Source organism: Oncorhynchus masou, chromosome 10, assembly GCF_036934945.1.
Source record: "Oncorhynchus masou masou isolate Uvic2021 chromosome 10, UVic_Omas_1.1, whole genome shotgun sequence".
NCBI lineage: Eukaryota > Metazoa > Chordata > Actinopteri > Salmoniformes > Salmonidae > Oncorhynchus > Oncorhynchus masou.
In genome coordinates, this window is record NC_088221.1 from 28,354,119 (window position 1) to 28,426,207 (window position 72,089).

General features: G+C 41.7%; 1 pseudogene; it reads right to left on the reverse strand.

Moving 5' to 3' along the window:
• Window positions 1-7,555: 7,555 nt before the first annotated feature.
• Window positions 7,556-52,527, reverse strand: LOC135546837 (tryptophan--tRNA ligase, mitochondrial-like; annotated as a pseudogene).
• Between the last annotated feature and the right edge of the window lie 19,562 nt (window positions 52,528-72,089).

The following is a 72,089-nucleotide window of genomic DNA, read 5'->3' on the forward strand; positions in this document are numbered from 1 at the left end:
ACAAAGGTTGGCTATGTTTCCGAATTTGTATTAGGATCCATACAATGTCGGAACACTGTCCACTTACTTTTTATCACCACGTATCATAGTCTACTCTAATGCATAAATAGGGCTTTATTGATTTCAATATTACCAGATTGAATTAAGTTACATTACAGCTTCATGAACAGCTGAAAAACAGAGCGAGCTCAAAGACCGCGACAGGTGGCCTGGTCGGAACCAATAGTAGCCTATTTGACTGAGGGAAAAATATAGACGACAATAATTATCTTTATTAGGTAATTGAAACCGGTTATATGTAGCCTCTAGTTGTGCACTGTGCACTAAATTGTAGAAGACACTGAAAACAATGTTTTGTTTATAGTTGTATTTGCCTCGGTTGTTTTAATCCTAACGCGTGCATGTTGCTGGTGCGGTCAGTGCGCAATCGCTGGTAGCCTAAATATTAGAACGAGTTCAGTAAAGCAACCTAAATAGCTTATCTAATGAATAACGTTTACACACTCACACGTTTAAAACAAAGGATAGCCAATATTTTCTTATCATATCTTTCAAAGTGGAGAAGAAGTAACAAAACGGAATATAAAATGGAATTATTGAGTTATACATGGTTTTTATGGTAGACCTAATCATCTTTTCTATTAATCATGACATGAATAATGTCAGGATTTTTCAGAATTGTGCCTCTTTAGAAAAAAGAGAGACTGGGCAAACACCGAAACATATATGTCCTATGATATACATAGGCCATGATCTAAATAAAATGTTGAACTAAGAAGTGATATACAGTATATTTCTCTAGATGTAGGTCTACGCTATACAGCATTTGTACAAACGTTAAGTATGAAATACAACCACAGCGCACAAAATTGACCATGAATTAACACATTTACATTACATTTAAGTCATTTAGCAGACGCTCTTATCCAGAGCGACTTACAAATTTTAGATGACTGTTTTTTATTGGGAAAGTTGTAGTGTTAGACCCCTTGACTTGAATCAAACGAGCGTTCCCTGAGCCAAGTCCGCACTTCAGAAAATACAAAGTCGCTTGGTAAACCATTAATTTTCAAACAAGCATAACCTTTATTTTATTATTATAATGAATGTAGGACTATATATTTTGCATTTTTTTCTGCATATAGTAGCCTATTGAGATGCCTCTGTAATGAAAAGTGCTGTAGAAATTAAATTAATTATTCTTCAACGTAGTCTATGTCAAAATGTTAACAACAGTCTTCGAGTTGTGGAAATCATCCTCGCCTAAATGCAAACCTGGTGCATCAACGAAACAAACCGGACTACTTGTGTCAGGCTAAATAAACTGAATTTCAATCACCACCTGAGCTTGACACATTATTGATGCATGAATATAGCTATTAATTCAGAGTAAATAATAATTAATAAGCAGTCTAAATGATCATTAACGACAACAAGATGGAAATGTTAATTCATCCTGAAATTCATTAGAAAATAAAAGTAGTAAACGAAGATCATTGTAATTCAAGATGTGATTGCTGAATGCCTATCAATGTAGAACTTGAAGTTCATAATCCATCAACTTTGAAAATATTAAAATACAAAATGAACAAAAATACCATAAAAAAAAGTCAATCGTCGTGGTCATTCCTCATCAGGGTAGCCTAGTGGTTAGAGCGTTGGACTAGTAACCGAAAGGTTGCAAGTTCATATCCCGGAGCTGACAAGGAACAAATCTGTCGTTCTGCCCCTGAACAGGCAGTTAACTCACTGTTCCTAGGCCGTCATTGAAAATAAAAATTTGTTCTTTAACTGACTTGCCTAGTTAAATAAAGGTAAAATAAAAATCCAAATATGAATTTATCGCATAGGCTACAGTCCTACTGAGCAACACGTGAAATTAAAATGATTTGTCAACCATAATTAAAAACGGGAACGAGGTTAAGTAAATAATAGCTGGCCTAATATCTGCGAGGAAAGGTTTGTAATAGGAGTATAACAAAGCGGTGGGTGTAGCAGCATCAACATGGTCATATAAGGAAAACAATATTGAAATGATACCATCAAACAAACTTTAAGATAGGTCTATTAGCAACATTTGGCAATGTGCAAACGGTTATACCTAAAATGTGTTAAGCATGTTGCCATCATGCCTGGATTTTTAGTGTCTCCCGCCCTACGGTGGCCATGTAGAGTATTTCACACCTATAGCCCTAAAATTGCACAAAGCAAATGTGTGCATAATGTCTAATATTCCAGCACAAAGAGTGTAAATCCCTCAGAGCCTCAGGGAAGAATTGGGCCTATAATATCAAAATACTCGAGCACTGTCGCCCATTCTAAAACCATTTAGATCCCAATTTCTGTTACTGGAAAATGTAAAAATGTCTCACTAGAAAGTATGCAGGATTTCCATTTCAGATGATCATGAGGGTTTTTCATAACGGCCCTATTTGAGCTAATCAGCGGAATAAGCTATGGGTTACTTTTCAGTTTTCACTGTAGCCGGATATCATTTTGTTGATTATGAAGTGGCTAAAGACTTCAACACCCACCGTTCATATTCAATATGTGCAAGAAGTCGTTTGACCCCGTGACCTCGGGGAAGTAAACCATGCACCAGAGGAAACATGTCCGGGCGCAGTAAAACCATCCAAAATGACGACACATCGGCTGTTTATAAAACGTCCAAATAAACTGGCAGTTCAGGCTATAGGCGACCCGGTCTCCTCTACGTCAACTGACAGTTCAGGTATTTCCAAACACTGAACGCAAAATTCTGAATTAAGGGCCAAATCCTAGAAATCACGCAGATCTCTTCAGTGGATTCGGAGTTTACACAGTGAGTTGCTGCAGGGTATAACAAATGAAAACCCGATCGGGAGGAGTTCAATGCTATTATCTGGTTTCGACCTATGCCTTCAGATAACACAGCAGAATGGCCTATACAGATAATATTTTGAGTTGACCATGCATGGGAATTTTAAGGAGCGTGGAAATAATCCGTTTATTTTCTGAACGTGATTGTTTGCTCCGACAAATATTTCCGTTTGGAAAGAAAATGCAATTGCACGCATGTCAGTTACATATCTAGTTTTGATTTACTTTGATTGAGTCGTCAACTAACGTGAAATGCAACAATTAATTTCACCATGTAATTGGATTTAGGTTAAAAGTTAATTAAAAAAAGCCCTTACCTTGATGACTTTTTGCAAATGCAGTTAGTTTTCCACGTTGATTCAATGTCATCGTTTTTGGGGGGTTGAAATTACGTGGAAACCACGTTGATTCAAACAGTTTTTGCCCAGTGGGTTATTTCTAAGTTATTTCAAACTTCGGAGTAAATCAATAAATATATTACCAATAGGACTACAGTACAAAATTCAAACACAAATTCAAACATGCATATAAAACCCTCAATGTTTGTTTTTTGTTTCATTGACTAACGTCAAACAAAAATGTACATTTAAATAGGCTACATTTCCTAAACGTTGTATTCTACTTGCACATCATCATCTGCACACCTAGCACTCCAGTGTTCATGCTAAATTGTAATTATTTCGCCTCTATGGCCTATTTATTGCCTTACCTCCCTAATCTTACTACACTTGCACACACTGTACATATACTTTTTCTATTGTGTTATTGACTGTACGTTTGTTTATCCCATGTGTAACACTGTGTTGTTGTTTATGTCGCACTGCTTTGCTTTATCTTGTCCAGGTCGCAGTTGTAAATGAGAACTTGTTCTCAACTGGCCTACCTGGTTAAATAAAGGTGAAATAAAAATGCATTTGCCTCCGTTACGTTTTCAATTTAAATGAAATGAATCTAACACTTCATAAAGTATCTGAGTCCGGCTACATGTGTTGCGAATGAAAGTGCCTTATAGTCCAGTCAGAGTACTTCAGCGGCTCTGGGGGTGCAGGCTTTTTCCAGGTTTTGGCCTATGCTCTGATGGAATATAGCCTCCATTGAGATACATGTACAGCTTTTCAGGTGGGCAAATTGGGCATACACTCAATTTCAGTGTATTATACATATGCCTATAAACCAGACACATTTCGGCTACATATGAAGTCTGGACATAATATAAGACCGAGAGGAGAGAGATTCAGCCGAGGCAGGCAACAAAAACGAAACAGGCCTATATGTTTTAAAATAAATCAAGTCGACCTGCGTAAAAACGTTAGAAATTCGAATCGAGACCTTTATATGTGTACTCAACTACGCTCGATTCCATTAGGCCTACATTTATATTCAAATTACCTTGACATATATGAAAGGTTTTATAGCCTACGGAGAGATCCTGCAAGTTAATATTCTATAAAAATAGCATATCATACTGTATGTCTTAAAGGTAGAGTCAGCCATGTGATGGAGATCATGTGTCCTCAATTAGCGGCCCACGTGCTGAATTTGGCCCGCAGGTGGTCTTATTTGGCTCCCCAAGTTCTGAGCAATTTTTTTTTATTATCATTATTATATATTTTTTCATTGTTGGACATAATACTAAACACCAGGAAATCAGCTCCAATTCATTTACATTTTGAAAATTGTTTCACAAGTATTCCCATACACATAAGAGACATATACAAATGTAAGCAAGGTTTGAAATGATTGATTTAGTAAAATATTACAGTGCCTTCAGAAAGTATTCACACCCCTTTTCCACTGTTGTTACAGCCTGAATTTGAAATGGATTACCTTGAGATTTTGTTGTCACTAGCGTTGAAGGAAATACATTCCTAGCTTGTGAGGAACGTGTTTGCTGGCCTCATAAATGCTAGCCAGCTAGCAAATATTTAGAAGAAAAACAATGTTTCTTAGGCTCGAGTTATGCTAACCCTGGATTCAAACCAGGGACTGCAGTAAACGCCTCTTGCACTGAGATGCAGTGCCTTAGACTGCTGCGCCACTCGGGAGCCCGTGCATGCCACTGTTGACTTTAAAACAGAGTTTAATGGCTGTGATAGGGGAAAACTGAGGATGGATCAACAACATAGTTACTCCACAATACTCACCTAATTGACAGTGAAAAGGAGAAACCCTGTACAGAATAAAAATATTCCAAAACATGAATCCTGTTTGCAATAAGGCACTGAAGTAAAACTGCCAACAATGTGGCAAAGCAATTCAGTTTTTGTCCTGAATACAAAGTGTTATGTTTAGGGCAAATTTCAATACATTGCTGAGTACCACTCATCATATTTTCAAGCATGGTGGTGGCTGTATCATGTTATGGGTATGCTTGTCATCGGCAAGGACTAGGGAGTTTTTTTAGGGTAAAAAGAAACGGAATAGAGCTAAGCACAGGCAAAATCCTACAGGAAAACCTGGTTCAGTCTGCTTTCCAACAGACACTGGGAGACAAATTCACCTTTCAGCAGGACAATAACCTAAAACACAAGGCCAAATATACACTGGAGTTGCTTACCAAGATGACATTGAATGTTCCTGAGAGGCCTAGTTACAGTTTGGAGTTAAATCTGCTTGAAAATCTATGGCAAGATCTGAAAATGTTTGTTTAGCAATGATCAACAACCACAGCTCTTACACTCACCCAGAAAGACTCACAGCTGTAATCACTGCCCAAGGTGATTCCAACATTTATTGACTCAGGGGGTTGAATAGGCCAACTTATATAAATCATGATATTCCCGTTTTATTTTTCATCTTTAAAAAAAATAAATGTTAAAATATTGCTTCCATTTTGACATTAACTTGACAGGTGACAGGGGGCAGTATTTTCATGTCCGGATGAAATGCATGTCCAAATTCAACTGCCTGCTACTCATCCCCAGAAGATAAGATATGCATATTATTAGATTTTGATTGAAAATACTCTGAAGATTCTAAACCTGTTTGAATCATGTCTGTGAGTATAACAGAACTAATTTGGCAGGCGAAACCCAGAGGACAAACATTCAGATTTTTTTTGGAGGTCACTCTTTTCAATGGGTTTTCATTGGGAATTCAGATTTCTAAGGGACCTTCTTGCAGTTCCTATATCTTCCACTGGATGTCAAGTCTTTAGAAATTGGTTGACGTTTTTTCCTTTGTGTAGTGAAGAAGTTGCAATGTTCAGAACAAGGGTCACTTGTAGTGTATTGTTAGATACAGGCGCTTGACCAGAAAGCTAGTGTCAGTTTGTTTTCCTCCTGTATTGAACACAGATCATCATTTACATATTTATGTAAAAAAATACCTAAAGTTCTATTACAAAAGTATTTTGAAATGTTTTGGCAAAGTTTACAGGTAACTTTTGAGGTATTTTGTAGTCAAGTTGCACAAGTTGGAACCAGTGTTTTTCTGGATCAAACGCGCCAAATAAATGGACATTTTGGACATATATCGACGGAATTAATCGAACAAAAGGACCATTTGTGATGTTTATGGGACATATTGGAGTGCCAACAAAAGAAGCTCGTCAAAGGCATGAGTTATATTTTTATTTCTGTCTTTTCTGTCACGCCTGCAGGGTTGAAATATGCTTTTCTCTCTTTGTTTACGGAGGTGCTATCCTCAGATAATAGCATTGTTTGCTTTCGCCGAAAAACCTTTTTGAAATCTGACATGTTGGCTGGATTCACAACAAGTGTAGCTTTAATTTGCTATCTTGCATGTGTGATTTTTGGATTTTAATAGTAATTTATTTGAATTTGGCGCTCTGCATTTCCCCTGGCTTTTGGCCAGGGTCCCACATATCCCAGAGAGGTTTTAAGTGGGTTTTGTGTATATCGTTGACAAAAAAAGAAATGCAAATGAAAGTCCTGTGGCTACCATGCTGTAACAGCGTGAAGCGAATCTCTGCACAGATACTGCGTGAGAGCAAAGTGCTGCATCTTGCTCATTTCAATATCTGCGGTGCTGCTCGTGCCAACATCATTTCGCTGAGTCTAGAATTTAAATTAAATTTGGTAGCTTATAGTCCTTAGTCATTGTAGGCTATTATTGGCTCATATGAATAGGCTGTATTTTCAGTCTGCTGCTTATGCCACTGCAAATACTAAAGTTGAAATAAACTGCAGTTGGATGTGATCTGACTAGTTAGTTCCCAGGTAAATATGGATCTGGAAAACTACATCAGAGTCCAGCTCCCACAGATGATCTGCTCCATCACCAGGATGGTGGGAGCAAAGAGGGTGAAAATATTATCCTAAGCAGTCAGGATCCCAGGTTAGTCTATCCAAGTATCACAGTGAGGCTGAGCTCTTCTTTATGTTCCATCTGCAGACAAGAGCCCAGAACTGAACAGGCAGAATGCCTACTATTGACAGGGCATTGGCCTACTCATTACTCACTACCCACAGACTGTGTCTGATGACGTGCGTGTGTGTCTGTTTATTGTATTAGAGCTTGAGAGTTCTCATTGGACTTTCCACAGAAAACCCATAGCATATCCTATGCATATATTTATTGTTTAAGTAAAAAATATATTGCCATTAATTTGAAAGCAAGGCATAGAGATGAATAAATGACGACAATATACGTAACTCAAGCAAACGTAGTCAAGCACCAGTAGAATCTTCCATTCCCCATACACAGAGTGCAAGTCTCTACTTTTTTAAACAGTTTAACAAGTCCCCCCCTCCTTCAGTAAAAGTCTACTCTGTGGCTGACCTCCTTGAGGATGGGTGCAGCCAGTTCCCTGACCCTGTTTGTACTTCCCCGTGTCTAGCCCCACCGCCTCCTCCACCGTGCAACCTGCTGCGTGCATCAGCACCAGGTTGGACACACCCAGGCGTGCCGCAGGGTCAAAGGTCACCACGAAGGTGAAGTCTGACGGTACAGCGGATTTTGAGGACGATGTCGTCGGGCGAGTCAAGGAGGTTGACGGTGGCCATCTTCTGGGGGTCTGACTTGGACATCTTGCAGGGGTCGCGGAGGGATTTGACCTTCCGTGTGGAGCTTGATTGGGATGAAAAGAGAATAGGCCTTGTTAAGGCTGGGTTGTGTTTGGCAGCGATATGGCTATTATTGTTATTAAGGTGAATGTATGCATGGGATATCATTACATCAGTTAATCATATCCCGATAAGAAGAACCAGGTCCTGGCAGTATGCTGTCAGCAGAGAAGTCAGGGGTGCATGGGGGGTGGCACTGGAGGATGAATGGGGGAAGGTCTCTTTCCTGATGAGCTCTTTGTTTCAGGGTGATTTAAGAGGACATCTTTGATTGGGATTCAAAATGGTGGGGGATGACTGGCAGTTCTGCCAGAAGCTGTTGCTCTGGTCTCTTTCCCACAAAACGTCCACCGGTAAACAGCCAAAGACAGCACAAAAAGACAGCATCAATCAGCCTGAGCCAACCACTGTCCCTAACCCGCCCCTGTAATACACAAACACTTTCATCTATCCATCTCAACACACGGGCGCACACACACATCTCTGAAGTCGTCTTGAGGACATACCCCCTCCCGCCTCCCCAAATCTATTATCACTTTATTTCTCAGATATATGAGGAAGGGAACGGTCCTTTAATCAAAGCTTCATTGCACGCATGGCTGGTTACATCTTGTGCTTTCATGATGGCGATAATGAAGGAGTATAAAACGGAGTGTACCAGAGTGGGGTTAAGTATCCATCAGTAGGACATGCTGGCCATGTGTCTTTGTGCATGTGCATCTGGATGTATGTATCCATACGGGTATATCTATGTGTAGTGTATGAGAGGGAGAAAATGAGAAAAAGAGAGTTGGATTTTGAGTATGTTTACGTATGAGTGAGTGTCTGAGTAAGAGAAAATGTACTACACTGCCTGCATCCATAGATGTAACCCCTGTATGGTACACAGTAACTTACTGAGCAGAACACGTGGCTCAGGGAATAAGTCTCCATATGTGTTCTTGAAGATGCGGGCTAGGTCCTGAGCCAAGTCCAGATGTTGGACCTGATCTTATCCTACTGGGATGTGAGTAGACCCGTAACAACATACAACAGAATTTATTTTTTGAAATATTCATTTAATTTATTTGCTGCTGCACACCCACACTTAATAGAGACTGAGCTCACTTGTAAAGGAGAATATCCGCAGCCTGCAGGACGGGGAAAGACTACAGCCCCACACTCCCCTCATTCTTCTGTTTACTTTTCATCTGGAGAAAGAGCAAGAGAAATAGGGGAGAGGGGTGTAGCAAGAAGAAAGAAAAAGAAACATTGCAAGGAGAGAAAAGTAGAAAATGAAAGACAAAAAGAAGAAAAAGAAAACAGGTTAGCTTCTCTTTAAGGCGGCCTGTTCTCTACGAGTGAAGAGCACTCGCTCATACAAACACAACATGGCTGAATCACAAGACATTTTCCACCACGTTTGACGTGAAGTCAGCTGTTGAGTAAACAAAAGGTGTTTTCAGTGTAGAACCAGAACACTGCTGGCTGTCCTTTCCATCCCTCTGGCCTCCTAGTAAAACAGCATGTGGCCAAGGAAATCACTGTCATTATGAGAACATTTAAACAGATCTGGCAGGTGAGGTGCTGCTATGAGAAACAATCAGGACTAACAATAGTCAGGATGCTGAACATGAGAAAGGAAATAGAGGAAAATGGAAGGATACCATTGAACTTTCAACCATTTGTAACTTGACTAACAATTTAACTGATCATCAACTCAAATGTGCAGCCATTGAAATTAATGCATAATTTACACAAAAGTCAGGATTAGTCCCCATGTAAAGTCATTCAGTGGTTGTATCACTGCATTTCAAATCCTACAGTATTCCCAAGCTGTTATGTACCTTTCACTGAGGCAGGTGTCTGAGTCGGGGGAATACTGGCGAGGCAGCCCAGGATCCAGGACAGTTCAGTGTTCAGAGACCTGTGGAAGGGAGGAAGACGCCACAACCAGTCACTCAACATGGTCCAAGCCTAAATATTATTATTGGTTTTAAACTAAGCCCACATGTAAAATTGAACATCAAGTATCTTCTCCACCACCTCAAATAAACATAAGTAAAAACCTTCCAGATCCTCACATGGTGGGACTCTTCAGCCCCACCATGTGGCAGAGATAGGAACTATACTGGATCTTCCCTGTGCCCTAACAACCAGGTGCTATGTTGCCCAGATGCATAGCCAATAGCCATACTCCATTATACTACATCAGTGACAAGGCATTAGAGCCATTAAATAACTCCAATCTCCTGGACATTAGCAGGGCTGGATTTAACGACTCCCTCTCTGCATCATACTACAGCCATCCCATACTTCTTTCTCTCTCTCAACATGGGTCTCTCTAAAACCTTTGGGCCTTGCCAACTTGAAAAAAAAAGGTGCAAAATCTTTCTGCTTCAGAGACTTAGAGTTTATCGGTGCTGGCGAAGTGACTGCCATCCCGCTCTGCTTAAAACGGATTCTAAAGAGTGTGACGTAAACTCAAGACAGCACGGACATAAACAAACATTTTACACTGAATACTTGTAGCTAGAGAGGGGGGTATTTGTTACAGACAGACTGTGAACGTGAAATAGGACAGATGTTGATGTCAGCAGAGTGAGGAAGGAGACACTGATATAGATCTAGGTGAAATAAAATACATTTTAGAATGAACATCAACTCCATATTGAATGTGATCTTTCTTCGTAGCATCTGAAACAAACACACTACTAGTAATGTTATGGATTATGTGATTATAGGACTATTTTTATTTATTTATTTAGGAGAAAGCCAAAATATTCCTATAAACCTCAGAGCTTTGTGGATCTGCTGCTGTTATTCCAGTAAGAAATGGAGCAACTCAGTGGCGGTCGGTGGCGTTTTAATACTAGGGAAGACTAGTTGTTATGTGCATGGCCTTATTTCTATTACAGCATATTGGCAGGACTGACTGGTTTTGTAGCTGATTTGTAGCTGCCTGCTGTGCCTTTAACTAGCTATGTGCTTTAGTAGTTAGCTAGGACTAGAAGTTATAACTGTTCGATCATTCGATCATGGGGCGGAAGGGTAGCCTAGTGGTTAGAGCGTTGGACTAGTAACCTGAAAGGTTGCAAGTTCGAATCCCCGAGCTGACAAGGTACAAATCTGTCGTTCTGCTAGTTAGCTAGCTGGTTAGTTTCATTGCACATATAGGTGGAATCATTACCACAAACTGTTGCAAAATTTTCTGTTTTGCAACGAAAACGAGTGTTTCTATTGGACAGATTCAGGCAGGTTCCCTCTTTCGTTTGCTGACCCTTTCCAATAGAAACGCTAGTTTTTGTTGCAAAACGTTTTGCAAATGTTTGGAGTATACACCCTTGTTAAGGTAAAAGTAATGGTAAGCTGCACTCATTACTATTTCACCTTGGCACTACAATTTTATAAAGTATGTGGCCATCTAGCTACATAAAGTTCAAACAACTTTACTTTACTCATGTTTTGGTTAATGTACTTAATCTCATGTCTTTTCAGGATCTAGATAAAGGAGTGTGAGCTGGAGGGGAAGCTGTCACCTGCATGGGAGAAAAATAAGTGGGAGAACCTTAGGCTTAAGCAAAAATAAATGTGGGCTCCTCTTTCTCCCCAAAGGGTCCAGATGGGGAGGTGGGAGAAGGAGGTGACCGCCCGTGAGGCACTCCTTATGGCCATTTTAGAGGCCATGACTAAGAAGTAGTTTTATGTATTTTGTATGCATTTTACTCATAGCTGTTAATGTATTCATTTTTTACTGTTTTTGGTGAAGTTAGTTTTTTTTAAACCCAAAGTGGATTTCTGTTCTCATTGAAAGTGTTTCTTATTTGTAATGTTTTTTATTTATTTGATACCGGTACATTTACTGTTGGTGTGTTTTACTTTCAACATAAAAAAATGCAATCGCACATCTGAGCTATCTTGTTGCAGGTGCATGGTAACAATTAGATAAGTTCAAAGTGAAAAGAAACCCTGCACACTGCTGTTGCTTTGGTATAATAATAAATTGAATTTCTATAATGCTTTTCATAACAATCTCAAAGCGCATCAAAAGCAAAAAACAAACAAGCAATATCATGAGTAGCCCAGCTATAGTTAGGTCAACCAATAGAGGCCAAGTCTTTGAGTGCATACATCCTCCAAAGATGGAGAGGGACAGCTCATGGCTTGATCAGAGGAAGGTGGTCAGGGAGATGGGTGATGAAGATGGAGTCTGGTGACGATCTTGTATAGGAATAGCTACTCTGGGAACCAGCTTGAGTCATGTAGCCACTAGCATCCTTCACAATGTATGGCACCTACCCAGCTCTGGGCACCAGAAACCTCAGCACACAGTTCAGAGTAGTAGCCAGTTGTCCTCATTACAAGCCCCTTGCCTCCCCACTGCGTCCCTCTACTGCTTTTCCCACTCCTCTCAAGCTCCAGGTGACTGCCATTGATACATGTGTAGGCCTACGGTACACTCAAGTTCACTCCAAATACGTCATTCCAAATGCTAGCTACTTAGCCCACAACAATAACATGAAAGGCCACTGGGTTGGGCTACAGACCATCCTTTCCGGTTCATATGTGAAGCCGACACTGATGGACCTTGGAAAAAAACCTGCTCCGACTGGGAAAATTAGTTTTGAACAGTCATCCCAATAGTCAAAAACCCAGGCACTTCTTCGACCTGAAGATCACAGACATCCAGATTTTACACAGTCTGAGCTAATTTTGTTGACGAATTCCTAGTTGTCTTGAATGCACCAAAAGTAAGACGTTTCGGGTGTGGCATACTGCATTCTTTTTCTAAACAGTACGTGCTAAATTTTATTTAACCAAGCAAGTCAGTTAAGAACAAATTCTTATTTTCAATGACGGCCCAGGAACAGTGGGTTAACTGCCTGTTCAGAACGACAGATTTGTACCTTGTCAGCTCGGGGAGTTGAACTTGCAACCTTTTGGTTACTAGTCCAACGCTCTAACCACTAGGCTACACTGCCGCCCCATAGTATGTAGTACATAGTATGTAGTACAATTAGTAGACCATATGCAGTTTAAGTAAGTAGTAGGCAAAACAGATTTCAGACACGGCCAGTGACACATTCAATAGGGCCTTGCACACAAAGAAAGTAGCATACTGATTTCAGAAAATATTTAAAAAGCCAGTTCCACTACCATATTTACATGTGCAGGGATACTGGAGTGATGGAGGTAGATATTGATCGGGGTAAGGGGACTAGGCAACAGGATATAAGATAAACAGAGTAGTAGCAGCTTGTATGTGAATGGGTGTGCATGTGTATAGAGTGTAGAGTCAGATGGAAGAATGGCGCCGGAGGGGATGGCTGCTGTTTTACAGGCTCCCAACTAGTTGTGCCATTTTGTGTGTTTTTTTTTGCACTTATTTTGTGCATAATATTGATGCTACCATCTCTATTGACCTAAAATAGCTTCTGGATATCAGAACAGCGATTACTCACCTCGAACTGGCCCCAAAAAAATGATATAATGAATCTGACGCAAAGGATATGATATTGCTCCCAGGCAAGGCCCAAATCCCTGTAATTCACATGAAGAAAATGAGGAAATACAGGGGGTGTAGATCAGGGTGTCTTGTGAGAAATAGTCTGCGAGTGGTTAAACTGCCTCTACCATACGTTCTATTAGGTAACGTGCAATCACTGGAGAATAAAACTGGAGGAGCTCTATTCGAGACTATACTACTAACTGGACATTAAAAACTGTAATATCTTATGTTTCACAGAGTCGTGGCTAAATGACGAAACAGATAATATACAGTTGGCTGGGTTTTCGGTGCATCGGCAGGACAGAACATCTACGTCTGGTAAGACGAGGGTTGGGGGTGTGTGTCCATTTGTCAATAACAGCTTATGCGCGATGTGTAATGTTAATTATATGGAGAAGCAGCAGAGGGGGAGAGCTAGCTATATATATATATATATATATATATATATAGATATATATATATATCTAAAAAATATATATCTAAAAAACATATATATATATATACATATGTATATACATATATATATGCATATATACGTGTATATATATGTATATATACATATGTATACATATGTGTATATATATATGTATATATATATATTTTTTTTAATATAGATTTTTTACCTTTCACTTACTTAGCTAATGCAGTTAATTTAGCCTACTCAACAACCTGACTCAAACAGAGAGGAATGCTATTTCTGTTAGCTAGCTGGCTAAGGCCATCCAACACTGCATCTCTTCCAAGTCAAGGTAAGCTTTTGGTTTTATAAATGTATTGCCACCGGTGTAATTGCAAACTGCTTACTGTACACTGTTATGCCTGATTGTGCACGTGGGTTTACTAAAGCGTTAGTTTTACTTCAGTTTATTTTAGTAAATATTTCTATAAATATCTTTTTTTTTCTTAAAACTGCATTGTTGGTTAACCTCTTACATCTATGGGGGCGCTATTTCATTTTTGGATGAAAAACGTTCCCGTTTTAAACAAGATATTTTGTCACAAAAAGATGCTCGACTATGCATATAATTGATACCATTCGAAAGAAAACACTCTGACGTGTCCAGAAATACCAAGATATTCTCTGTGCGTGCCCTAGAACGTGAGCTTCAGGCAAAACCAAGATGAGATGGCATCCAGGAAATGACAAGGATTTTTGAGGCTCTGTTTTCCATTGTCTCCTTATATGGCTGTGAATGCGAGAGGAATGAGCCTGCCCTTTCTGTCGTTTCCCCAAGGTGTCTGCAGCATTGTGACGTATTTGTAGGCAGATCATTGGAAGATTGACCATAAGAGACCACATTTACCAGGTGTCCGCCCGGTGTCCTGCGCCGAAATTGGTGCGCAAAGTCACCTGCCAGTATTTTTCCATGCGATACAGAGAGGAAAGCAAGCTTCCACGAACTGCATATCAATGAAGAGATATGTGAAAAAACACCTTGAGGATTGATTCCAAACAACGTTTGCCATGTTTCGGTCGATATTATGTAGTTAATCCGGAAAAAGTTTTACGTTGTAGGTGACTGAATTTTCGGTTCGTTTCGGTAGCCAGACGCAATGTAGAAAACAGAACGATTTCTCCTACACACAGACGCTTTCAGGAAAAACTGCGCATTTGGTATGTAACTGAGAGTCTCCTCATTGAAAACATCAGAAGCTCTTCAAAGGTAAATTATTTTATTTATTTGGTTATCTGGTTTTTTGAAAATGTTACACTGTTAAATGCTACTCAAAATGCTATGCTAGCTTTGCATACTCTTACACAAATTAGTCAATTTCTATGGTTCAAAAGCATATTTTGAAAATCTGAGATGACAGTGTTGTTAAGAAAAGGCTAAGCTTGAGAGCAGACGCATTATTTTCATTTTATTTGCGATTTTCAGAAATCGTTAACGTTGCATTATGCTAATGAGCCTGAGGCTTTAGTCACAAACCCGGATCCGGGATGGGGAGTTTCAAGAAGTTAAGGGCTTGTAAGTCTACACCTGTTGTATTCGGCGCATGTGACAAATACAATTTCATTTGATATTGAGTTTGTTGATTATGACATTATCTAATATGTTTACAACGATGGAGACTCCGTAGAGGTTAGCATTTATGGTTTGAATGTTTGGCTTGGAGAGGTTTTTGTGCCTTATCACAGATTGTTTGTGGACTTCACTGCACAACACAACAGCTAAGGGAAAGAGAGAGGAGGAGAGCGCGCAGATGCGATAAGAAATTATACAATGAGCAAAGTGATGATGCTGTACGTGGCTGCTATGAAAGTGAACTGTGTGTGACTGGTGATCAGGAGTGTATTCATTCTACCAATTCTGGATGTATCCACCTGAATTTGTCCATAATAAACACATTTTAGACTAATGATTACTCCCCAGATCAGCTAGATGCAGGCAAGAGGTACCGGTGCCGCACGGCAAGATGTACCGGTCATCAAGTCTGACACCAACAGTCTCTTAAACAGCTTCTATCCCCAAGCAATATGACTGTTAAATAACTACCAAAATAGCTACACAGACTATCTGCGTTAACCTTGCATCTTTACTGACCTTTTATTTCAATCTTTGCACTGTTGTGATGCATACTCAGATGGTCTTACACACTCACACACACTGTCACTCCAACACACATACAAACACCCACTCCATCATTTGCTCACTCACACATATATTTCTACTCAATCAAATCAAATTGTAAGTGTCACATGCGCCAAATACAACAGGTGTAGAACTCACCGTGAAATGCTTACTAACAAGTCCTTAACCAACAATGCAGTTCAAGAAATAGAGTTAAGAAAATATTTACAAAAATAACAAAGTTACAATATTAAGGCTATGTACAGGGGGTACCGGTACTGAGAAAATGTGTGGGGGTACAGGTTAAACAAGGTCATTTGTACATGTAGGTAGGGGTAAAGTGACTATGCATAGATAATAAACAGCGAGTAGCAGTAGTGTAAAAATGGGGGGTGGGGGGAAATCTTCTGGCTGGCCTTTTTCTTAATTGTTCAGCAGTCTTATGGCTTTGGGGTAGAAGCTGTTAATTAAGGAGCCTTTTGGACCTAAACTTGGCGCTCCGATACCACTTGCCGTGCGGTAGCTGAGAGAACAGTCTATGACTTGGGTGACTGGAGTCTCTGACAATTCTTTAGGCCTTCCTCTGACACCTCCTTGTATATAGGTCCTGGATGGCAGGAATCTTAGCCCCAGTGTTGTACTGGGCTGGACCCACTACTCTGTAGCACCTTACAGTCGGATGCCAAGCAGTTGCCATACCAGACGGTGATGCAACTGGTCAGGATGCTCTCAATGGTGCAGCTGTAGAATATTTTGAGGATCTGGGGACCCATGCCAAATCTTTTCAGTCTCTTGAGGGGAAAAAGCGTGGTTGTGCCCTCTTCACGACTTTATTGGTGTGTTTGGACCATGATAGTTTGGTGATGTGGACACCAAGGAACTCTTTACTCCCTTCACCCGTCACGTGAATGGGGGTGTGTTCGTTTGTCTTGCTCACTTTGAGGGAGAAGGTTGTTGTCCTGGCACTACACTGCCAGGTCTCTGACTTCCTCCCTATAGGCTGTCTCATCGTTGTCAGTGATCAGGTCTACCACCGTTGTGTCGTCAAACTTAATGATGGTCACACAGTCGTGGGTGAACAGGTAGTACAGGAGTGGACTAAGCACACACCCCTGAGGGGCCACTGTGTTGAGGATCAGCATGGCAGTTGTGTTGTTGCCTACCCTTAGCATCTGGGGCGGCCCGTCAGGAAGTCAAGGATCCAGTTGCAGAGGGAGGTGTTTAGTCCCAGGGTCCTTAGCTTAGTGATGAGCTTTGTGGGCGCTATGGTGTTGAACGCTGAGCTGTAGTCAATGAACAGCATTCTCACATAGGTGTTCCTTTTATCCAGGTGGGAAAGGACAGTGTGGAGTGCGATTGAGATTGCGTTATCTGTGAATCTGTTAGGGCGGTATGTGGATTGGAGTTGGTCTAGGGTTTCCGGGATGATGGTGTTGTGAGCCGTCACCAGTCTTTCAAAGCACTTCATGGCTACCGATGTGAGTGCTATGGGGCGGTAGTCATTTAGGCAGCTTACCAAATTAAATAAAAACATTTTGGTCACATACACTTGGTTAGCAGATGTTTATACGAGTGTAGCGAAATGCTTGTGCTTCTAGTTCCAAAAGTGCAGTAATATCTAACAAGTAATCTAACAATTCCCCAACAACTACCTAATACACACAAATTTAAAGGGGTGAATGAGAATATGTACATATAAGTATATGGATGAGCGATGGCAGAGCGGCATAGGCAAGGTGCAGTAGATGGTATAAAATACAGTATATATATGTGATATGAGTAATGTAAGATATGCAAACATGTTTAAAGTGGCATTGTTTAAAGTGACTAGTGATCCATTTATTAAAGTGTCCAGTGATTGGGTCTCAATACAGTATATACATGTGATATGATTAATGTAAGATATGTAACATTATTAAAGTGGCATTAAAGGTGACGTTGTTTAAAGTGACTAGTGAGCCATTTATTAAGAAATACATTTGTTCAAAACTCTTCAACTATTGTCTTTCTCTCTCTGAGTCAACTACTCACCAAATGTTATGCACTGCAGTGCTAGCTAGCTGTAGCTGATGTGTTCAGTACTATATTCATGCTCTGATCCTTTGATTGGATGAACAACATGTCAGTTCATGCTGCAAGAGATCTGATGGGTCGGAGGGTGTCCTCTGGAAGTTGTCATAATTACGGTGTAAGTCTATGGAAGTGGGTGAGAACCGTGAGCCTCCTAGGTTTTGTATTGAAGTCAATGCACCCAGAGGACGGAAAATAGCTGTCCTGTAGGGTAGCACTCTGTCCAGGGTGCTGTTGAGGCTACTGTAGACCTTCATTGCAAAACATTGTTTTAATTCATTATTTGGTGACGTGAATATATTTAGTATAGTTTTATCTAAAAAGGATAACAGACGTTTCACTATTTTTTAAAATCTTTTATGAAGTTCACTGAGTAGGATGTTTTTCCCCTTCCTCATCTGAGGAGCTTCCATTGGTGTAACTTTACTATGGTCTTTCTCTCGGACACACATATGCCCACGCACACACACTCGCACAATCTTTTCAAGCTGAAGGCCCTTCACTTAAGACACTATTGATTTCAACTGGTCACCATTTTTTCAATGAAGTCAAGTGTTTTCTTTGGGCGGTAATGGTATTTGTACATGTGGAACAGACTCTGGTTTGTTTGTTCAATAGGAGATCCCCTTCGCTGCCAAGATATGTGGCATGAAGCTAAATGGGAATAAAAATAGGCCTTGGTGCGTGTGTGAGAGAAATATCACAGATGGACCACACTAACAAAACACATACGTCACTTGCTGAGATAGTCTGACACACACACACATACAAACACACATTTGAATTGTCCATTGAGAAGAAAATGTCTATTCGGATTACACTTCCTTTCCTAACTCAGGAGTTTACCCAAAAAAAATCTTATCCCCTTCATCCCTTCATGTGGCTTCCGCTGAAGTAAATGGTGGTATGTGTTTTCATAATCCCTGTGAATTTGCAGAGCACACAGTGAAGATAAGGATTGGAGTGATAAAATAAGCGTTTTAAATTGCCTGCATTAGGTAACCATTCAGAGCTTGCCATGATAAAATAAACATTCCAATATGGCCACCACTTCAGCTGACTTTCTTGATGACATGCTGGGAAACAGATCCAAAGCAGCCTGGTCAGACCACCAAGTCACAAACTCACTCTCAGCTTTTCCAACTGTTTGCAACACCACATTAGAAAATAGGCTCAAACTCTTTTAATAGAGCTGCGATTGTGTGTGTGTGTGTGTGTGTGTATGCATGAGTGTGTACCTGCTTGCATGTGTGTCTGACTAACCTGTGACTGCTGGAAGAGGATAGATGTCTCTGGGTCGATGCCACAGGCCAGCAGGCTGGCAACCATGACCAGTATGTTGACCCGCAGAAGGGCGTGATCCTGGGACTGGGTGATGGAGTGCAGGTCCACTATGCTGTAGAGCACTAAGGGGTACTGGCTCTGCAGGGTCACCCAGCTCTCCAGAGCCCCAAGGTAATTCCCTAGGTGGGGCACAGACATGGGCTGGATCCCAGAGAACACATACCTCCTAGAGGCTCTTGTTAAGAAGCGGTGGAGAGAGAAGAGTTTGAAAAGAGATGGAACTTGAGAGGGAGAAGAAACTTCCTGATGGGCCGCCCACAGGTGGTAAGGGTACTCCCTGTTCACCCACGACTGCGTGGCCAAGCACGACTCCAACACCATCATTAAGTTTGCTGACAACACAGCAGTGGTAGGCCTGATCACCAACAACGATGAGACTGCCTATAGCGAGGAGGTCAGAGAACTGGCAGAGTGGTACCAGGACAACAACCTTTCCCTCAATGTGAGCAAGACAAAAGGAGCTGATCGTGGACCACAGGAAAAGGCAGGCCGAACAGGCCCCCATTAACATTAACGGGGCTGTAGTGGAGCGGGTTGAGAGTTCCTTGGTGTCCACATCATCAAAGTACTATCATGAACCAAACTAAAGGTCGACCGATTATGATTTTTCAACGCCGATACCGATACCGATTATTGGAGGACCAAAAGAGCCGGTACCGATTAATCGTCCGATTAAAAAAAAATATATATATATATATATAAAAACTTTTTTTTAAATGTATTTGTAATAATGACAATTACAACAATACTGAATGCACACTTATTTTAAGAAGAAAGTAAAAGTGCAATATGTTCCATGTAAAATATGTGCCATGTAAGAAAGCTAATGTTTCAGTTCCTTGCTCAGAACATGAGAACATATGAAAGCTGGTGGTTCCTTTTAACATGAGTCTTCAATATTCCCAGGTAAGAAGTTTTAGGTTGTAGTTATTATAGGAATTATAGGACTATTTCCCTCTATACCATTTGTATTTAATTAACCGTTGACTATTGGATGTTCTTATAGTCACTTTAGTATTGCCAGTGTAACAGTATAGCTTCCGTCCCTCTCCTTGCTCCTCCCTGGGCTCGAACCAGCAACACAACGACAACAGCCACCACATCGAAGCAGCATTACCCATGCAGAGCAAGGGAAACAACCACCCCAAGGCTCAGAGCGAGTAGCGCTCGCTAACTAGCTAGCCATTTCACTTTGGTTACACCAGCCTCATCTCGGGAGTTGATAGGCTTGAAGTCAAACAGCTTGATGCACAACGAAGAGCTGCTGGCAAAACGCATGAGAGTGCTGTTTGAATGAATGTTTACGCGCCTGCTTCTGCCTACCACCGCTCAGTCAGATACTTGTATGCTTAGTCAGATTATATGCAACGCAGGACACGCTAGATAATATTTCGTAATATCATCAACCATGTCTGCTTAACTAGTGATTATGATTGATTGTTTTTTACAAGATAAGTTTAATGCTAGCTAGCAACTTACCTTGGCTTACTGCATTTGCGTAACAGGCAGAGAGAGAGGCAGGTCGTTATTGCGTTGGACTAGTTAACTGTAAGGTTGCAAGATTGGATCCCCCGAGCTGACAAGGTGCAAATCTGTCGTTCTGCCCCTGAACAAGGCCGTCATTGAAAATAAGAATTTGTTCTTAACTGACTTGTATAGTTAAATAAAGATTAAAAAAAGGTGGAAAAAAAAGGCAAATCGGCTCCCAAAAATACCGATTTCCGATTGTTATGAAAACTTGAAATCGGCCCTAATTAATCGGCCATTCCGATTAATCGGTCGACCTCTAGTCCAAACACACCAAGACAGTGGTGAAGAAGGCAAAACAAAACCTTTTCCCCCTCATGAGACTGAAAAGATTTGGCATGGGTCCCCAGATCCTTAAAAGTTATACAGCTGCACCATCGAGAGCATTCTGACTAGTTGCATCACCGCCTGGTATGGCAACTGCTCAGCATCTGACCGTAAGGCGCTGCAGAGGGTAGTGTGTACGGCCCAGTACATCACCGGGGCCAAGCTTCCTACAATCCAGGATCTATATAATAGGCGGTGTCAGAGGAAAGCCCATAAAATTGTCAGAGGCTCCAGTCACCCAAGTCATAGACTGTTTTCTCTGCTACCGCACAGCAAGCGTTACCGGAGTGCCAAGTCTAGGTCCAAAAGGCTCCTTAACAGCTTCTACCCCAAAGCCATAAGACTGCTGAACAATTAAGCAAATGGCCACTGGACAATTACATTGACCCCCCTTCCAACATGCTACTTGTTGTTTATTATCTATGCATAGTCACTTAACTCCTACCTACATGTACAAATTACCTCAGCTAACCTGTAGCCCCACACACTGGTATCGGTACCCCCTATATATTGCCTCGTTATTGTTATGTTATTGTGTTACTTTTTATTTTAATTTATTTTTTACTTTAGAAAATTTGGTAAATATTTTCTTAACTCTTCTTGAACAGCACTGTTGGTTAAGGGCTTGTAAGTAAGCATTTCACAGTAAGGTCTACACTTGTTTAATTCGGTGCATGTGACAAATAAAGTTTGACATGATTTGAACAAGAGTAATAAAAGTAACAGATTTCAAGACAACATCAAGAGAAAGAAAATAAGAAATTAAGGAGAGAAAGAAAAAGTGAAGTCACCTGCAGAGGTGTTGGTACTGTATGCTGCCAACTGGCAGATTGGGAGGCAGTGGTCATGGTTGTATTGCTGTTATGGAGATGCTTCATAAAATCCATACCTAGCACCTCTGTAACAGTCAATGGGAGAACGTAACCCCCAGATGTCCAATAAAAATATAGAACACTCTCCAGCCAGCCAATGAGGCCAGAGCAACAAATGGCCAATGAAAGCAGGGCAGTGGAAAATAAATCAATAAGTTGAAAAAAAAATGTAGGTTTAGGTATATAGTCAAGTGTGTGGGGTGTGTGTGAGTGAGAGTCTGTACTCAAGAGCATCATAAACCACAGCTATCAGAAACAATTACATGAAGACCTTATTTTAAAGCCTTGGTGGGAGTTGAGGAATAGGCTCTTTTTAAAATTGGGATCCTTAACCTTAAGAAAAATCCCTAACTGATTTCAATTGTTTTTTTTTTCAAAATGTTAAATCACAGTGCAGTTATCAGGAAATGTTATTCTCCGTGTTATAGCCTACCTAGACGGTAGGCTATAAAGGCCAGGGGAAAGTTGTGTAATTTAAATTAAACCAAGAGAAAAAGGCAAACTTTAGGCTACTTTGCGAGGCCTACAAAACAAGACGTTGTGATACAGATTACCAAGACATTCTTTCTGTCCTCTTCTCTCTCCCTCAAGCTTGCCCACCTGCCCTTGCTCATCGCTAATGATGCGAGCGTGTTCAGACTTCAGTCTGTTGCTTGTAGAATATCCTAGCCTATTCATTGCTGACAGGCCCTGCTTTACAGAAATTGCGAGACATTGCAAGCCAATAAATTGCAATATACAACATTCCATTGTAAGATAGAGCTTTTGATTGCCGATACATAGGCCTAGTGCACGGTTTTGACTCCGTCTGCCTGGTGGCCGAACCTGCCCTTACTGTGCCCCTCCGCTCTCTCTCTGTCCCTTGCTAGCTCACTATGAAAGATGCGAGTGCTTGTGTTCTCGGAAGTACGGCAACTATATCAGTCTCCTCTGTTTCAAAAATACTGACTCTTAGGAGGCGATTATTAGCGGAATGTACATATATACATACTACCTCAATTGGCCAGACCAACCAGTGCTCCCGCACATTGGCTAACCGGGGTATCTGTATTGTGTCCCACCACCCACCACCTGCCAACCCCTCTTTATGCTACTGCTACTCTCTGTTCATCATATATGCATAGTCACTTTAACCATATCTACATGTACATACTACCCCAATCAGCCTGACTAACCGGTGTCTGTATGTAGCCTCATTACTGTATATATTCTCCCTAATGTTTTTCACTGTCTTTTTACTGTTGTTTTTATTTCTTTACTTACCTATTGTTCACCTAATACCTTTTTTGTACTATTGGTTAGAGTCTGTCAGTAAGCATTTCACTATAAGGTCCTGTTTTATTCGGCGCACGTGACAAATAAACTTTCATTTGATTTGAATTTAATCCTGACACCAGAGAGGAAGGGGTGAAGCGAGAGGTTTCACTCTCACCAAAATAAGCTCAATGCATTTCTTTGGACTTGTTTCGGACCTAAGCTTGTCACCTGCCTTCTCTCCTTTAGGACGACTCCAATTGTTAGGGCGGAGACATGAGCATCTCATCATCATATACAGATCTCTGTTGACACTCAGAAATGGCAGTGGACATGCAAGGAGTTGAGGAATCAATTATTTTGGAGTCAACTCTCAATCACCAAGTCATCGTCAGTAACTTTGGAAAAATGCAAGCAACAGCACCAACATTCTGTATGGCAATACTTTTGAGAAGTTAAATGAGAAGGAAATGCAAACATTGCGAGGTCGAATTGGGGTACAGTAATGGCAGTACAGGTGCAATGCTTAACCATCTGAAAAGGGACACATCGTGAGACCCAAACCATTGCTGGCAGCAGCATTGTGAATTCACTTGGAATTTTAACAGAAAGCCAATATGAAAATAGTTGTTTAAATGTTACATCCCTATGCCCTTTCGACTATAAAAGAGATCACTTTTCGCATTCTGATCTGTGGGTAAATATTGTGTTTCTGGTTCTGCTGGGTTCTGGCAGGCTTGGAGTCTAGCATTGACCTACTCCATTGAGACTTGGCATCGATAAAGTATACTGATTCTGGCCTTGGAATGACATGATTGGTTGATGGTAGGTGGGGGAGACACATCCTGTATAAATTCTCTCTGGGATAGGGTCTAGTTTCCTGAATTTCCACCTGACTGACGTGCCCAAAGTAAACTGCCTGTTACTCAGGCACAGAAGCCAGAATATGCATATAATTGGTAGCATTGGATAGAAAACACCTTGAAGTTTCTAAAACTGTTAAAATAATGTCTGAGACTATAACAGAATTGAAATGGCAGGCGAATATCCGAAGAAAAACCAACCATAATTATGTCTTGAGGTCCCAGGCTCTTATAATTGAAACCTATTGTTCCTAAGTAAATTCGTCTCCCAGATTGCAATTCCTATGGCTTCCACTAGATGTCAACAGTCTTTATGCAAGGTTTAAGGCTTGTTTTTTTAAAACAAGCAAGAATTTAGAGTTTTGGTTAGGAGAGCACTGGCAAAATATCAGTCTTCCGGCGCGTGAGGGTGCGCGTTTACTAATTTTGCTTTCCTATTGAACATACTACTTTCCCTATTCAATATATAGTTTAATTACATTTTAGAGTATCTGAGAATTAAATAGAAACGTTGTTTGACTTGTTTGGACGAAGTTTAGCAGTAACTTTTTGGACTCCTTTGTCTGCATGTTGAATGAGTGGATTACTGAAATTGATGGTGCCAAGTAAACAGACTTTTTGGAATATAAAGAAGGATTTTATCTAAGTGATTTATTTAAAAAAAAATATGTTGATGTGGGGTGCCATCCTCAGACAATCACATGGTATGCTTTTGCAATAAAGCTTATTGTAAATCGGACATCGCATTTAGATTGAACAAGAATTGAAGCTTTTAAATGATATAAGATATATGATCATGAATGTTTAATATTACGATTATTTATTTGAATTGCACCCTCCAATTTCACCGGAAGTTGTTGGCTGGTGTCCCGCAAACTCAATTCCTTGAAAAAAAACATGGATAACTTTGATGAAAGGCTGTCAGAACAAATTCACAAATAAAATTCATTTTTATGATACGTTGTGTAGAGATTTCAAAGACACGAACATGAGCTTGATCTCCTAGAAAGAGATTGGGGAGGTAATGGGGAAGATGCAGTAAAGAGGTCGATGGAATAAGGACCATGGTGGATTGAAGGACGCTGGGTTGGCCCACATTCAACAAATCTGTTCATCAAATTCGTTATGATTGATGCATTGTAACAGGCCCACAAATGTGGTTACCAAAACACGATTTGAATATTTGGCTGTTTTCTCTGCATAACATTTAGAAGTTGTCCCATTTCAGGATGAGAAGAAGTGACTGCTAAATGCTAACTCCCGTTTGTATAAGCTAATAGCATAGTTAGCATAGAGATATCATTCATGTTTAACTCTAATGCAGATGACTGATGACCATGACATGAATATGCATTGGGGTTGACATCAGAACAAGCATTATACTCTTATTCTTTCCTCAACAGTGTGAAATAGAAATAAATAGTAGGCAAATTTTCCTGAGGAGATTCGCGATGGAGATTCGGGTGGGAAAACGGTGCAGCCTTTTTACTTCATGCTATCATGGCAGAGCACCGGGAAACGGACTCCCCAACATCTCACAGGAAGTAAGGTCTTTTCATTTAGCCAGTTGCTCATAATTAGCTGGATGGCTATAGAGATTAACCCTGAATCACTACGAGTAGTGCGGTGAAAACCAATTATTTGGATGCGTATGTCAGCGCCCCAAAGCACAAGAAGTATGAATGCTCTGACTTCTGTGGAGGCCGCATCCCCGTAATTGAAAACACGAAGCAGACCAAACTCCTTGGTCCTTTAAAAACCTACTGTATGTAAAATAGTGTGCTATACAGTGCAATCGGAAAGTATTCAGACCCCTTGACTTTTTCCACATTTTGTTACAGCCTAATTCTAAAATTGATTAAATAAAACATTTTCCTCACCAATCTACACACAATACCCCATAATGACAAAGAAAAAAAAATAAATCAAAATTTCTATTTTTAAAAACAAACAGAAATACCTTATTTACAAAAGTATTCAGACCTTTTGCTATGAGACTCGAAATTGAGCTCTGGTGCATCCTGTTTCCATTGATCATCCTTGAGATCTTTCTACAACTTGATTGGTCCACCTGTGCTAAATTCAACTGATTAGACATGATTTGGAAAGGCACACACCTGTCTATATAAGGTCCATAGAGCTCCGAGACAGGATTGTGTTGAGGCACAGATCTGGGGAAGGGTACCAAAAGATTTCTGCAGCATTGAAGGACCCCAAGAACACAGTGGCCTCCATCATTCTTAAATGAAAGATGTTTGGAACCACCAAGACTCTTCCTGGAGCTGGTTGCCCGGCCAAACTAACCAATCGGGGGAGAAGGGCCTTGGTCAGGGAGGTGACCAAGAACCCGATGGTCACTCTGACAGAGCTCCAGAGTTCCTCTGTTAGGATGGATAACCTTCCAGAAGGACAACCATCTGTGCAGCACTCCATCAATCATGCTTTTATGGTAGAGTGGCCTGACGGAAGTCACTCCTCAGTAAAAGGCACATGACAGCCTGCTTGGAGTTTGCTAAAAAGGCACCTTAAGGACTCTCAGACCATGAGAAACAAGATTCTCTGGTCTGATGAAACCAAGATTGAACTCTTTGGCCTGAATGCCAAGCGTCACTTCTGGAGGAAACCTGACACCATCCCTACGATGACGCATGGTGGTGGCAGCATCATGCTGTGGGGATGGTTTTCAGCAGCAGGGACTGGGAGACTAGTCAGGATCAAGGCAAAGATGAACGGAGCAAAGTACAGGGAGATCCTTGATGAAAAGAGTGCTCAGGACCTCAGACTGAGGCGAAGGTTCACCTTCCAACAGGACAGCAACCCTAAGCACACTGCCGAGACACAGCAGAAGTGGCTTCTCGACAAGCCTCAATGGCCTTGAGAGGCCCAGCCAGAGCCCAGACTTGACCCGATTGAACATCTCTGGAGAGACCTGAAAATAGCTGTGCAGCAATGCTCCCCATCCAACCTGACAGAGCTTGAGAGGATCCGCGGAGAGAAATAGGATAAACTCCCCAAATACAGGTGTGCCAAGCTTGTAGCGTCATACCCAAGAAGACTTGAGGCTGTAAGCCAAAGGTGCTTCAACAAAGTACTGAGTAAGGGTCTGAATACTTATGTAAATGTGATCTGTTTTTTATTTGTAATAAATTAGCAAATATTTCCAAAAACCTGTTTTTGCTCTGTCATTAAGGGGTATTGTTTGTAGATTGATGAGAAAAAACAAACAATTTAATACATTTTAGAATAAGGCTGTAACCTAACAAAATGTGGAAAAAGACAAGGGGTCTGAATACTTTCTGAATGCACTGTATTTACAGGGGTCCAAATGTTCAAAATCAATAGTCATACCGAGGATCATTTAGCTATTCTAAAAACAATTCCATTTTTTTAGCCAAGTAGAAACCCAACCCCCGGACCCTTAGACCTTTTTAACTACTACTAGTTTGATGGTTGTATCCATCATTTGTCTCATTAACAATCACCCATATTAGCAAATTAATTCCATTTCAAACTTCACAATTCTCTAGTATAGGCTACTTATCATAATGGATGATATCAGCAAAGTGCCTGATCGTTGTAGTCGGTGTCGATAATTTTTGGTTTATCTGTTAATCGTGGTTACTTTACCTATATCCCACAATTTCGGGGCACAGAAAGAGAGAAAAAGGGATAGCTTCGTCAGGAGATCAATTTCATTAGCAATTAATGAATGACTGATGCCGTTAGCACTATTAAATACATTTTATAAAGCAAACATTATCCATTAGGTCTTGCACAGCAAATATTTCAGTAGTTTAAGCCTATGTTACAGAACAGTGATTAAAATATTTTATCAGACTATTAAGGTCTTAATAAGCTATAATTGACTGAGTTGACAAGCCACTGAAAACGATTAATGATTTGAAAATCCCCAATAAAAAAAACCATTCTATCAGATCGTTAAGCATTGGTTGAGTTGACATTAAACAAAAATCTAACGAAGTTGGTTTTCACGGAGTTGACAAAAATGTTATATTTCATTCAAGTTGTATACACAGTAGCAATGTTGTTTTCCTCGTAATCAGTCATTTTTATTATTTTTTTATATTTTTATTTCACCTTTATTTAACCAGGTAGGCTAGTTGAGAACAAGTTCTCATTTGCAACTGCGACCTGGCCAAGATAAAGCATAGCAGTGTGAACAGACAACAACACAGAGTTACACATGGAGTAAACAATTAACACGTCAATAACACAGTAGAAAAAGAGTCTATATACATTGTGTGCAAAAAGCATGAGGAGGTAGGCGAATAATTACAATTTTGCAGATTAACACTGGAGTGATAAATGATCAGATGGTCATGTACAGGTAGAGATATTGGTGTGCAAAAGAGCAGAAAAGTAAATAAATATAAACAGTATGGGGAAGAGGTAGGTAAAATTGGGTGGGCTATTTACCGATAGACTATGTACAGCTGCAGCGATCGGTTAGCTGCTCAGATTGCAGATGTTTGAAGTTGGTGAGGGGGATAAAAGTCTCCAACTTCAGCGATTTTTTGCAATTCGTTCCAGTCACAGGCAGCAGAGAACTGGAACGAAAGGTGGCCAAATGAGGTGTTGGCTTTAGGGATGATCAGTGTGATACACCTGCTGGAGCGCGTGCTACGGGTGGGTGTTGCCATCGTGACCAGTGAACTGAGATAAGGCGGAGCTTTACCTAGCATGGACTTGTAGATGACCTGGAGCCAGTGGGTTTGGCGACGAATATGTAGCGAGGGCCAGCCGACTAGAGCATACAGGTCACAGTGGTGGGTGGTATAAGGTGCTTTAGTAACAAAACGGATGGCACTGTAATAAACTGCATCCAGTTTGCTGAGTAGAGTGTTGGAAGCTATTTTGTAGATGACAACGCCGAAGTCGAGGATCGGTAAGATAGTCAGTTTTACTAGGGTAAGTTTGGCGGCGTGAGTGAAGGAGGCTTTGTTGTTGGAATAGAAAGCCGACTCTAGATTTGATTTTAGATTGGAGATGTTTGATATGAGTCTGGAAGGAGAGTTTACAGTATAGCCAGACACCTAGGTACTTATAGATGTCCACATATTCTAGGTCGGAACCATCCAGGGTGGTGATGCTAGTCGGGCGTGCGGGTGCAGGCAGCGAACGGTTGAAAAGCATGCATTTGGTTTTACTAGCGTTTAAGAGCAGTTGGAGGCCACAGAAGGAGTGTTGTATGGCATTGAAGCTCGTTTGGAGGTTAGATAGCACAGTGTCCAAGGACGGGCCGGAAGTATACAGATTGGTGTCGTCTGCGTAGAGGTGGATCAGGGAATCGCCCGCAGCAAGAGCAACATCATTGATATATACAGAGAAAAGAGTCAGTCCGAGAATTGAACCCTGTGGCACCCCCATAGAGACTGCCAGAGGACCGGACTGCATGCCCTCCAATTTGACACACTGAACTCTGTCTGCAAAGTAGTTGGTGAACCAGGCAAGGCAGTCTGGGGGGGGGGGGAGCTGTTGGCCGATTTGACTAAAACCTAAAGAAATGTAGTCCTAACATATTGGAACCAAAATTCAAATTCTATCAGGCAGATGGGGTTATACGTATGGTTGTGACCAAGGTGATTCCAATATTGTTTGATAAAAAGTAGAGAACTTTACAGACCATGAGTGGTCTTGTTGCACTCCATGTAATGAGGACATGAATAAGGGGTCCTTATGGTATAGCTGACCCTGCTCATACCTGATTAATTTAGGATTTTATAAAAATCTGACATATTTTAGGAATCATAGTTTTGAGATAAATATTATTTAATGTCACAAAGGCCTATTGCAAGAAACTACATAATATAATTTTTCATATAATATCCATTATTGTCATTTTTTGGAGAGTTTGAAATGTAGATCCTTTGCTCCGGACAAGGGCATGTCCAGGCATAGAGCCTATTAAATGAATCATATTTAAAACATTTAGAAAATTCCCAAAACAAATATTGTCTGCAAATATTTTCCTTTACATGACCAAAAACATAACTTGTAAACTCAAATAATGCAACAAAATAGAAGTTTCCTTGCCGGACAAGGATTGTCCCGACTCATGAATCTCTGAGCTAATTTCCTGCTTTTCTACACATTTTGCCATGAGGCCGAGAGAAAATGTTTTAAAGCTAATTCCCTGTTATTCAAAATATATTTTCATGGCTTTTGACGTGCTCATATGCTATCTGGGGGGCCCAATCCCAATTTAAAAAAAATAATACCATTGTGATTATTATATTTTTTTCTTGGGTTCGGGGCTCCCAAAACTCGTGGGCCCCCCACCTTGAAGGGGTTGCAGGAGTGTGTGCTACGCCAGTGGTGCCACGTACAAGACAACTCAGAAACTCAGAGGTAACATGTACATACTTTTTTTTGCATAGAGCTTTCTACTGGTTGATTTTGATACTTTCCAAGTGGGAAACTCCTACCTCATCTTTCTACAAGTTTCCAAGTCGGACATATGCAAGTTTCCGAGTGAAGGTGGGACGATCTCTTGCATGTCTTCACTCACAAACCTGATGCTCTTAAAGAAACCGCGTACAATCTCCAATGTAATGCATCTCAGTAGGTACTGCTTTTACACAATGTAGAAACTTAATATTTCGACAAATGACTTTGCAATACAGGTTTTTGTAACAATATTTTAGCTTTTTATAATAAACAAATGTCTTTACACTATTAAATATTAGGGTTTAGGTTTCTAGTGCACAACATGTGCTTCAAAAATAGCTATAATTCATATAGGCTAGGCCCAATATAGGCTATATCTCAATCAATTCAAAAAACATATTTTCGGGTGCTCCTACATTTTAGGTTGTGTTTGTAGAGCCCTGCTTGCAACCAAGAAAATCATGTTGAAATCCCTGCTGTGAAACTTGGGCTGCCATCTTTGAAATTCTTTATCTTTACAAATCTTTAGAAACTTAATCTCAAAGTTTGTGCAGGAAATTGTACAGTATTTTCTTTTTTAGGTTATCATAACTAATTAGAAAACACTGTAAATTTGGCAAACAGCAATAGTACTCTGAATCACAATCAGTTTATCTGAGGAACCAACAGCCCTCTATGGCCTCTGGGATCAGATAACCACTGTTCTGAGAACAGTCCTGTCTGTCTCAGTTTTTTGGGCTTAAAGGATCAGATAACTACCCTCTGGTATCACATTTCAGGTCAGTAAAAGGTGATGGCAGGAAGGAACTGGGTGCTTATGTCATTATTACTGAGGGGGTAATTGTAGCAGAGAGCCATTGATGCTGAGGGCCCCTTAAGAGGTGTCAGGAGTGATTTGGGTGCGGACGGCCTGAATCTGGCTCATGTGTGTTCTCACCTCATGTTGACACGCCAAAAGCATGTTCCCCCCTTGCCCCGGGGGAGGCTTTTAGCCATGCAGACATGGTAATGGTGTCATTTGAGACAATAACAGACAAACTGAGTCAGTGCTAACTCTTAACTAGCCACTGGGTAATCAGGCTATCACACGTCACAGCGCCTGCCTGACACATCTGCTCTGTGTTGCATTTGGTCAGAGAAAATAAACATATTTTTAACTTGTGCCACTACAGTTATGAGGATAGAGACAGAGCATTTGGAAAATCTGATAAATGTTGGCAGCACGACAGTATTGGTGTAATTTTATGGCAAACATAGAATGTGAATGCAGCCTTATTTGAGGGTTCGCCGTTGCCATTAACTGAAAAGAAATGATAAAGACGATGCAGAAACTCTTCCATTAATGACCAAACCCCCTCAACCTGTCCAACTGTTTCTCACTCCCCCACTTGCTCTTCCTGCACTCTCTCCTTACTCATTTGTGTCTCTCCATTTTCCCTTACTCCATCTCTCCCACCAAATGTGGGCCTGTTGATGACACGTAGCAGCAGCGGTAACTTTGGGTGTTCTCTCCTCATATTTTACTCTGACAGGTGCGTCGCGGTCCTACCACAGTGTAGCCTAGGTGACGAAAGGTTTCTTCATCCACATCTAGCATATGGTGAATACATTACACACTGTGTGCGAGTGTGACATTAACGCCAACAGCTAGAAGGGTTACGTACACTTTCAGGACATGTTTTCACACTTGCAGACACTTTCCGGGAATGTGTGTTCATATATATACACACATGTTATAGAGTGGGGCAAAAAAGTATTTAGTCAGCCACCAATTGTGCAAGTTCTCCCACTTAAAAAGATGAGAGAGGCCTGTAATTTTCATCATAGGTACACTTCAACTTTGACAGACAAAATGAAAAAAGAAATCCAGAAAATCACATTGTAGGATTTTTTTATGAATTTATTTGCAAGTATTTGGTCACCAAACAAGCAAGATTTCTGTCACTCACAGACTTGTAACTTCTTCTTTAAGAGGCTCCTCTGTCCTCCACTCGTTACCTATATTAATGGCACCTGTTTGAACTTGATATCAGTATAAAAGACACCTGTCCACAACCTCAAACAGTCACACTCCAAACTCCACTATGGCCAAGACCAAAGAGCTGTCAAAGAACACCAGAAACAAAATTGTAGACCTGCACCAGGCTGGGAAGACTGAATCTGCAATAGGTAAGCAGCTTGGTTTGAAGAAATCAACTGTGGGAGCAATTTTTAGGAAATGGAAGACATACAAGACCACTGATAATCTCCCCCGATCTGGGGCTCCACGCAAGAACTCACCCCGTGGGGTCAAAATGATCACAAGAACAGTGAGCAAAAATCCCAGAACCACACAGGTGGACCTAGTGAATGACCTGCAGAGAGCTGGGACCAAAGTAACAAAGCCTACCATCAGTAACACACTACGCCGCCAGGGACTCAAATCCTGCAGTGCCAGACGTGTCCCCCTGTCCAGGCCCGTCTGACGTTTGCTAGAGAGCATTTGGATGATCCAGAAGAAGATTGGGAGAATGTCATATGGTCAGATGAAACCAAAATATAACTTTTTGGTAAAAACTCAACTTGTCGTGTTTGGAGGACAAAGAATACTGAGTTGCATCCAAAGAACACCATACCTACTGTGAAGCATGGGGGTGGAAACATCATGCTTTGGGGCTGTTTTTCTGCAAGGGGACCAGGACGACTGATCCGTGTAAAGGAAAGAATGAATGGGGCCATGTATCGTGAGATTTTGAGTGAAAACCTCCTTCCATCAGCAAGGGCATTGAAGATGAAACGTGGCTGGGTCTTTCAGCATGACAATGATCCCAAACACACCACCCGGGCAATGAAGGAGTGGCTTCGTAAGAAGCATTTCAAGGTCCTGGAGTGGCCTAGCCAGTCTCCAGATCTCAACCCCATAGAAAATCTTTGGTGGGAGTTGAAAATCCGTGTTGCCCAGCAACAGCCCCAAAACATCACTGCTCTAGAGGAGATCTGCATGGAGGAATGGGCCAAAATACCAGCAACAGTGTGTGAAAACTTGTGAAGACTTACAGAAAACGTTTGACCTCTGTCATTGCCAACAAAGGGTATATAACAAAGTATTGAGAACATTTTGTCATTGACCAAATACTTATTTTCCACCATAATTTGCAAATAAATACCTTAAAAATCCTATAATGTGATTTTCTGGATTTTTAAAAATCATTTTGTCTGTCATAGTTGAAGTGTACCTATGATGAAAATTACAGGCCTCTTTCATCTTTTTAAGTGGGAGAACTTGCACAATTGGTGGCTGACTAAATACTTTTTTGCCCCACTGTATAACATGTGTGTATATATATATATATATGTGTCCATACGTGTAGGAGGGTATTGCAGGAGTGTGTGTGTGTGTGTGTGTGTGTGTGTGTGTGTGTGTGTGTGTGTGTGTGTGTGTGTGTGTGTGTGTGTGTGTGTGTGTGTGTGTGTGTCTGATCAACCTGAGTGAAGCAGGAATGACAGAACTCATCACAGGTGGAAAAAGCCAATCACATCTGACATCAAAACAGCACTAATGACATTACACAGGAATGTAACGCAAGGCTTCTATTAAGCATATATTTAAAAATAATGGTCAATTAGCAGACGCTCTTCTACAGAGCGGCTTAAAAACAAACAATTGTTGATTGGACATTTTGAAACTGATTTAGTTAGTTGGGAAAACAACCGTGTATTTTTATTATGAGAAGACCTCAGGCCAAAATTCCATGAAGGAGCACAAGTCTCGTCTCTTTCCGCACTCTCCCAGATCTTTGAAACACATGTGGATCATAGCATATGGATGAAGAGAAATGCCAGAAATCGTAAGCTTCAGTGCAAAGTAAAGTGCTGTGACATCTTTCCACTAGAATGTGTAAAGATGTCAAATATATTGCTATACAATGGGAGGATCTGCAAGGACAGAGAGTGAAAATATTACTCACTAACCAGGTTTCCATCCAACTTTTTACGTGAGTAAAGTACATGTCGGATAAAAAGAAATGTAATGACATGCCTGATGGAAACCGAAAATGTGTTGGTAAACTTACCAAATGTTGACAAAACAAATTACGCTAGACAAGGTGAGATCTTTTTGTCTGTAAAATTAATTATGTGAGAAATGTCGGTGGTAACGCTTTCATGTACAAATATTGATATAACCATCATATCGACGTAATGACATGTGCAATCCTCCAACCACGACTCGTCTGGAAAGCATGCAGTTTATTAGGCTACAGATGAAATAAGTTATGATGAATTCACAGGGTGGCAAAAGTGCACGGTGATGATGCTCCTTCTTTTCCAATAAATATTTTGGGTCTTATTTTGGTGACATGATCATCGACGGTTGCAGTTTGACAAAGTAAAATAATCTTGCTCTTTTGTCCATAATAATCTCATCATGTAGACAATACCAGTATTGAATCCGCATACTATTGGCTGGAGCACATGTGCCAATACCAGAATGGACACACTCGCTATATAACGCAATTTATTTTGTGAGTTAAAAATGCGGTAGAAACCCATTTAACTTGTATTTTTTATTGTGTACATGGGAATTTAACCGTAAAAGGTATTTTTTATGTGCACTACATCATCATGCACAGGCTTTTTGTCAATTTGATGGAAACACTTCACTGGTGGGAAAATGTATGTTGTTTTTATGCAGATTTTAGAATAATCACATTAAATTCTGGTCGCCAGTTGGTTGGAAACCTAACTACTGAATGATGAATCTTGTGCTCTTAAGTTACCACAAAAATACAAGTCTGCTTTCTTACCAGTTTTCCAAGCATGTTGTGTAGGCCTACATTGCAAGATCTAGACTTCCAATGTCATTTGAGTTGACTGGCTGCTGTCCAGCCAGCCAACACCATAAATCACCTGAGTCATTGGATTGGGAAAGAGGCCGTTTCTCTTCTCAGGGATTTTCTCCTCATACATCATATCAGAGTGGCTCACTGACATCCCCCTCACAGGGCTTCCAGAAGACCAGCCACTGCAGTGGCCACCACTCCAGTATGCCAATTTCAACACTTCTCAGAGTCACCACCGGGGGCACCGGCCACCCTTGTAGGGTACCATCAGCCTCTCATGAGCCCAGGGAAGCTATCCAGATCAGACCCAGCATGGGGAGCACTGAGCTGGGCCTAAGCAGAGGGGATTAGGCCCTCTCTGTTTCTTGTGTCTGTCCGCCTGGGTCTCTCTCTCTTTCTCTCTCTCTCTCCAACTGAGACATACACACACACAGGTTCCAGTGTTCCCCCTCAAACCCACACACCCCATTAAAACACAGACACCATGCTGAACCAACCCCTAAAACAGGCCTTGGTCTAGCCGCTTCTGCTCTATCACTACTGCCTTCCTCATCTCCCCCCTCCATCCCTCTTTCTCTCTATCGCGCATTGGGACCTGTTAAGGCAGGCGATCAACAGAACCCCACTTCAGTGAGCTATTGAGCAGGAAATGGTGTTTAATGTACATCCTCCCTTTTAGAGGGTGATAGAGCAGTGTGTGTGTGTGTGTGTAGCCTGTTTCAGATCACACCCCAGCTTGAAACAAAGTGTGAAGGACCACAGAGAAAACACAGGGGCAAAATGAAAGAGAGCAATGGAGAAACTAGAGGGGAAGAAAGAGTGAGTAGGTCAGGGTGAGCGAGAGAGAGAGTTTATTTTTCTCTGAAAAGTTGGTGTGACTGGTATGGATGCAGGAGCGGGGGCCCAAACGGAGCGTTTGATTAAATCTGTGGTTGACGTGTGAGACAGGTGAGATTGATGAGGTTCCTCTGTGCGTCACACTGTGCGGAGAGCGGGGATGGGGAGGGGGGGTAGGAACAGAACGTGGCAGTGTGGCGAGCCAGGGAACAGGGCCCGCTCACGCCGTGGGGTCCCCTGTCTGATTAATGGGACTGGAGGCCCTTCAAAAACAGTACTCCCTGCAGACAGACCGAGAGCACTCCAAAAATAACCAGGAGGCAGCCCAGCCCGGGCCTAGCTAACCCAATACAAAGCTATACTGCTAAAGCACAGGCCCAGGACTACCCCAATATATATCTACAGCTACGGCTAAAGCCCGGGCCCAGGACTACCCCAAAATACAGTTGAAGTCGTTAGTTTACACACACTTAGGTTAAGTCATTAAAACTCATTTTCAACCACTCCACAAATTTTTGTTAACAAACTATAGTTTTGGCAAGTTGGTTAGGACATCTACTTTGTGCATGACACAAGTAATTTTTCCAACAATTGTTTACAGACAGATTATATCACTGTATCACAATTCCAGTGGGTCAGAAGTTTACATACACTAAGTTGACTGTGCCTTTAAACAGCTTGGAAAATTCCAGAAAAGTATGTCATGGCTTTAGAAGCTTCTGATAGACTAATTGACATAATTTCTCAATTGGAGGTGTACCTGTGGATGTATTTCAAGGCCTAGCTTCAAACTCAGTGCCTCTTTGCTTGACATCATGGAAAAATCAAAAGAAATCAGCCAAGATCTCAGAACAATAATTGTAAACCTCCACAAGTCTGGTTCATCCTTGGAAACAATTTACAAACGGCTGAAGGTACCACGTTCATCTGTACAAACAATAGTACGCAAGTATCAAGACTATGGGGACCACACAGCCGTCATACCGCTCTGGAAGGAGACGCGTTCTGTCTCCTAGAGATGAACGTACTTTGGTGCAAAAAGTGCAAATCAATCCCAGATAAACAGCAAAGGACCTTGTGAAGATGGAACAAAAGTATCTATATCCACAGTAAAACGAGTCCAATATCGACATAACTTGAAAGGCTGCTCAGCAAGGAAGATGCCACTGCTCCAAAACCACCATAAAAAAAGCCAGACTATGGTTTGCAACTGCACATGGGGACAAAGATCATACTTTTTGGAGAAATGTCCTCTGGTCTGATGAAACAAAAATAGAACTGTTTGGCCATAATGACCATCATTATGTTTGGAGGAAAAAGGTGGTGGCTTGCCAGCCGAAAGAACTCCATCCCAACCGTGAAGCACGGGGGTGGCAGCATCACGTTTTGGGGGTGCTTTGCTGCAGGAGGGACTGGTGCACTTCACAAAATAGATGGCATCATGGGGATGAAAAATTATGTGGATATATTGAAGCAACATCTCAAGACATCAGTCAGGAAGTTAAAGCTTGGTCGCAAATGGGTCTTCCAAATGGACAATGACCCCAAGCATACTTCCAAAGTTGTGGCAAAATGGCTTAAGGACAACAAAGTCAAGGTATTGAAGTTGCCGTCACAACGCCCTGACCTCAATCCCATAGAAATTGTGTGGGCAGAACTGAAAAAGTGTGTGCAAGCAAGGAGGCCTACTAACCTGACTCAGTTATACCAGCTCTGCCAGGAGGAATGGGCCAATATTCACCCAACTTATTGTGAGAAGCTACCCGAAACATTTGACCCAAGTTCAGAAATGTATAGGCAATGCTACCAAATACTAATTGAGTGTATGTAAACTTCTGACCCACTGTGAATGTGATGAAAGAAATAAAAGCTGAAATAAATCACTCTTCTATTATTCTGACATTTCACATTCTTAAAATAAAGTGGTGATCGTAACTGACCTAAGACAGGGAATTTTTACTAGGATTACATGTCACATATTGTGAAACTGAGTTTAAATGTATTTGGCTATGGTTTATGTAAACTTCCGACTTCAACTCTATATATACAGCTACTGCTAAAGCCTAGGCCCAGGACTACCCCAATATATATCTAGAGCTACTGCTAACGCCCAGGCCCAGGACTGCCCCAATATACGACAGCTACTGCTAACGCCCAGGCCCAGGATTGCCCCAATATATATCTACAGCTACGGCTAAAGCATGGGCCCAGGACTACCCCAATATATATCTACAGCTACTGCTAAATCCCAGGACTACCCCAATATATATCTACAGCTACTGCTAAAGCCCGGGCCCAGGACTACCCCAATATACAGACAGCTACTGCTAAATCCCAGGACTACCACAATATATATCTACAGCTACGGCTAAAGCCGAGGCCCAAGACTACTGCGATTACAAAGCTATAGCTAAAGTCTGAGCTCAGGCCTAACCGTATGCCTACCCAATACTGCCAGAACTAGAGCCCTGGTCTAACAAACCCAATAACGCTACGGCCCAGGCCTAGCTAACGCACTACAGGTACGACCCAGGCATAGCTAACCCGCCACAACTATGGCCCAGGCCTAGCTAACCGTATACAGCTACAGTCCAGGCCTAGCTAACCCGATACAGCTACAGCCCAGGTCAAGCTAACCTGATACAGCCCAGGTCTAGCTAACCTGATACAGCCCAGGCCTAGCTAACTTGATACAGCACAGGCCTAGCTAACCTTATACAGCTACAGCACAGGCCTAGCTAACCTTATACAACTACAGCCCAGGCTGAGCTAACCTGATACAGCCCAGGCCTAGCTAACCTGATACAGCCCAGGCTTAGCTAACCTTATACAGCCCAGGCTTAGCTAACCTTATACAACTACAGCCCAGGCCTAGTTTACCAGGTACATATACAGCCCAGGCCTAGCTAACCTGATACAGCCCAGGCCTAGCTAACCTTATATACAGCTACAGCACAGGCCTAGCTAACCTTATACAGATACAGCCCAGGCCTAGCTAACCTTATACAGATACAGCCCAGGCCTAGCTAACCTAATACAGCTACAGCACAGGCCTAGCTAACCTTATACAGCTACAGCTTTGTTGGGCACAACGTGTACAAACCAAGACATTGGACAAATGAGGTCCTTTCCAATAGCATTTGGTAACATTAATAGGCCTTTGCATTAAATAAGGAGGGTTTAGAATTTCTCTATAAAAAGATTTCCTCCCTCAATGACTTAATGATGGAGTTGTTTCATTTGACTCCACAGACTGGAAAACGAAAGTGGAACTAATAATACAATAAGCACATAAGTCACAACACAGCAAAAATAACCTTCACACACTTCATCAATTATTCAATCTATAATTATGGTAACACTCAGGCCAGGGCCAACCACTGTCAGCTGTCTCTCTCCATCCCTCTCTCTTTCTCTGAAGAGTCCAGTGATTTCCTCCTGCACAGGCAGCATCTGTTGACTTGAGCTTGACCCAAAAGTGCGATACCAGATACTTGGTCAATTTTAATTAAAAGTGTCAGACCTTCTGTCCAACCTCTGGGTCTCCACAGTGTAAGACATGGGATTGGGAAACATGTAAGGCTCCCTTGGTATTAAGATGGACATATTACAGAGACAGACTTGTTCTGTAATTCAGCTTAGGTATGTCAAAAAAATGAAATTTGAACAAATGGCTAATGTACAAAGCATTCATAGGCCTAACAGGACTGTGACATACCTAATTATCCTGTATGGAGGGGACTGCTGAGAATTAGTGGGCTTTTCTGACAGGTTAAAATAAATAGGGCAAATAATGAATATACTCAACCTAAAGTCTATGATGTTTCCCTGTTCTCTCCCTCCCATATGGGGCTGGTGAGCTGTTCTAATGGTTTTTGCTGACACCACAGTGAGTGAACATGGAACTGAGCGGAGCACAGAGATGAATTAGAAGTCATTGGAGCATTGGGTTGAGATGACTGATATCAGCCACTGGGACCACAGTCAAGTTAAGGAGTGGACAGAGAGGAATGGATGGAGCACCATGTTACGCAGAGCTGTGAAGAATCATGTCTACCCAAAGCTGCTGCAAGTCTGCACTCAGGTTAGTCTCTCTGCCCCTATCAACTGATTTAATATCAGTTCTGCCTACATCACTTACTGAGCCAAAATAGATTCACCATTATGGCTCTCTCAGGACAGTTATATATTCAAGTCCATCAACTGCCCACAATCTCATGCTGGAATATACCTAATGAAAATGTGCTGAAACGTGTGGTAAAAATCGACAAATACAAAAACTATGTCACTGCGTTTTAACATCAACCTTAGGGATGCTTTTCCACGTGCTTTTCCAGGTTGACTGAAAATAGCTCTACAATATTCCATACTATAAGCACAAAAAGAGACTCACTATAAGTTATATTTCAATTAAATGGTTAACAAGACAATATGGCTACAAAATGGGCTAAAGTCTGATTTATGAAGGTCAAGTTAAAAGGTCTGGTCTGCTCTAGATCCGTCATACAGGTTATAGTTCATCTCTCTATTGGTCTGCTGAGGTTCAGTGACTATTTCCCGCTCGGGCATTGTGTATCTGTGTTTGCGCGCAGCCACTCACATTTGGAGAACATTTTAACAAATGAAAACCAACACTTCATTTCTGATATTTCTGGAAATTAAGCAGTGCTGTGATGCTTTCAGTTCCTCCACTTCCATCTAGCCTCGACGTACACATGTCAACATCTCAAGAGATATCGCCTTAACAAAACACAGACGCACCGGCGGTGAGCGCGCATTCCGTTCCTCGGCACCACCAGTCAGTCATTAAGGCGGGCAGTTCGTACATCACCGAGTGAGAAGTGGATCGTGTAGTAGGCTTATATATCGGTATACGGGGATTTTTAACTGGGTCGTAGTAATTTGCGTCCTTGCTGTGCCAAAAAGCTCTAACTACTGTTACCTGCAACGGGGTACTAGCTATTGGATTTAACACTCCATTAGCTTGTCCCGGGGGCTCGTTCCATGGCCGGAAACCCTGGGTTGAGGAGGTCAGTATTTACAGGTATTGCATTCACTCTACTGAGTTAAGGTTGGCCACTCTAGGTAATACTCTAGTGACCTGCATTTAATGTCAAAATGTATTATCAAAAATGCCATATTTTCTGAGGACATGTCCTTATGCAACAGTCCACATCATTACTATATAAGCAGATTGAGCATACCAACACAAGCTAAGTGGGTTAAGTGGGCCATGCTGTTCAAAACTCCATACTCCAGTGTGCAGGATTTTGTTCCAGCCTAGTACTAATACACATACACCTGAGGGTTTGCATCAGTGGTACTGGTAGGTTAGAAGCATGCATGACCAGTACCAGGGTTGGTGACTGACCACTGTTCAAGCAAATACACTAAAATAACACTTATTTGAGAGCATCCATTAAATATGACATTGAAGACATATTCCGGAACGTTGGCGACTACTATGTACAGTGGGGCAAAAAATTATTTAGTCAGCCACCAATTGTGCAAGTTCTCCCACTTAAAAAGATGAGAGGCCTGTAATTTTCATCATAGGTACACTTCAACTATGACAGACAAAATGAGAAAAAAAATCCAGAAAATCACATTGTAGGATTTTTTAATGAATTTATTTGCAAATTATGGTGGAAAATAAGTATTTGGTCACTTACAAACAAGCAAGATTTCTGGCTTTCACAGACCTGTAACTTCTTCTTTAAGAAGCTCCTCTGTCCTCCACTCGTTACCTGTATTAATGTCACCTGTTTGAACTTGTTATCAGTATAAAAGCCACCTGTCCACAACCTCAAACAGTCACACTCCAAACTCCACTATGGCCAAGACCAAAGAGCTGTCAAAGGACACCAGAATCAAAATTGTAGACCTGCACCAGGCTGGGAAGACTGAATCTGCAATAGGTAAGCAGCTTGGTTTGAAGAAATCAACTGTGGGTGCAATTATTAGGAAATGGAAGACATACAAGACCACTGATAATCTCCCACGATCTGGGGCTCCACGCAAGATCTCACCCCGTGGGGTCAAAATGATCACAAGAACGGCGAGCAAAAATACCAGAACCACACGGGGGGACCTAGTGAAGGACCTGCAGAGAGCTGGGACCAAAGTAACAAAGCCTACCATCAGTAACACACTACGCCGCCAGGGACTCAAATCCTGCAGTGCCAGATGTGTCCCCCTGCTTAAGCCAGTACATGTCCAGGCCTGTCTGAAGTTTGCTAGAGAGCATTTGGATGATCCAGAAGAAGATTGGGAGAATGTCAAATGGTCAGATGAAACCAAAATATAACTTTTTGGTAAAAACTCAACTCGTCATGTTTGCAGGACAAAGAATGCTGAGTTGCATCCAAAGAACACCATACCTACTGTGAAGCATGGGGGTGGAAACATCATGCTTTGTGGCTGTTTTCTGCAAAGGGACCAGGACGACTGATCCATGTAAAGTAAAGAATGAATGGGGCCATGTATCGTGAGATTTTAAGTGAAAACCTCCTTTCATCAGCAAGGGCATTGAAGATGAAACGTGGCTGGGTCTTTCAGCATGACAATGATCCCAAACACACCGCCCGGGCAACGAAGGAGTGGCTTCGTAAGAAGCATTTCAAGGTCCTGGAGTGGCCTAACCAGTCTCCAGATCTCAACCCCATAGAAAATCTTTGGAGGGAGTTGAAAGTCCGTGTTGCCCAGCAACAGCCCCAAAACATCTCTGCTCTAGAGGAGATCTGCATGGAGGAATCGGCCAAAATACCAGCAACAGTGTGTGAAAAACTTGTGAAGACTTACAGAAACCGTTTGACCTCTATCATTGCCAACAAAGGGTATATAACAAAGTCTTAAGATAAACTTTTGTTATTGACCAAATACTTATTTTCCACCATAATTTGCAAATTAATTAATTAAAAATCCTATAATGTGATTTTCTGGATTTTAAAAAATCATTTTGTCTGTCATAGTTGAAGTGTACCTATGATGAAAATTACAGGCCTATCTCATCTATTTAAGTGGGAGAACTTGCACATTCGGTGGCTGATTAACTACTTTTTTGCCCCACTGTATATTTTGAAACCTCCTGCTTTGGGATGGATGTGTCAAAGTGTAGCTTAGTTCATACATGCATAATCTATGAGCAGAATTATTCTCGTACCTCAAGTAGCCATGAAATCCTTAGTTTGAAAGCAACTTTGTCTGGAAGCTGTGCTGCACCATTTCCCCTAAATTTTCCCCCACATGGGCCAGCTCCTTAGCAATTCGATTTCAATCAATGAACTTCATCCCCTCACCATATGAGTGAGGGTCTGACCATATGAAATCTTGCACCCAAAACAGAGTGAGAGACAGAGCAAAAGACGTGCTGCACAAATCTGCATATACAGTATGTGACGTAGTTGGCCATTTTTGGGGACTATTTTTGGCTCGTGAGTGCTACTTTCAGAACTACCGGCTAAAATGTATACAAAAGCATCAGAGAATCCCTTTACTTAACATGTTCATATATTATGAAGGGTTTATTTATAAGTAGCCTAGTTTATAAATTACATTATAGATTCTAAGTGCTGGTTTCCCAGACACTGATTAGGCCTAGTCCTGGACTATAATCCACTTTTTTAAATAGTTAAGATTAGGTCCCATGCGGCTCAGTTGGTAGAGCATGACACTTGCAACGCCAGGTTTGTGGTTTCAATTCTCACGGGTTTCCAGAATGAAAAAGTATGACGATGTATGCACTTACTACTTTAAATGGGGTTTATGTACAACCAAATAAATGTGATGTTATAGATGGTCCAGACACCTTTTTTGTGATTTCACTTATTGTGGAACTTCACACTTGTGAGAAACTTAGGCCAAACAGCAAATCACTTCCTCATCCTCATTGTGTAGTATGGGGGCCCTGAAAAAACATGAACAAATGGTCAAAAAACAACCAAATACGTCCTTTTAGAAATGGAAAATCTCTCAGTATAGTGATACAGGTCTTTAGATATTGTACACATTAAAGTGTAATTCCGAATTTATAAATTCACAACAATGTATTCCCTTTTGAATAAAGTGCTTGGCAGATGGGAGTAGGGTGAAGTTGTGCCAAGATGCTAATCTTGAGTGAGTCAGTTTTGCATTTTCCCCAGGTTAAGGTTAAGAGGGGGAGGGGAAACTTATCCTAGAGATGTTCGTGGGGCTTGAAGATGTAGCCAAGGCAGCCAATAGCAGGTGCTAGATCTGCACTTTTGTCTAGGATTTGTGCCCAGCCGGTAATACACTCGTGTCCCCCATGGACTGGCTCGTACATTCAGGCTGCAAAGGCATACTTTTCCTCCTTAATGTGAGTCTGGAAGGAGAGTTTACAGTCTAACCAGATACCTAGGTATTTGTAGTTGTCCACATATTCTAAGTCAGAACCTTCCAGAGTAGTCATCAGATGGGGCCACAGTGTCTCCTGACCCCTCCTGTCTCAGCCACCAGTATTTATGCTGCAATAGTTTGTGTCGGGGGGCTAGGATCAGTTTGTTATATCTGGAGTACTTCTCCTGTCCTATCTGGTGTCCTGTGTGAATTTAAGTATGCTCTCTCTCTAATTCTCTCTTTCTCTCTTTCTTTCTCTCTCTCGGAGGACCTGAGCCCTAGGACCATGCCTCAGGACTACCTGACATGATGACTCCTTGCTGTTCCCAGTCCACCTGGCTGTGCTGCTGCTCCAGTTTCAACTGTTGTGCGTGTGATTATTATTATTTGACCCTGCTGGTCATTTATGAACATTTGAACAACTTGGCCATGTTCTGTTACAATCTCCAACCGGCACAGCCAGAAGAGGACTGGCCACCCCACATAGCCTGGTTCCTCTCTAGGTTTCTTCCTAGGTTTTGGCCTTTCTAGGGAGTTTTTGCTAGCCACCGTGCTTCTACACCTGCATTGCTTGCTGTTTGGGGTTTTAGGCTGGGTTTCTGTACAGCACTTTGAGATATCAGCTGATGTACGAAGGGCTATATAAATAAATTGGATTTGATTTGATTTAATGATGCTAGTCAGGTGAGCGGGTGAGTGCAGTGATCGGTTGAAAAGCATGCATTTAGTTTTACTAGAATTTAAGAACGGTTTGAGGCCACAGGAGTGTTGTATGGCATTGAAGCTCGTCTGGAGGTTTGTTAACAGTGTCCAAAGAAGGGCCAGATGTATGCAGAATCGTGTTGTCTGAGTAGAGGTGGATCAGAGAATCACCAGCAGCAAGAGCGACATCATTGATGTATACAAAGAAAAGAGTCGGCCTGAGAATTGAACCCTGTGGCACCCCCATAGAGACTGCCAGAGGTCTGGACAACAGGCCCTCCGATTTGACACACTGAACTCTATCTGAGAAGTAGTTGGTGAACCAGGCGAGGCAGCCATTTGAGAAACCAAGGCTGTTGAGTCTGCCGATAAGAATGCGGGGATTGACAGAGTCGAAAGGCTTTGCCAGGTTTATGAAGATGGCTGCACAGTACTGTCTTTTATCGATGGCAGCTATGATATCATTTAGGACCTTGAGCATGGCTGAGGTGCACCCGTGACCAGCTCAGAAACCAGGTTGCAAAGTGGAGAAGGTATGGTGGGATTCGAAATGGTCGGTGATCTGCTTGTTAACTTGGCTTTCGAAGACTTTAGAAAGGCAGGGCAGGGTGGATAAAGGTTTATAACAGTTTGGGTTTAGAATGGCTCCCCCTTTCAAGAGGGGGATGACCACGGCAGCTTTCCAATCTTTAGGGATCTCAGATGATACGAAAGAGAGGTTGAACAGGCTAGTAATAAGGGTTGCAACAATTGTGGCAGATAATTTTAGGAAGAGAGGGTCCAGATTGTCTAGCCCAGCTGATTTGTAGTGGTCTAGATTTTGCAGTTCTTTCAGAACATCAGCTATCTGGATTTGGGTGAAGGAGAAGCGGGGTGGGGGGGCTTGAAAAAGCTAGCCTTTGCCTTTGCATTGCCCACTCTCTTTTACACTGCCGCTACTCTCTGTTGTAGAGGTTGACCGATTATTCAGAATGTCTGATTAATTAGGGCTGATTTCAAGTTTTCATAACAATCGGTAATCTGCATTTTTGGACACTGATCATGGCCGATTACATTGGACTCCACGAGGAGACTGCATGGCAGGCAGACTACCTGTTATGCGAGTGCAGCAAGGAGCCAAGGTAAAGTGCTAGCTCGCATTAAACCTATCTTATAAAAAACAATTAATCTTAAAATAATCACTAGTTAACTACACATGGTTGACGATATTACTAGTTTATCTAGCTTGTCCTGCGTTTCATATAATAGATGCGGTGCCTGTTAATTTACCATTGAACAGAGTCAGGTTGTATGCAGCAGTTTGGGCCACCTGGCTCGTTGCCAACTGTGTGAAGACCAACTTCGCCAAATGGGGGATGACATAACAAAAGCGCATTTGTGAAAAAAGCACAATCGTTGCACGATTGTTCCTAACCATAAACATCAATCAATGCCTTAAAAATCAATACACAGAAGTATATATTTTTAAACCTGCATATTTAGTTAAAAGAAATCCAGGTTAGCAGGCAATATTAAACGAGGGAAATTGTGTCACTTCTCGTGCGTTCATTGCACGCAGAGTCAGGGTATATGCAACAGTTTGGGCCGCCTGGCTCGTTGCGAACTAATTTGCCAGAATTGTACGTAATTATGACATAACATTGAAAGGTTGTGCAATGTAACAGGAATATTTAGACTTATGGATGAAATACGTAACGGTTCCGTATTTCACTGAAAGAATAAACGTTTTGTTTTCGAAATTATGGTTTAAATGACCTAAGGCTCATATTTCTGTGGGTTATTATGCTATAATTAAGTCTATGATTTGATAGAGCAGTCTGACTGAGTGGTGGTAGGCAGCAGCAGGCTTGTAAGCATTCATTCAAACAGCACTTTCTTGTGTTTGCCAGCAGCTCTTCAAGCATTGAGCTGTTTATGACTTCAAGACTATCAAGTCCCGAGATTAGGCTGGTGTAACCACTGTGAAATGGCTAGCTAGTTAGCGGGGTGTGCACTAATAAATAGCGTTTCAATCAGTGATGTAACTCTGAGACCTTGAAGAAATTGTTCCCCTTGCTTGGCTTTTGTGGAGTGATTTTTATTTTATTTATTTATTTAACTAGGCAAGTCAGTTAAGAACAAATTCTTATTTTCAATGACTGCAACAGTGTGTTAACTGCCTGTTCAGCTCGGGGGTTTGAACTTGCAACCTTTCTGGTTACTAGTCAAATGATTGTCATTATTACCAATACATTTTTTATAGGACGATTAATTGGTATTGGCTTTTTTTGGTCCTCCATTAATCGGTATTGCCGTTGAAAAATCATAAACGGTCGACCTCTACTCTGTTGTTATCATCTACGCAGAGCCACTTTAATAACACTACCTACATGTACATATTACCTCATCTAACCAGTGCCTCGCACATTGACTCTGTACCAGTACCTCCCTGTATATAGTCTCGCTATTGTTATTTTACTGCTGCTTTTTAATTAATTGTTGCTTTTATTTCTTATTCTTATTTGTAATTTTTTAAAACTGCATTGTTGGTTAGGGGCTTGTAAGTAAGCATTTCACTATAAGGTCTACCTACACCTGTTGTATTCAGCTTATGTTACTAATAACATTTTATTTGATTTATTTGGTAAAAGACCTAGTTCATATTATGGCAAGAACAGCTCAAAATAGGCAAAGAGAAATGACAGTCCATTACTTTAAGACATGAAGGTCAGTCAATATGGAACATTTCAAGAACTTTGAAAGTTTCTTCAAGTACAGTCGCAAAAACCATCAAGCGCTATGATGAAACTTGGCTCTCATGAGGACCGCCACAGGAATGGAAGACCCAGAGTTGCAGAGGATAAGTTCATTAGTTACCAGCCTCAGAAATGTCAGCCCAAATAAATGTTTCAACATCAACTGCTCAGAGGGGACTATGTGAATCTGGCCTTCATGGCCGAATTGCTGGAAAGAAACCACTACTAAAGGACAGCAATAATAAGAAGAGACTTGCCTGGGCCAACTATATTTTGATTTGTTTAACACTTCTTTGGTTACTACATGATTCCATATGTGTTATTTCATGGTTTTGATGTCTTCACTATTTTCTATACAATGTAGAAAATAGTACAAATAAAATAAAGAAAAACCCTTGAATGAGTAGGTGATGTAGTGTATATCACTGAGTTAATAAAGCTGCTTACAAACATGGTCTCTTTATTGTTTTGTTGAGTAAACTACATCACCACCAAGTCAAAGATGCTGACCACACCGCTCACGTTGCAAAATAAATGTACACATACATATTATTCAATCATTGCACCCACACTGCTCCTGCGCCTCAGCGAGCATCTGCATGGTCAGGCTAAAATATACATTTTTGTGATGCTCAACGTGCTGCAAGTCCGGCCTCTCCCATCTCCTCATTGGTTTTTAAGATCATATACCCACGTGCCATCTCCTCATTGGTGTTTAGGAGCATATACCCACGTGGGTGATTGAAAGATGAACTGACATCAACACTCCACTCAGTTGTAGAAATACACTGTAAAGTTGGTTGCCAACCGCCATATAAATTCCAAAGAAGTAAAAAAGAAGCCTGAGGAAGGAAGAGAGATGACGAGGTTTATCGTTTTATCCGTGGATTAATTGTCAGAGTAGAGGACCTTGTGCATTTCAGGTAAAATAACAACCCAATGTTTATAGCCCAAGACAAATTAGCTAGCAACAACAAGCGAGCTAGATAAATTGCTATAAATGTTTAATGCTTTTCGACCTGTCCCCAAATTAATAAAGTTGGTTCAGAGTTTGTTTTGATATTCAACCTGCGAGTCCTGATCGTGTCTGGTGTGGGGGGACAAAATCAACCTGCGAGTCCTGACCGTGTCTGGTGTGGGGGGACAAAATCAACCTGCGAGTCCTGACCGTGTCTGGTGTGGGGGGACAAAATCAACCTGCGAGTCCTGACCGTGTCTGGTGTGGGGGGACAAAATCAACCTGCGAGTCCTGACCGTGTCTGGTGTGGGGGGACAAAATCAACATGAGCGCGATGGCTTTGGTTTGGTCCGCATGTAAGAGTAGGCTTTTAAAATTAGAGCCCCTTGTCGGCTGCCATAGAGTTACATTAGAAGTGCCCATCCAAGAACGCTCAAGGCCATTGGCCACAGTATAATGACGCCAAATTATGTTAAATCTACAGACTGATCATGTCAACACCATACTTGAAAAATCTTAGCTAGCAGTCATCATCATGAATCAAGTCGACAATCTAATGGCAAATCCCTTTTAATCCTTGTCATATGAAGAGAAAAAATGAAGAGAATTTAAAAATACAACGTATCGGTGCTCATCGGCCATTGGAAAAACGGTACAGAAAAAGTAGGAAATCACAAATTCAATAATCAGTGGTTTGGAAGTAATCAATGGCTAACTGTGAGTTCAAGACAACTGGGAACTTGAGAAAAATGAGCTACGACTGGAAAAATACATTTTGAACGTTCGTCCAACTCAGAATTGTAAATTGGGAACTCAGACCTTTCTAGAGCTAGACCTGAAGATCACTGACCTCATCATGTTTCAACTGTCACGACTTCCGCCGAAGTCGGCTCCTCTCCTTGTTCGGGCGGCGTTTGGCGATCGACGTCACCGGCTTTCTAGCCATCGCCGCTCCCTTTTTCATATATCTATTTGTTTTGTCTTGTCCCATACACACCTGGTTTTCATTCCCTAATCATTCTACATGTATTTAGCCCTCTGTTTCCCATCATGTCTTTGTGTGTAATTGTTTGTTTGGTATTGTGGGTTATTGTCGGGTGCTTTACTTATGTCATGTTCCGTGTTTTTAGCACGTTATTGTTTTTATGTGCTGCGTACTCTGCTCTCCTGCACCTGACTTCGCCTCCCGTACATACATTTGACAGAATTACACCCCAAACCATGGAATCAGCAGGAGCAGGTACCCTGGTTAGAGGAGTCCAGGAACATTTGGCAATGCTAAGTCAACTTGGTGCCATGATGGATCGCAATGTTCAAACCATGGACCGCTGGGAAAGACAGGGAGTCTCTGCCACTGTGCACCCAGCTCCCTCAGGAAGGGAGAGAGTAGCTGCCCTCGTTTCCTGTCTCACAGGAAGAGCGCTGGAGTGGGAAAACAGCATGTGGAGAGAGGAGGACACTGCATTGGACCACTTCGAGGAGTTCACCCGTTGCTTCCGGGCCGTCTTCGACCATCCACCCGAAGGTAGAGCGGCGGGGGAAAGGCTCTTCCATTTTAGACAGGGGACGAGGAGCGCCCAGGAAATCGCTCTGGAATTCCGGACCTTGGCCTCTGGAGCAGGCTGGAACAACAGGGCCCTCATCAACCACTATCGATGCAGCCTATGAAAGGACGTCCGACGTGAGCTGGCCTGCAGGGATGCCACCATCTCCTTTGACCAACTGCTGGATTTGTCCATCCGGTTGGATAACCTGCTGGTCACCCGAGAACGTCCAGAGGGGGCTTTGTCGGTGCCATCTTCCAGCACCCCTACTCCGGTGCCCATGGAGTTAGGGGGGCTGCTCATAGGGAGACTGGAGGAGGAGCCATCACGTACACCATCTGTGGCCGTAGAGGACACACTGCCGGTCGGTGCCGTGTTGGTTCCTCTGGGAGTCAAGGCAACAGGCAGGGCACTCTGGCGTCACCCCAGGTGAGTTCGCACCACACTCATCCAGAGTCCTCTGTTGATCAACTGTTTGTGGCTGTTTGTTTCCCTGAGTTTTCTCCACATTCCCAGCATAAGGCGCCCATCTATTCAGGCGCAGCTGGGAATTTTATCGACAGAGCGTTAGCCATTAGTTTAGGGATCCCCATTTTTCCTGTAGTTAGGCCCTTCCCGGTTCACGCTCTGGATAGTCAACCATTAGGGTCCGGGCTAATCAGGGATGCCACCATCTCCTTGGCCATGGTTATGCAGGGGGATCATGAGGAGAAAATCATCCTCTTCATCATTGACTCTCCTGTGTTACGGATTGCCTCTTATCCGCTTGTCGTCCCCTTATGCCGTAGTTTGTACATCTCAATTGTCAGCAGAGGCCACATTTCTTTAAGCAAGTCAGCCATATCAGCTATATTTTTTTAAAGGCAGTAAATGAATTAACTGTTTTGCAGCCAGACAAGGCTTCGCTGATAGCCAGGTGTAGCAAAAACATCATCAAGGACAACAACCACCCGAGCCACTGCCTGTTCACCCCGCTATCATCCAGAAGGTGAGGTCAGTACAGGTGCATCACAGCTGGGCCCGAGAGACTGAAAACAGCTTCTATCTCAAGGCCATCAGACTGTTAAACAGCCATCACTAACATAGAGGCTGCTGCAAAATACTGACATAATCTCTGGCCACTTTAATAAATGGATTTAAATTTGAAATAACGCCACTTTAATAATGTTTACATTTCCTACATTACTCATCTCATATGTTTTTTATTTTATTTTACCTTTATTTTACTAGGCAAGTCAGTTAATTAAGAACAAATTCTTATTTTCAATGACGGCCTAGGAACAGTGTGTTAACTGCCTGTTCAGGGGCAGAATGACAGATTTGTACCTTGTCAGCTCGGGGATTCGAACTTGCAACCTTTCGGTTACTAGTCCAACGCTCTAACCACTAGGCGACCCTGCTGCCCCATGTACCATATATACTGTATTATATACCATCTACTGCATCTTGCCTATGCCGTTCGGCCATCGCTCATCCATAGATTATATGTACATATTCTTATTCATCCCTTTACACTTGTGTGTATAAGGTAGTCGTTGTGAATTTGTTAGATTACTTGTTAGATATTACTGCAATGTCGGAACTAGAAGCATAAGCATTTTGCTACACGTGCATTAACATCTGCTAACCATGTGTTTGTGACCAATACAATTTGATTAGATTTGATGATTTGAACAGCGCAATAAAAATAATACTCAGCTACTGTAGCCTAGCTGCTTCTTCTTCAGTGGGGTTTAACTGCTTGGCAGTATGTTGCATTACCGGCCCCAGCTGAACTAAGAACTAAAGGTTCGAGCTCCTCACCACACCTTCCGCCTCATTTCACCTCCAGAACTCGAACTGGTGTCCGGCTCACTCTGTTTGAACTTGACACCAATCTTGCTCAAAACACCCTCTCCCTTGTTATTGCTAGCTTCAACAGATTCACACCCATCCTCTGCCTTCCTCAGTCTTTTCAACCTCATCTCTCTTTCCCTCCAATCCACCTCCCTTAACCAATTACCTGACTCCTGAAAATATTCCACTTTTCCCATTCAAAATCCCTTTCTTGCCTCCTCGAGGGACATTCTACGCCCTGTGGGTGTAATCATTCCCGGATCTCTGGTCTATACTCCATTTTCAAACCATGTGCTTGATCACAAAGGCATGAAGACTCAATCCCAGTATACTTAAAACAGAGAATCCGCTGTCATCGCTCAGAAAAGCTAACCTACGCTCAATTTGTCTATCCCTTTGAAATGGGGAGACAGCAAATATTTGTAGGCAATAATATAATTATTTCTGAGCCATTAAGTTATTTCATGGTTAAAAAATAGAATTGAGCCCTTTAATGATAAATGTTTTAATAAACACAAGCTATTTGTATGTTTCCTATGACTGTGGTAAAAATATATATATTTGATAATGAACAAAAACCGTGTATTTGGTAAAACCCCTATATTTTAAATTCCTTTAAATGTTGTTTGTCTTTTGCATGTCTTTCTTGTGTATTGGGTAGGCACAGTATAGGCTATGCTTTAGTTTACGCTATCCTCCTACCATATTTACACACATGAATAGCTGTGTGACAGACGTATGGTTTCCTCTCTGTCTGAAACCTATGTCTAATTGGTTGGTGTTGTGTCTGGCCAGCTCCTAAACCTTCCCCAGCAGCTGCAGAACTCTGCTCCATACCTCCCTCATTACAAGGGCGATATGATTATACACTGAGGCGGATTGGATTTCACATGTTTGGAGGGCACGCTCGGTCCTCTGAGTCCTCAGAGTTCACTTCAGACCCCTTATTTTGTCCCCGTAACCAACATCTGCTCCTGGTTTTCCCCACCTTTGCATCTGGTTGTATTTGCACAAATATCATTCCATATTCATTATTAGTTCCTGAGGCGCGGAGCTCCTAATGCACAAGGTCTCTGTGGAGATCCTCTCCCATCTGGGTTAGAGTTGGTGTGGCTGGCAGCATATGTGTGTATAGTAATGGTCATCAAAATGGTTAAAACATTTTTAAAACAATTCTAATGTTAAAAACAATTCTAACCAATGTTCCCTCAAATTTTTTCTGGTACTGGGGAAAATTTCAGGTCTGCTGAGCACAAACTTAAATGTTGTGAAAGTTCTGTGCAACTTCCAGCGCATGTTTACTGTGAACACTGAAGTGCTAGGCTTTAAATGACAGTTTTAACAGTGGCCATGGAGGCTACTGTGGCTATTTGATCATAATCTAGGCCTACCAGGATTGCTTACTATCAAAAACAATAGAGAAAATGCATCCCATAACATTTTAACATGGAAATAGCTGTTCTGTCATTCAGCCTACAGTAGCAGACAATGTGTGGTGTTCAACGTAGGCCTACATTCCATGAGACTTTTGAAAAAAAAAAACATACAGGGCTTGTCATTAACCTTTTTATCCACTTATCCTTCAGACAAGGCGGTGACTGAAAATGTGGTTGCGTTGTTTGTTGCAAGAAACCACTTTACAAAATAAAATGCATTGTTTTTCCCATACCATTAATATAGAGAATCATTCAAATTTTGCTACCCTCTGCCTATTGGTCACTTAGCTTATTCAAGCCTGTCTCAAAATACAACACTACCCCTTTAAGACATAAAAGCCCTTTACCTGACTTGCATTTCAAAGATGTCTAGATATATACATGTTTTGTGCTCTTGTAGGAAGCAATCACTCCGTTATTGCTGACTACAAATGATCTATAACTGGGCTAATAACTGACTAACTAGCGAAGGATATGAACAAAATGTGCACACATGGCTACATGCAGCCTTCGTTTTGATCTCAAAACAAGCACATCTACAGTACTCATAACTGCTCATGCTGTAAACACAGTCCATTTCAAAGTAAATGGCACAGATCCATATATGGTAGTGGTCTGTTGGTCTATGCCACATCGGTCTATGTAAAGTTTTGTTTTGGTATGTTGCATTGGAAGTGGCTAATATTACATTGATTCTATCACAATTGCCACAGTAAAGGGAAACAGTTGATTGTGTTAACAGGGGAAACTCTAGAACAGTGGTCACCTTACCTTTTCTGAGTCAAAATCACTGAGAGTGATACTTGCCGAGATCTGCCACGCAGATGTTTCTTAAATGTAAGCCTGTGCAACATTAATAACCTCTAGTGACACCCCATCCCGGATCCGGCAGCGTAATCATCGACTGACACTAATTAGCATAACGCAACGGACATAAATATTACTAGAAAATATTCCTATTCATGAAAATCACAAGTGAAATATATTGAGACACAGATTAGCCTTTTGCTAATCACCCTGTCATCTCAGATTTTCAAAATATGCTTTACAGCCAAAGCAAGACAAGCATTTGTGTAAGTTTATCGATAGCATAGCATTATGTCCAGCTAGCAGCAGGTAACTTGGTCACGAAAATCAGAAAAGCAATCAAATGAAATCGTTTACCTTTGATGAGCTTTGGATGTTTTCACTCATGAGACTCCCAGTTAGATAGCCAATGTTCCTTTTTTCCAAAAATATTATTTTTGTAGGCGAAATAGCTCTGTTTGTTCTTCACGTTTGGCTGAGAAATCGACCGGAAATTACGGTCTCGACGACGCCGAAATTAGCTCCATAATATCGACAGAAACATGGCAAACGTTGTTTATAATCAATCCTCAAGGTGGTTTTCAAATATCTATTCGATAATATATCCACCGGGACAATTGGTTTTTCAGTAGGACCGATTGGAAAAATGGCTACCTCTGTATTTTACGCAAGAATCACTCTGAGAGCCATCAGGTGACCACTTACACAATGTAGCCGCTTACAGTTATTCTTCAACATAAAGGCGTAAAACTACGTCACAATGCTCTAGACACCTAGGGGAATACGTAGAAAAAGTAATCTGGTTGATAGCCCATTCACTGCTCAATAGGGACGCATTGAAACGCAGAGCTTTCAAAAAATTAGGCACTTCCGGATTGGATTTTTCTCAGGCTTTCGCCTGCAATATCAGTTCTGTTATACGCACAGACAATGTTTTTACTGTTTTGGAAACTTTGGAGTGTTTTCTATCCTAAGCTGTCAATTATATGCATATTCTAGCATCTCGTCCTGACAAAATATCCCGTTTACTTTGGGAACGTTATTTTTCCAAAAATGAAAATACTGCCCCCTATTCACGAGGTTTTAACCAATTAAAAACAGTATTGTAGAAGTGAGGTTTGTGCAGTAAGCTATAGATCCAATACATTATCACCGCATATTGGCCTTGCTTGAATTGCCCTGACAATGAATTCATTGTTGTTTGGGCCATTTTGAGGTAATAGATCCGTTGTTGTATTACTTGTGAAGCACAGCTGAGTGAGCATGCATTCAAACAATTTCGCTGGGCCAATGGTGCCTGCATCTGATGGTCAGTCTCAGTGGAGGGAGAGAGCAGCAGAGTGAGGGTCCGCCTCTCAACATACCTCCACTCTCTCTTTCCTCCACTGACACTGAACAAAAAGGGACACCATCCTCCAGCTGATGGCGAAACTCAAGTTGCACCACATTATTTTTGCCTCATGCACAAATTCATGTTGTTACTCCTATGAACAGAGAAAGTGAAATATTCATTAATATTAAAAAAGACACAAGCCGCTAATAATAACAACAACGCAATCCTAGAGATACGCAATCCTTTCCTACTCATTCATTACTGCTGCAGTGCTGCTTGTAGCGCTGGAAATAGGAAGAACTCTCATTTTATTCCTTATAAAAGTGTTGAATACAAAGTGTTGACAGTGCTGAGTAAGAACTTAAACATGAACTCACTTATAAAACCACCATTTTGCTGTATTCATTGACATTCTCTCTCAAGTCATGGTTTTGAGATCTAAACTTTGCTGTAGCTTTCTTTTATGCCAGCTACATTCCTGTAGACATGGTCATCTGAGCCATCCAATTAGACAGCGGTAGACCTATAATAGATTTTTTTTAAACATTTTTTATCTTAGAATGCTCTCATATATACATTTTCTAATGGTATCAGGTATTTAAAAAATATATTTTGTATTAAAATATAGCTACAGTTGAAGTCGGAAGTTTACATACACTTAGGTTGGAGTCATTACAACTTGTTTTTCAACCACTCCACAAATTTCTTGTCAACAAACTATAGTTCGGTTAGGGCATCTACTTTGTGCATGACAAGTCATTTTTTCAACAATTGTTTACAGACAGATTATTTCACTTATAATTCACGCTATCACAATTCCAGTGGGTCAGAAGTTTACATGCACTAAGTTGACTGTGCCTTTTAAGGTTAACTTCTTTCGGACTGGTGGCCAGTATTGAGTAGCTTGGATAATAAGGTGCCCAGAGTAAACTGCCTGCTACTCAGGCCCAAAAGCTAGAATATGCATATTAGTGGATTTGGATAGAAAACACTCTGAAGTTTCTAAAACTGTTTGAATGATGTCTGTGAGTATAACAGAACTCATATGGCAGGCAAAAACCTGAGAAAAAATCCAACCAGGAAGTGGGAAATCTGAGGGTTTTCAAGTCTTTGCCTATCCAATATACAGTGGCTATGGGGTCATATTGCACTTCCAAAGGCTTCCATAGATGTCAACAGTCTTTAGAACCTTGTTTCAGGCTTCTACTGTGAAGGGGGAGCGAATGAGAGCTGTTTGAGTCAGGTGTCTGGCAGAATGCCATGAGCTAAATCATGCTCGTGGCCGTGAGAGGTCGATGCGTTCCTTTTCATTACTAAAGACAAAGAATTTGTCTGGTTGAAACATTATTTATGATAAAAACATCCTAAAGATTGATTCTATACATCTTTTGACATGTTTTTCCGAACTATAATATAACTTTATGAACTTTTCGTCGGAACTAAGTGATTACGCATTGAGCATTTGGATTACTTGGCTAAATGCGCAAACAACAAGGAGGTATTTGGACATAAATGATGGACTTTATCGAACAAAACAAACATTTATTGTGGAACTGGGATTCCTGGGAGTGCATTTCGATCAAGATCATCAAAGGTAAGTGAATATTTATAAAGCTATTTCTGACTTTTCTGACACCTCTCCTTTGGAAAATGGCTACATGTTTTTCTGTGGCTAGGTGCTGACCTAACATAATCTCAAGGTGTGCTTTCGCCATAAAAGCCTTTTTGAAATCTGTCACAGCGGTTGCATTAATAAGGAGAAGTTTATCTATAATTCCATGCTTAACACTTGTATCTTTTATCAATGTTTACTATGAGTATTTCTGTAATTTGATGTGGCTCTCTGCACTTTCACCGGATGTTTGTTTGAGACAATGCATTTCTGAACATAACACACCAATTTCAAATGAGGTTTTTGGACATAAAGATGAACTTTATCGAACAAAACACACTTTTATTGTGTAACATGAAGTCCTGTGAGTGCCATCTGATGAAGATCATTAAAGGTTAGTGATTAATTTAATCGCTATTTCTGACTTTTGTGAGGGCTCTCTTTGGCTGGAAAATGGCTGTATGGTTTTCTGTTACTAGGTGCTGACCTAACGTAATAGTTTGGTGTGCTTTCGCCGTAAAGCCTATTTGAAATTGGATACTGTGGCTGGATTTACAAGAAGCGTATCTTTAAAATGGTGTATAATACTTGTATATTTTGAGGAATTTTAATTATGGGATTTCTGTTGTTTTGAATTTGGCACCCTTCAATTTCACTGGCTGTTGGCGAGGTGGGACGCTACCACCTAAGACAGGGGATTTTTACTATGATTAAATGTCAGGAATTGTGACACACTAAGTTTAATGTATTTGGCTAAGGTGTATGTAAACTTCCGACTTCAACTGTATGTGTGCCTAATTTACACAATTTGTGTATATGAATAAATTAACATAAAGGGGTGGAACAGGGCTGCAACCACCAACAACTTGCTCTGTTTAGGCCTCCTGCACTCACCTGCACGGTCGAGACTGCCTCATTAATTACTGTTGTTGTCACGTTCTTTTGCATAATTTAACAAGTGTGTCAATAGCAGAATACCCTCAGATTAAAAATCAACAGGCTTGGCTCTAGATTACACCTATCTATTCTATACATACTTAATTGTTGCTAATATCACTATAATCCAAGTGTTCATTTTTGGAAGTTGCTTTAATTTCAGAGCATCTAATTTGTAAACATTTCAACTGTATTAAATGATTACTTTCACAAGAAATTACCATCCATCAAAATCTTCTCATTTCAGCCATTACCAGGATGTTTGACATTAAAACAATTTTCACAGTTGTCATGTAATTGGAAAAAAACGACAGGCACAGCAGGAGCATGAAAGAGTTGCAAGAGTAAAATGATAGCAATCAATCCAGCAAGATTTAAGTGACAAGTGGATTTTGCAACCCTCAAACACAGGAAATAGATGACTGAAAAATACAGATCCTCAGGTGGGCGGGGCATGCGCTTTCCTAGAGTGTTTGTGTGTGATGGGCCCGGTGTAGGTCAGCTGGTTCTTTGTGTTTGTTCTCCTGCTCTACCATTTCTCCCACTCTAGCCCGGTTTCCTGGCCCTCCACATGGGGTTGGTCTCTCCTGCTCTACTCTTCTCTCCTCCTCCCTCACTTAATAAGAATTTCATCCCCTTGTATCAAAGTGTGTCTGCAGGTTCTTCCACTTCATCTCTGTTGGTACAGGGAAGGAGGGTTTTGTTTTATCCCCTCTTTTTTGCTATTGCACTCCTCTCTCTTCTTCTCACACATGGTTTGTTAAATTAGCACCCAAGTCACATTTGAGTTTAAGTAAATGTATGGAGGTTGGGCCTTCCTTCATTGACTGTGTACTGTACATTGCCATCTACAGAATTTTTGCAGACTTTTCAATTTAATTCTGAAAGACAGTCCATCTGTGGAAAATGGAGGGAAAAACAACAAGGACCATTTTGTGCTGGAGCCAGCGGATCTCCTGAGGCCCCCCCTGCCTGTCCAGCAGCCTGCTGAAAAGTGGTGCGAAGCTGCCAGCTCGATGAGTGACAGCCTCACCCTTTCATCACTCTCCACAGATTACTAATTGTCTGTTCTTTCACCACACAGCCATTTGGGGGATTTATTTTTGATCTTCCAAGACTCGACTCCTCACCCTCCTCCACGACCATCACCAACCTTGCAACGTTGTGGCCCTATCCCCTTCCAAAAGGCTATGTATTTGGGCCTACCCCCTTGTCCAGGCATATGTATTGGGCCAGAGACCTGTTGACCACCCCTCCTGAGCTGAGGAAAGAATGGGCAGGGTGGTGGCGACCGACGGCCCACCTGTGATAATAGAGCCAGGCAGGGGGCAGCGGCCCACCGTGGGCCTGGGCTGGGAGGCCTGGGGCTCTGCAGCGCTGTGTATTGGCCTCAGTGTGGATCAACGGATCCCCGACACGGCTGTATCCTGACACTGAAAGACAGGCCCTCCCCTCTGACACTGTGGCCGGGTGAGACCACGGGGTATCTGCCACCCAAGTGGATGGACAGATGAGTGGAGGGATGGATTGAGGAAAAGGAGGGGCTGGGAAGGTCAGAAAAAAATATGAATATCACTGCTTTATTTAATGGAAGGTTCCTCTATGGGCCGGCCGCGTAAGGCCTGCAGGAACATTCCCCAAACTCCTTCTATTATTTTCTTAGAGTGAAAGTCTCTGGAAGGATAATAAACATTTTTAGCACTAAAGTATTTTGTGTAAAGCAATGTTTTCTTCCCTGAGGAGGGTCTGGCTTTTATTAAAGCAGCAGCATGTCTGTCTGTCTGTTGTAGCCTGCAGGCAGGCAGCAGAGAGAGACAGGCAGAGCAGAGCAACCGGGCTAGAACCCCCCAGGCCTGACAGAGAGGGGCTTAAAGTGAATTATCTCTTGTCACAGGCAGCATCGGATGTGACTGACACCAGAACACCAACCACACGACCAGGGGTCACCTGGGCCTGGACATCAACCAACCGCCATGAAGCAAGAGAGATCGTCATAGTCTCTCTTTCTCTCTGGCTCTTTCTTTTTCTCTCTCCCTTGTGTGTGTGTGTGTGTGAGAGTGAGAGTGAGAGTGAGAGAGAGAGAGAGAGAGAGAGTGAGAGAGAGAGAGTGAGAGAGAGAGAGAGAGAGAGAGAGAGAGAGAGAGAGAGAGAGAGAAAAGAGGGCGGGGGGTAGGGTCCCTGAGGGGGGTCTATTTCAGCACCTTGTCTTGTTTTCTGTTGTAGTGCTGACAGAGCAGCGGGGGGGGGGGGGACACTCACTGCTACTCAGTCCAGAGGACTAGAACCCTGCTAGACAGCACCGTAACATCTATTTTGTATAGGTATATGTTCATTATACAATGAGTGAGCAGGTATTGTATTGTTAGCATGTCTACACCGAAAATTAAACATACAACCTGTTTTGCATTGTGTTCGAAAAATAGGTTACATTGGTGACATTTCGTGAATCCAAAGACCTTTCCTCATTGATATATCGTCCTTAGGTCTATTTTGTTGTTGAAATATTGTGAAAATGGCATTCAACCAGTTTGTGTCCAGTAGGTTTTCTCTAATGGGATTTTAAGACTATGAGCCTATCTAATAGATGTGAATTTCCATGAAAGCTATTTCTACAAGAGAGGAATTGTCAAGTCGGATCAAGACAACACACAAGGGTGTGTGTTCGCTGCTCATCTCCACAATATCAAAGGTCTGGGGATGACTACATGTCAGTTAGCGTGTAATCAAAGCCAGCCTCCTGCATAAATCAATGCTCGGGTTTATCAGAAAACGACTGATGCTGTAGAACGAGACTTCTCCTGATTTGACCACAATTGAGGACCAGGATTAGTCAGACTGACATTATTAATTTAGTGTCCATGCAGTAAAATAATGACTGTCTCTTTAGATGTGAAGTCTCCCTGAATCCACGCTGAGACTGGGTTCGACAGAGCCAAACTCAATTTGGGTGACAGTGGGTTCAATAATGTGGGAGGAAAAAGAATAGAGTTTTTACAAGATTGTAGCTAAACAGCCTTGCATGGCACACACACAAACTCACACACAGTGAATGAACTCTGCATGGAGCGAGGTACTGTGGTTGAGCCCAGCGAGAGAATGGGGTTTACTTTGGCTCAGCCTACATGTCTCTGATGATTAAATCATTACCCTGTATTAACACATGGTGGAGGGCGGCAATGACGACAGCATCGCCCGCCTCTCTCACAACCTGATGACTGATGAAGCGTCAGAACACTGAAAACACTGTTCCCTCAAGTGTCAGTAATACAGTGTGAACTAGCAGGAGTGTGTGTGTGTATGTGTGTGTATGTTCAAGGGTTGCTAAAAACAAACACCCTCCACATTGTAACATCTAATTTTGTATAGTTTAAAAGTCAGAGAGGGAGTGAAGGAAAGTTCAGACGTTTTGTCACTATACAGATGTTCAAAACACTCCGTCAGTTTACAGAAAAGATTCAGCTGCAATTATCTATATTAATTAGTGATGGTTAATTCATGATTAATTAACAACTAATTAACAAGATTTTGTTATCTACATTATTTTAACTGGTCCCTAGAACGTTACCTGCTCCAAGCTCACCTGGTGCAAAAGTCTGCCATCATCTGGTTCATGGTTCACTTTCATGAGTAAGCACAAATCAAGATGGAGACTGTTTTAAGGTAGTGACATTTGTGTGTATTTCCGTGGGTCTGTCTGTGCACGCGTGCATGCGTGTGTTTACATGTGTTTGTGCGCCTATGTGTAATATATGCTGAGGGGCCCATCGCTGTCAGCACGATGCTCTTCAATCTAGGAAGGGTATCGCTTTACACTGAAGTCCTCATAGCCCTGGAACCTCCTCCCTCTCTCTGAACCAAACCCTGTAATTTCAATTTGCATTTAATTTTGGTGTAATCTCTTCCCATTCTCCATGTTGAAAACAGACCTGGTGTTAGTGTGTGGAGGGGAGTGGAGCGAGGGGGACCAGTGAAGACCGACCAGCTGTCAGATGGATGCCCAGCTGCAGTCAGGGCTCAGGGATTTGGGGCCAGATGGTTGTTGGGTCAAGTCCTAGGAGACTGCTGCATGGAGCACAGGTGATTAATGTTAAGTGACATCGTAATGATCAGATTCTTGTGGGAGTAAAGTGTGTTAAGTATTTTGACTTTGCCGAGAACCAAACAAGCAGTCTCTTATCTGTTACGGTGTGACATCCTGCTGTGCTAGTATGGGAGACAGTAAATACAGTAAGTTGCATTAAGGCCCAAAGACATGATTAACACTGGATATGAGGTCAATAATCTCTGTCAAATTTCAGGTCACTGTCTGAACACTTATTTGTCGCTCTCTGCAATTGCCTCTGCTTCTCTCTCTCAAGGTTTCTGATGTGCACAATCACTAAAAAATCTCTCCTAGAAAATGAGTAGGCTTAGGCCCGACAAACACTGCCACCAACAGAAAGAGTCCTACAGTCCTCCAGCACTGGCATGTAATTAGCTGAGAAATTACAGCACACAACAGTTGGCTCTGAGACACAGGATCTGCAGGCTGCTTAGTTTACGGTTCTCTCTCTAATAATGAAGCGTAGAGGAGCCCAGGCATACCTGCCCCAGCTGGAGTTTCTACTCATATCCTAAATATGACTGCTCCCAGATGAACAGGTTTTTTTTTTGCACTAATATTTTTGAAAATATATTATTCATTTTCAGAAATGACAAAATATAGATACCAAACTGAAATAGTCTAATAAAAAAACATGATCACACTAAACATATATTTTCCTATTGCTATGTTCTTAACAAAGTATTTAATATGTTGACTGAATACGTGATTAAGAACGACATTATGGTCTCAGATAAGTGAATGAAAATGTATTCATAGTTTATATAATAATTATATAATTTAGATTTGTCTATCAATCATAACTGGCCACGGTCCCTCTCTTTAAAACCAGGAAAGTGTCAGCTAGCGAAAGAAAGCAGCCCTTTCACATTTCAAAACGACTGACGGATAGGGGGATCGTGTTCTCACAGAAAGGGAAACAGAGAAATGTATCCTATACATCTGCCTGGTCTCAGCAGTGGTGCTGCCTAACAGCCTGACTGCCTTTGTAACCCACATCCTCTAATGTGACTATATGTTACCCAATGACTCTCTTCACTTAGTATTTCAGACATCTCCCACATTCCTCCAGCAGTTTGTTCAGCTGGGTCCTACCTCAGGTTAAACAGCTTCTCACCTCACAAGGGATTCACACCCACAACCCTCTGGCCCAAGGATCAGAACAGACTGCCTTTGCTACCTGTCCACCCTGCCCACAGCAGCCTGAGCAAAAACGTTAACAATAATTACATTTCCTGATTTTCCCAATTAATCGAGTCACTTCATGTCTTACGGCTGAATAATGTATTTGTCTTTAGAGTGTTGATTTATTTGATTCATGGAGGTATGATATTTAAAAATGTTATAGTTTAAAGAGGAGAGGGAGGTTGGGACCTCTGCTGGTTCTGATTGGTCAGCTGGTCTCTCCTGACACTACTGGCTGGGGTTGTCCGAATGTTGTAGTCCTACACTAATGCTGTGTTCACGTGCTAGTTTGAACTACTGGTTGAATGCTGTACTTGTATAACTACAACCAGTCAGCAAGTCAGACATTTCTGAGTTTCCTAGTTCCAAATGGCAAGTGAACAAAGCATCAATCCCAAATCCAACCACCTCCACCCCTAAACTTTAAAGGTTAAGTTCTATCAGCCTATCAGAGGGCAAGGTAAAGATATTACCCATTTAATATTTCAATACACACAAACACACACATCTTTTTCAGATATATATTCTCTGGCAGGCATGAGTCAGACAGAGATAGACAGGTCATAAAAGCAGAGACATATTGTAGGCCTACCAGACTTATACAACCTAAGTCCTCTCTATTTGTCTTCTCCTCAGTAGTGTCACATTTCCTCTGCAGGTTTCCTCTCTAGGAGGGATGCATGTGCCAGCAGGCTGAAGCCTTGACTCCATGCCAGAGGCAGACAGCAAGCCTTGTCAGAACACTACTGCAACTATAGCAATGTCAAACAATCATCCACTTCAGATAGTGAAAAATAACAGCTTTTATCAATTCCCAAATAGTGCAGAAGATGTACTGTATATACTGTAATGCACCATATATTCAAGTGGTATTCAAATTTTACAAAATCATTATTTTCACTAAAATATTAAATGTGATTGCTGACAGAGTAAACACATCACGAGTAAAACCTTTACACAACATGTGGCGTTCCCAATACATGTAGGCCTATGTACTGGACAAGCAGCCGGTATCTTTCCTGTGTGAAGGCCTCCGCCTAGTGGCCAGACTGAGAAGTGCCTCAGAGAGCAGGGCCCGATCCACCGGGCTCTTCCCTGAGCAGAAGAGACAGAGAGAAACAATTAAGTGTCATGAAGAGAGTTTACCATCCATGGCAGCTCTGAGAGAGCGATAGAGTAATGAGTTCCAACGTTGACCACAGTTTACGGGTGAGAGAAGCAGAGGCATGCTACGCTAATGGAAACGATACAGAATGATCAGGCTTTAATGTGTTCTCAACCCAGGGGGATTGAATATCATAGGGAGGGAAAGTGTGTGTGTAGTTGCGTGTGAGCTTGCATGTGTGAGGGAAGGAGGGGTGTACTGTATTCAAGAGAAGGTGCGTCTGTGTGACACTACATCTGCGCATCAGCAGTCCCATCCCTCCATGAAAACCATCTTCGATCCCGCTAATCAAGGGCCCTTGAAGAAGAGGAATCGGGTCAGCAACCATCTAAATGGAGCCGGGTTGCCGTGGTAACCGAATACAGTACATGTAAATAATGCGATCTATTGGTGCCATCTGGAATAGATTGGACCATGGTGCCGTCGCTGCCTTCCTCTCTCTATATGAAGGGATCCATTACGGTATTTATTTGTGCAGCTAAACCCTGGTCGGCGAATGAGATTATGTAGTGGGGGATTGAGAGTATATCCTAAACAAACAGAGCTATTAAAGATGGATCTCAGTTATATCCCGAACAATAATGGATTTACAAGTCATGAGTTTGTCCTTTTCACAACCTCTTCATTTTCCAGAAATGTAAACCAGACCTAGAGAAAGAGAGGGAGAGTTCTTTGCTTTGTGCACAGCGAGGGGGAGGGACCTGGCCAAAGTATTTATCATAGCTTTAAAAATCTGATGTGATGGAGAAAAAGGGATAGAGAGAGAGAAAGAATACTTACAGCATATATGTATGCACCCATACAAGCAAGGTCTGAGTCAATCCAATTTTTTCTGAGAGTGAAGCTTTCAAACATTCTACATTCCTTATTTTTCCTCCTCCCTTCTATACCTCACTCCTGTTCTCAGAAAAATGCCATTCTCTCTCTCTTCTCATTCTTTAGCATTCTCTCTTCCTCTTATCATATGTGGTCAATAACTCTACCAGTCTATCTTCAGGTTGACTCTGTTTTTCTGTGTTCCTCTCGTACCAACCAATCAGTGTCATTGTTACTGATTAAAAACACAAGCAAACTCATGTTACACCCAATCACCTCTCAGTCAGCCATAGCAAGAGCTTCCCCCAGTGGGAGCTGTAGTTGGGGAAGACTGGCTCTGGCCTCTCCATCAACAGAACATGAGGAATCTTTATCTACTGTTAGTTGCTCACTGCATGCTTTTTCCATCCGAGCCATGTCCAGAGACCTGCTGTGCTGTACTGTACCTCTTCTGCGTAGCCTCCTCTGGGGCCTCTGCTGCTCTTTCTGACTCTTCAGACTGCTTGGGTTTTATTTTCAATCCTCTCCCCGAGCAGATCAGTAGGCCAAATGTTCTTTGCAGTCCTGCGTTAGTCTTGGGAGAGTAGTTCAGCTCTGTGTTTGTTGCTGATTGTAGCGGACCGCCAACCTCAGAGCCCCCATGTGTGTGTCAGCGCCAGGAAAGACCAATCGAGGCATTGATGGGGAGCAAGGGGAAAACTGCCAGCTATCACACACACACTCGAGATGACAGGCCCAGATCGCAGACAGGAGATAAGAAAGTGAGACCAAAAACTGGACCGAGGCATCTACACCCCCATCCTATCTACACCTCCACCCCTCCACAGCTTCTGCTCTACCTCTCCAATCAACACCAGAGGAACAGAGACAGAAATGGAGAGAGAGAGTCAGCACAGTGTCTTTGGAACCTGTCCACAACACAGCTCAGTGGATCAGCATGTCACCACCATCAGTGTAACATCTATACTAAGCCCTAAACGCGGCCCTGGAATTCTCCAAAAAGCAGGCTGGATTTGTGTGGCTGATGTTTCAATTATCAATCTCTACTAAACAAAAATATAAACGCAAAATGTAAAGTATTGGTCTCGTGAGCTGAAATAAAAGATCCCAGAAATATGCCATATGAACAAAAGCTTATTTCTCTCATATTTTGTGCATAAATTGTTTTACATCCACTTTTAGTAAGTATTTCTCCTTTGCCAAGATAATCCATCCACCTGACAGGTGTGGCATAACAAGAAGCTGATTAAACAGCATGATCATTACACAGGTGCACCTTGTGCTGGGCACAATAAAAAGCCACCACACAATACCACAGTTAGCCTAGCTGTTAGAGAGTTGGGCCAGTAATGGAAAGGTTGCTGGTTCGAATCCCCGAGCCGACAAGGCTATGTTTATGTGCCCTTGAGCAAGGCACTTAACCATAATTGCTCCTGTATGTTGCTCTGAGCGTCTTCAAATTTGTCAATTGCACGCAATTGGCATGCTGACTACAGGAATATCCACCAGAGCTGTTGCCAGAGAATTTGATGTCCATTTCTCTAACATTTGACTGATTTTCTTATGCGAACTGTAACTTAGTAAAATTGTTGAAATTGTTGCATGTTGCATTTACATTTATGTTCAGCATAAAATGCTGAAAAAATACAGATTATCAGCACTGATGATATTTGTTGTCTCCTCTCCTCCTTGGTTCTCATCTGGTCTTAATTTCTCTCTCTGCTTCCTCCTCCTCAGTCTCTTAGTGCTGCAGCGTCTTCCCAGCCAGCAAGCCAGTCAGGCCAGAACCGGGGAAAGCTGAGAGTAGGCTCTGCACTAATTAGGCCTCCTCCACAGAGCCAAGAGGAAGTGGAGCTGCCAGGTCCCCTTTCCCCCACAATCCCTCACCCTCACTGGGCACAGACCGCCCGGGGCAGGGCCTCTTCCCCATGGAGCTCTCGCAGTGTGTGAGGTGCCAGCTCCAATCTCCCCAATTACTCCTCACCACTGCTGGGTCACCCCCTTGGGAGAGGGGGGACAGTAGGGAAGGGAAGGGAGGGGCGAGGTGTTACAGTAGGGGAGGATAGAGGGGGACAATGGGGAGAGAGAGGGGTTCTCACGGTGGTTCTCCTTCGTTCTCTGTCTAAATGATTTGGGATTGGTCTCCTGTCTTAGGTTACATGTTGACTTGTTAATTTGACCTTCTTTTTTTTTTACAAAAACAGAGAGATGCCTGGGAGTAGGAATACAGCTGCATCAAAACAGTTAAATTGCTATCCTTGTGGGGACCATAGAATTGATTCCCATCCAAAATCCTATTTTCCCTAACCCCTAAATCTAACCCTAACCCTAACCCTAACCCTGACCTTAACCAAACCATAACGCTACCCTAATCCTAACCTGAACCCCTAACCCTAAAACTATGCTTAACCCTAACCCTAATTCTAACCCTAACCCTAATTGTAACCCAAAACCTAACCCCTAAACCTAAGAAATCATTTTTGCTTGTGGGGACTGGCAAAATGTCCCCACTTGTCTTGTTTTACTATCCTTGTGAGGACTTCTGCTACCCACAAGGATAGTTAAACAAAAACACACACACAGCACATTCCCAAATACAGTTCACACACTGACACACACATGCCTGACAGGCTCCTGAGGCAGATCGATGTCCACACGCAGCCGAGCACCACGATACTCAATGTGCTCTACAGATGTGTGTTAGCAGAGTTACCAATTCAGAACAGCATGAGGTGTTCACATTTATATCTAAGAATACTGAAAAAAAACTAAAATGTGAAGCTGCCAGATTGTACTGGTGTATCGGCCACTTTTGTGAGGTTTACCGTCAAGGTTTCAGATGGGGGGGGGGGGGAGGAGGAGGAGGAGGAGGAGGGAGGAGGAGGAGAGAGAGAGAGAGAGAGAGAGAGAGAATCAAAACAAGACATGAAACAAGTCTGGTAGATATCCTCGCATACCCTCTGTGGTCCAGTCCACACCACCTCTCACTCTTTAGAGAACGTTCCCTTAAGTCTCATTAGGTCATTACCTAAGGTTTACATAGGAATGTTCCAGTGATGTGTTAGGTCTGTTTCCAAGAGACCGTTCCCTTAATGTCAAACAGAACTTACCAGGACATGGTTACCATGTTCTCAGAATATTCAATAGTAATGTTCTAGACATGTTTCATTTGAACATTGCAAAAACATTCCAGTGTCCAGTTTACTGAGAATTAGGAGGAGAATATTCCAGCAACGTCACACCAAACATACAAAGAACGTGGTTACCATGTTCTCCGAATATAAGATATTCATATTCTAGACACGTTTCATGGGTACAAGAAAGAACGTTCATGTCAGGGTTTCCGATAGGAAAATGTGGCACGGACAGTTGACCGGCAGCATTTCCCATATGCATTGAGTGCATACCCTGATTAGAGTGTCCACCCACGATGCTCAGAATGACAGAAATCACATTTAGATTATTGTTATTAATCTTAACAAAACATACAACTCGAGGTTGCAATGGCATGTGTCCTTCTTACCGAATTCTAATGCACACTTTGAAGATGTTAGAATAACTGCCCACATTTTACTTTCCTCAGCCAACAAGACCAGTAACGAACAGCAAAATCACTAGCCTATGTCAATCTAATATCCCCCATACTAATATCCCCCACAGTTGATAAGTTTACCCATTCTACTGGTCAGCTTGTCATTCTGTGTGAGAAAGGACAGTTGTGGGATGATAGATCCCAAACTCATAGAACCAGTAGGTCTAGGCTACATTTCAAAACATTTTTTTTAAGCAATGAGTCTGATGCAACACATCAGAACGTTTAGCTTAAAAGGCTGCGCACAAATGTTCATTCCATAATGTAGTTAACGGGAAACACTGTTGTCAAAATCACACCCCACCTGCGAGAGGTTTCATATGACAGAGATTAAAATATCAGTTTAAAATTTACAAAGAAGGAAGATCTAAAGATGCAACAACTAGCATGGGTTGCTAATATGACTGGGATTGTGCCTTTGGCTACTGTACAATGAAAGAATGTTGATTTGTAAACCAATAGAACATGAGAGAAATGGGCTACTGGTTCAATGGCATATGGAAGTCTTTATAAAATAAATGCATCCATGTTTCTATGGTTGGATTGTACTTTGAAGCAAAGTAAAACATGCCTCATAATTTGATGTAAAACGTTCAGTTTTCAAACAATTAAGTATTTGTTTGCATACTGCCTCAACGTCAAACCAAACATACACAGAACATGGTTGTATGTTAAAAGCACTGTGTGTGTGGATGTCCCTAACCTTGCCAACTGACAAGCCTTGATGGGCTCGGCAAAAGTAACAAGGGGTGATGTGTACTTTTTTTAGGGGGAGAGCGTTTCTTTGGGACCATCAGGTGACATAAAAACATCTTTATGGACATCCCTGGAACAAGCCAGGAACTAGACAAAAACCTCCAGGGGACCAGGACTGAATGTTCTTGCAAGCTTCCAATGAAACGTGTCTAGAACATTAATATCTTATATTGTAAGAACATGGCAACCATGTTCTGTGTATGTTTGGTGTGCCGTTGATTAAATATTTTCCTAACCCTCAAAAAACTATTAATGTTTTTGCAACGTCCCATGAAACGTGTCTTGAACATTTATATTGTACTATCTGAGAACATGGGATCCACATTCTGGGTAAGTTCTGTTTGACATTAAAGGAACTCTAACGCCAAAACATGCTAAATAGGTTTGCCTAACTAACGGAAAACTGGACGCTTAAACATAACGGGAACATTACGGGTAACTGGTGCTGAGCGACTACTGCTTTCTGAGGTCGGTTTCGGATTGATGTTTGAAAAATAAAAAACAGTTTTCAATTTCGGTTTAGATTTTTTTTAAACAATAAATGCATTATGGGTGTTCAAGGCTGTAAAAATAGAATAAAACAATTGATGGTAGTCACTGCCCATTACTATCACTTATTAGGCTCGAACCAGCATTTATTCACATTACTTTGCTTTAATAAAATATTTAGATTCTTGTGTATATATCTATATTTTTTAATTTGATTACTTAATATTTAATTCCAAGTCATCTTCTCATCTCTGCTCAGGCAGTAGCAGTCAGCCAGCCAGCAATCTATATCTGCTCTCCTCAAAGAGTCATCCTTCAGGCCCGTAGGCTAGTCTAGCTGACTAGCTGCCAGCCATCTGACGAAATCACTACTTCAGAAGTTCTTCAAGGCACATAAGGCATACTTTTAAGACTGCTAAATAACAACTATCAATCAATTAGATGCAGTGGGGAATTTAGCATGTAAATCTTGGTGGGGCAAAATAAACATATATATTTTTAGATGCATGCCAGCAAAGCCACTACACAACACAATACTAAACAATGCATGAATTGCACTAAAACAGTTGTAAATGAGAACTTGTTCTCAACTAGCCTACCGGGTTAAGTAAAGGTGACATTTATTTTTATTTTTACGGTGACAAACAGTGCCCACAAACTGTTAGGGCCTACATAAAGCTGTCCCAACAGCAGTGCTTTCTTTTCAGCACCATGGAGTGAATCCTTACCACTGCTTCACCTGGCTATCAGTGGAACCTTGTCTGGCAGTGAAAAAGTTACTGCCTTTTAAAAAAAATAACTGATATGGCTGACTTGTCCTCTTAAGGATTGGACCCTTTTTTCAGATTTCGCCTAAAATGACATCCCCAAGTCTAACTGCCATTAGCTCAGGACCTGAAGCAAGGATATGCATATTGTTGATACCATTTGTAAACAGCTTGAAGTTTGTGGAAATGTGAAAATAATGTATGAGAATATATATAGATCTGGTAAAACATACAATACAAAAAACATGCCTTTATTTTTTTATGTCATCTTTGAAATGCAAGAGAAAGGCCATAATGTAATATTGCAGTTCATGCGCTATTTAGATGTTGGCCACTAGATGGCAGCAGTGTGTGTGCAAAGGTTCAGATTGTTCCAGTGAAGCATTGCAATACTGGACAATATTTTGTATCAAGTCCGCCCAAATGTGCCGAATTGGTTGATTGATACATTTTCAAGTACATAGCTATAGAGAACATACAAAAATGATATGGTAATACTAAATTTAAGTTTACACACTCCCAGGAATGCCATACATGATGGAGCATTAGCTTATACACTAACTTTCACACATCTAGATGGCTGGGCGGGGTGGGTGAGGAGTCAGACACAGCAGGGGTTCAAACTGTAGAACCCAGTTCCTAAATTTAATAAAATAAAAATGGATTTTATCAAACAAAACTATGTTACATTTTA